General features: G+C 51.7%; 1 protein-coding gene across 1 annotated transcript; it reads left to right on the top strand.

Annotated features, from left to right (window-relative positions):
• Positions 1 to 15,000: 15,000 nt before the first annotated feature.
• On the top strand, positions 15,001 to 69,553 carry LOC144488676 (gamma-aminobutyric acid type B receptor subunit 1-like; the record flags this gene model as incomplete). Its single annotated transcript, XM_078206765.1, has 8 exons — positions 15,001 to 15,120; positions 30,834 to 30,968; positions 47,824 to 47,994; positions 51,151 to 51,252; positions 55,888 to 55,953; positions 62,917 to 63,108; positions 66,973 to 67,221; positions 69,490 to 69,553. Coding segments are annotated over exons 1-8 (1,099 nt in total), but the record flags the coding sequence as incomplete, so codon positions are not given.
• Between the last annotated feature and the right edge of the window lie 2,536 nt (positions 69,554 to 72,089).

Below are 72,089 nucleotides of genomic sequence, written 5' to 3'. Positions count from 1 at the left end.
ACCTGTAATATATATCACATTGGATACCGAGGGCTGTAATACATGTCACCCTGACTATAGAGACCTCTAATACATATCACCCCGGCTACAGAGAGCTGTAATAAATATCACCCCGGCTACAGAGACCTGTAATACATATCACCCCGACTACAGCGAGCTGTAATACATATCACATTGGATACAGAGACCTGTAATATGTATCACCCCGGCTACAGAGACCTGTAATACAAATCACCCCGACCACAGAGACCTGTAATACATATCACCCCGGCTGAAGCAAGCTGTAATACGTATCATACGAGGTACAGAGAGCTGTAATACATATCACACTGGATACAGGAAGCTGTAATACAGATCACACTGGATACAGAGAGCTGTAATAGATATCACACTGGATACAGGGAGCTGTAATACATATCACACTGGATGGAGTGAGCTTTAATACATATCACACTGGATACAGAGACCTGTAATGCATATCACCCCGGCTGCAGAGATCTGTAATACATATCACCCCTCGGCGACAGCGAACTGTAATACATATCATCCTGGCTACAGAGACCTATAATATATATCACACTGGTCACAGAGACCTGCAATAAATACCACACTGGATATGGAGATCTATAATACATATCACATTGGGTACAGGGAGCTGTAATACATATCACCCTGGTTACAGAAACCTATAATACATATCACACTGGATACAGAGACCTGAAATACATATCACACTGGATACAAAGAGCTGTAATACATATCACACTGGATACAGAGAGCTGTAATACAGATCACACTGGATACAGAGAGCTGTAATACATATTAGACTGGATACAGGGAGCTGTAATACATATTAGACTGGATACAGGGAGCTGTAATACATATCACACTGGTTACAGAGAGCTGTAATACATATCACCCTAGTGACAGAGACCTGTAATACAGATCACACTGGTTACAGAGAGCTGTAATACATATTAGACTGGATACAGTGAGCTGTAATACATATCAGACTGGATACAGTGAGCTGTAATACATATCACATTGGGTACAGAAAGCTTTGATTTAGATCTGGGCTGTAAAACACATTGGGTGCAGAATGAAAGCTTTGCCATTAGTAATCTATGGAGCGCCCAGTTTTATTAATTTACTTATTCACACCAACTGCAATGCACCCACTCAGAGAATCAATACAATCAAGACAGAGAGAGGTGAACACCCGTGTCCTGTATTTCCAGCAATCAATTTGATAATCTTCCTCAGGAAGAGGGTGTCGATGTCCAGCCCATTCCAATTCCCCAAGAGCAATTGGCATGGAGCTGCCTTGTTCAAAACGGCCCCGACACCGTCCCCATCAAACACTCCCAGGACAGGTACAGCACGGGGTTAGATACAGAGTAAAGCTCCCTCTACACTGTCCCCATCAAACACTCCCAGGACAGGTACAGCACGGGGTTAGATACAGAGTAAAGCTCCCTCTGCACTGTCCCCATCAAACCCTCCCAGGACAGGTACAGCACGGGGTTAGATACAGAGTAAAGCTCCCTCGTCACTGTCCCCATCAAACCCTCCCAGGACAGGTACAGCATGGGGTTAGATACAGAGTAAAGCTCCCTCTACACTGTCTCCATCAAACACTCCCAGGACAGGTACAGCACGGGGTTAGATACAGAGTAAAGCTCCCTCTACACTGTCCCCATCAAACCCTCCCAAGACAGGTACAGCACGGGGTTAGATACAGAGTAAAGCTCCCTCTACACTGTCCCCATCAAACACTCCCAGGACAGGTACAGCACAGGGTTAGATACAGAGTAAAGCTCCCTCTACACTGTCCCCATCAAACACTCCCAGGACAGGTACAGCACGGGGTTAGATACAGAGTAAAGCTCCCTCTACACTGTCCCCCATCAAACACTCCCAGGACACGTACAGCACAGGGTTAGATACAGAGTAAAGCACCCTCTACACTGTCCCCATCAAACACTCCCAGGACAGGTACAGCACAGGGTTAGATACAGAGTACAGCTCCCTCTACACTGTCCCCATCAAACCCTCCCAGGACAGGTACAGCACGGGGTTAGATACAGAGTAAAGCTCCCTCTAAACTGTCCCCATCAAACACTTCCAGGACAGGTACAGCATGGGGTTAGATACAGAGTAAAGCTCCCTCTACACTCTCCCCATCAAACACTCCCAGAATAGGTACAGCATGGGGTTAGATACAGAGTAAAGCTCCCTCTACACTGTCCCCATCAAACACTCCCAGGACAGGTACAGCACAGGGTTTCATACAGAGTACAGCTCCCTCTACACTGTCCCCATCAAACACTCCCAGCACAGATACAGCACGGGGTTAGATACAGAGTAAAGCTCCCTCTACACTGTCCCCATCAAACACTCCCAGCACAGATACAGCACGGGGTTAGATACAGAGTAAAGCTCCCTCTACAATGTCCCCCATCAAACACTCCCAGGGCAGGTACAGCACGGGGTTAGATAGAGAGTAAAGCTCCCTCTACACGGTCCCCATCAAACACTCCCAGGATAGGTACAGCACAGGGTTAGATACAGAGTAAAGCTCCCTCTACACGGTCCCCATCAAACACTCCCAGGACAGGTACAGCACAGGGTTAGATACAGAGTACAGCTCCCTCTACACTGCCCCCATCAAACACTCCCAGGACAGGTACAGCACGGGGTTAGATACAGAGTAAAGCTCCCTCTAAACTGTCCCCATCAAACACTCACAGGACAGGTACAGCATGGGGTTAGATGCAGAGTAAAGCTCCCTCTACACTGTCCCCATCAAACACACACAGGACAGGTACAGCACGGGGTTAGATACAGAGTAACGCTCCCTCTACACTGTCCCCATCAAACACTCCCAGGACAAGTGCAGCACGGGGTTAGATACAGAGTAAAGCTCCCTCTACACTGTCCCCATCAAACACTCCCAGGACAGGTACAGCACGGGGTTAGATACAGAGTAAAGCTCCCTCTACACTGTATCTTATGGGCAATTAGGAATGGGTAACAGATGGTGGCCTGGCCAATAAGGCCCACGTCCTGTGAATGAGAGTCAGAACTTCCCCAGTCCAGAGACCCTACACTCCATTTCTGAATTTCCCAGACACCAGCCTCCTGCTCCTTCCAACCTTAGTGCAGTTCAGTTGTGCATATTAACTTGCATTACCTGTCTCAAACTCACACGCTGATAAAACATTGACGCCAGCACATCAAAATGAAGATAAATAGGTGTCAAATGTAATGAGGAAATTCCCTCCAGTCAAAGGTTCTGACAATGAAAGACTTTAATCTAACACTTTGCATTTACACAGGCAGCCTGCTCCCCAAGGATAGGAATCACCCCTGGAGCAAGCAATTCCGTTCTGTATTTCAGGCAGCCTGTGAATAGGATTAACCCTTTCACCCACCCCTTCCCCCATTCACAGTCAGACACTGTGCAGCCTGTTCCCAGTGGGAGGGGGATGAACCCTCTCACCCACCTCTCCCCCCCACCCCTCCCAATCCACAATTAGGCATTATAAACTTACCAAAAATAAATAAAGAATATAGCACAGGAACTGGCCCTTCAGCCCACCAAGCCTGCTCCGTTCCGTGGTTTCTATCCCTCTGTTCGCCTCCCTTTCATGTACCTATCAAGATGAGCCTTGAACGTGGCTAATGTGCCACTGGCACCCGTGTGGAAAAACTTTCCCCGCACATCTCCCCTAAACTCACCACCGCTCACCTTAAACCTGGGCCCTCTTGTGGTCGACCCTCCCGCCCTGGGAAAAGCCTCTGACTATCCATCCTCTCTGTGCCTCTCACAGTTTTGTAGACTTCTATCAGGTCGCCCCTCATCCTCAGGAATATGGAACAACCTGTTTGCCCTAAAGGTGTGGCTTGTGGTGCAGGCAAGGTGGGGGGGGTTGCTGTCACATGACCTGATAAGCCCCTTTCAACCCCTCAGGGTTGTCCTAGAAATCATAGAAACTCTACAGTGCAGAAGGAGGCCATTCAGCCCATCGAGTCTGCACCGTCAACGATCCCATCCAGGGCCTATCCCCACAATCCCACCTATTTACCCCGCTGATCTCTTGAATTTAGGCATCCGCTGAGACTAAGGCAATTTAGCACGGCCAATGCACCTAACCCCCACATCTTTGGACTGTGGGAGGAAACCGGAGCACCCGGAGGCAACCCACACAGACACGGAGAGAATGTGCAAACTCCACACAGACAGTGACCCAAGCCGGGAATCGAACCCAGGTCCCTGGAGCTGCGAGACAGCGGTGCTAACCACTGTGCTACCGTGCCGCCTTTGACCTGACCTCCTCATGAGACTCCACCACTGTGCCCCTGCACGCCTCAGCTCCTGTCCTCCACACAGACCCATGGGGGCTGAATTCCAGGACAAAGTACAGAGGCCAACTCCTCGTCATCTGCTCTTTCTGTCTCTCCATTGCAGCTTTGACAATCCAGGTCAGCTCAGCACTCACCTGTCATTAGGCTCCCTTTTTTAATAGGCCCCTCTGGGCAGCTCCTAACTCAATGAGATGGCAATGAGGGGCAGCACGGTGGCACAGTGGGTTAGCACTGCTACCTCAGAGCGCCAGCGACCCGTTTGGGTTACTGTCTGTGTGGAGTCTGCACGTACTCCCAGTGTCTGCGTGGGTTTCTCCGGGTGTTCCGGTTTCCTCCCACATTCCAAAGATGTGCAGGTTAGGTGCCTTGGCCGTGCTAAATTGCCCCTTAGTGTCAAGGGGGGGGCTAGCTAAGGTAAATGCATGGCGTGATGGGGATAGGACCTGGATGGGTTTGTGATCGCTGCAGACATGATGGGCCGAATGGCCTCCTTCAGCACTGTAGGATTCTATGATTCTATAATGTTAATGTGGAACAATGTCCCCAGGAGCTGCCCGCGGAACGAGATATCTGGGTTACGGGGAAAACCATCATGCCAGTGCAACAAATTGGAAAGCTCCTTCACAGGGGGCCGGCACGGGGAATGATGGGCTGAACGATCGCCGTACTCATTCTACGGAGATAGTTCACCTCTACGTTCCTGCTCCGCCGATATGGACTAACGTCAGCAACCTGACAGAGAACTGGCACCAGATCCGGTAAATAATTCCCAGCTCGGAATGCTGCCACTTAACCCACCAAGGAGCATGAACTGACAGGAGGTGGGAGGGGGTGGGGATGTCCCACCTCAGAGAGCTGGCAGCTCTGTGGTAACAGCAGCGCCACCCAGAGTAGTGGCCCCTGCTGGAACTGCAAGCAGCGCTCAGATTCAAAGTCTTGGGAGCGTCCAGGTTGGAGGTTAGCGTCGTGGTGAGGTGGGTGAGGGGGGGGTCAGGCTCTGGCTGCAGAGGTGGAAGGGGAGGCCAAGGACGCTGGGAGGGTGGTGGAAGTGCGGGGTGGGTGTTTGATGCTGGGGAAAGGTTTAGGTTTATTTATTAGTGTCACAAGTAGGCTTACATTCACACTGCAATGAAGTTATTGTGAAAATTCCCTAGTCGCCACACTCCGACGCCTGTTGGGGTGCACTGAGGGGCAGTTTAGCATGGCCAGTGCACCTAACCAGCACATCTTTGGACTGTGGGAGGAAACCGGAGCACCCGGAGGAAACTCATGCAGACACGGGGAGAACATACAGACTCCACACAGACAGTGACCCAAGGCCGGAATTGAACCCGGGTCTCTGATGCTATGAGGCAGCAATGCTAACCACTGTGCCACCGTGCTGCCCATAAAGAGGGAGCCTTTGGGTGAGGGTATCTGATGCCAATCTTGAAAGGGGGGCCAGCAGTGGAGTCACCCCCTCCTTCTCCCACCTGAGGCCCCAAAAGATTGAAGTGTTCCGCTTCCCTCCCAGACTCCCGAACCCCTCCCCAGTTCCCTAATAAGACTGTGTCTGCTTGGGTAAATTGAGGGCCACTAATGGGGCAAGGGCAGGCAAGCCATCCTTGGCCACTGCTCAGCCCCATCTCCCGTTAATGTACAGATGGGTGGTGGGCAGCAGGGAGGCCACGTGGGGAATCTTATGATCCTGTCTGCTCGAGGGTGGTGGGGGCATCAAACTCTGTCCAATATGTTCCCTGAGGAGGGATTCTTGCGATCCTTTGCAACGGCGGGATTTTAATGGAATATTCTCCACTTGCCTGGATGAGAACAGCTCCAACAACACTCAAGAAGCTCGACACGGTGGCACAGTTGTTGGCACTGCTGCCTCACAGCGCCAGGGATCCGGGTTCAATTCCCGGCCTCGGGTCACTGTCTGTGTGGAGTCTGCACGTTCTCCCTGTGTGTTACCTCCGGGTGCTCCGGTTTCCTCCCACACTCCAAAGGTGTGCGGGTTGGGCGGATTGGCCGTGCTGAATTGCCCCTTAGTGTCAAGGGGATTAGCAGGGTAAATAAGTGGGATTGCAGCAATAGGGCCTGGGTAGGATTGTGGTCAGTATAGACTCAATGGGCCGAGTGGCCTCCTTCTGAACTGTAGGGATTCGATGATACCATCCAGGACAAAGCAGCCTCGCTTGATTCACAACCACATTCAACATCCACTCACGGTGCACAGTGACTGTGGACCAGGGTATTGAAAGAAATGTCAGAGGTAATAGTGGATGCGTTAGTGATTATTTATCAAAACTCGTTGCATTCTGGGGTAGTGCTGGTTGATTGGAAAACGGCTAATGTTACGCCGCTGTTTAAAAAAGGAAGGAGACAAAAGGCGGGTAACTATAGGCCGGTCAGCTTAACGTCTGTAGTAGGGAAAATGCTGGAATCCATTATTAAAGAGGAGATAGCAGGGCATCTGGATAGAAATGGTTCGATCAATCAGACGCAGCATGGATTCATGAGGGGAAAGTCGTGCTTGACGAACATGTTGGATTTTTATGAAGATGTGACTAGGGCGGTTGATGGAGGAGAACCGGTGGATGCGGTGTTTTTGGATTTCCAAAAGGCGTTTGATAAGGTGCCCCATAAAAGGCTGCTGAAGAAGATTAGGGCACACGGAGTTGGGGGTAGTGTGTTAAAGTGGATTGGGGACTGGCTATCCGACAGGAAGCAAAGAGTCGGAATAAATGGGTGTTTTTCCGGTTGGAGGAAGGTAACTAGTGGCGTGCCGCAGGGATCGGTACTCGGGCCGCAACTATTTACCATTTATATAGATGATCTGGAGGAGGGGACGGAGTGTAGGGTAACGAAGTTTGCAGACGACACAAAGATAAGTGGAAAAGTGAATCGTGTGGAGGACGGAGAAGATCTGCAGAGAGATTTGGACAGGCTGAGTGAGTGGGCGAGGATATGGCAAATGGAGTATAACGTTGATAAATGCGAGGTTATACACTTTGGAGGAAATAATAACAAATGGGATTACTATCTCAATGGAAACAAATTAAAACATGCTACCGTGCAAAGGGACCTGGGGGTCCTTGTGCATGAGACGCAAAAGCCCAGTCTGCAGGTACAACAGGTGATCAAGAAGGCAAATGGGATGTTGGCCTATATCGCGAGGGGGATAGAATATAAAAGCAGGGATGTCTTGATGCACCTGTACAGGGCATTGGTGAGGCCGCAGCTGGAATACTGTGTGCAGTATTGGTCCCCTTATATGAGGAAGGATATATTGGCATTAGAGGGAGTGCAGAGAAGGTTCACCAGGTTGATACCGGAGATGAGGGGTTTGGATTATGAGGAGAGGCTGAGGAGATTGGGTTTGTACTCGTTGGAGTTTAGAAGGATGAGGGGGGATCTTATGGAGACTTATAAGATAATGCGGGGGCTGGATAGGGTGGAGGCGGAGAGATTCTTTCCACTTAGTAAGGAAGTTAAAACTAGAGGACACAGCCTCAAAATAAAGGAGGGTCGGTTTAAGACAGAGTTGAGGAGGAACTTCTTCTCCCAGAGGGTGGTGAATCTCTGGAATTCTCTGCCCACTGAGGTGGTGGAGGCTACCTCGCTGAATATGTTTAAAGCGCGGATGGATGGATTCCTGATCGGTAAGGGAATTAAGGGTTATGGGGATCAGGCGGGTAAGTGGTACTGATCCACGTCAGATCAGCCATGATCTTACTGAATGGCGGGGCAGGCTCGAGGGGCGAGATGGCCTACTCCTGCTCCTATTTCTTATGTTCTTATATCTACAAGATGCACTGCAACAACTCACCACAGCTTCTTATAGACAGCACCTTCCAAACCCGTGACCTCTAGCACCCAGAGGGCGAGGTCAGCAGATGAATATACGAATGCAAACCACCTCCGAGACACGCACCATCCTGACTTGACCCTAACAGATGCAGGCTTTGCGACTGACGCCCGCATGCTGGGAATACATCCCTGTCGGAGGTTTACCAGCAATCCTGGTTTTTTTGGGCCTGTGTCTGACTTTCTTGCCCCAGTCTCGCCGGGCGGGGTGGGGGGGGGATTCAAACCCGTGACCTTTTGACACCGAGGAGGGAGCCAGACCACCCCACAATCCAGCGAACCCGACACCGAGGATTGAACAGCGTACGTTCCTGTGACGAAAGTAACTGAGGGAGAATGTTTAATGAGCCATGTTGATGGAGCGGGGGAGGCGGGGGGGGGGGGGGGGGGGGGGTAGTTAGGGTGAGGCCTGAGCGCACTGCGCTGGGCACGGCCTTCGCCAGGGGCTAACCCAGAAAGGAGTGAAATCGTGACGCTTTGAGAGAAGCCGTATTCTCCTGAGTCTTGACGTCACTTTGAGCTGAAATATTTACATCGAGTGTGCTTAGTGCGTGAATAATTTAAAAAGCATTAGTTCCCCCCATCTGCCGGGGGAACAATAACGTGAGCGCGCTGCCTCAGGGGAGGCACACAGCTGTCCCGCTTTGCTTTATCTCAAGGGATAAAGTGAGTGACCACTCGGACTGACACGAACTGGCCAACGAGGGTCAGTCACTCCATCCAACTCAGTTGGATCTTTGGAGGCCGTGGCTAAATGGGGAAAGGAGGTCTCGCGGCGCAGTCGGTTCGCATCCCTGCCCCTGAGCCAGAAGCTCCGGGTTCGAGTCCCAGGTGGTTGAGGAAGGTGCATTCGTAACGCAGCCAAGGTTCCGTTGTCCGGAACCTTCCCACCGTTCACGCCAGCGGGATTTTCCCATCCCGCTGCAGTGAACGGAGATTTGTCTGGCCGTCAAATTCTCCGCCCTCGCTGCAGCGGGAGTGGAGTGTGAACGGTCGGTGAGGTCGCACCCGTTGAGTGCCAATGTGTAAATTCTTCCAATAGGCCCATGGCTGGTGGTCCAACGCCGGCATCTCCACATCATGGTGGTAATAGGAGCGGCGGTGTCTCCTGGTCGGCCATGCTTGCTGTAGAGTAGCAGCCCTCAAGCTGTAGCAACCCCCCCACCTCTCCCCCCACCCTGGGGGCCGGTTACCGACTTTTCCCAGGAAAAGCTAGCTGCGGGAAAATACATAAATACATTGCTTTGTCTGCCTCGCTCGTCACCAGATACAGGGGAGCTGCTAAATGTAAAGTTGTGCAGGGGGATGCCAGGGTGGATGAGAGAATTAATATTAAATGTTACTTCCACGGACGTCCACAAGACATTGAATAAGGTTCCGTCCACTTGGGACTTGATAAAAGATATATCAGCGTGTTTTCTAACTGGCGAGATGCCAGGAACTGTGACGCTATTACAGCGAGACTTAGGGACCTGTGTATGGATACAAAAATAAAATTCAAAAGGCTGTGGCAGGGTGAAGGGTGGCACAGTGGTTAGCACTGCTGCCTCACAGCGCCAGGGACCCAGGTTCAATTCCCGGCTTGGGTCACTGTCTGTGTGGAGTTTGCACATTCTCCCCGTGTCTGCATGGGTTTCCTCCGGGTGTTCCGGTTTCCTCCCACAGTCTGAAAGACGTGCGGGTCAGGTGGATTGGCCGTGCTAAATTACCCCCTATTGTCTGGGGGATTAGCAGGGTAAATACATGGAGTGATAGGATTAGGGCCCGGGTGGGATTGTGGTCGGTGCAGACTCGATGGGCCAAATGGCCTCCTTCTGCAATGGAGGGATTCTATGAGAAGGCTGAGGAATGGCGCGAGGCGGATTACTCATTCAGACAGCCATGATGGGAGTAGTGAGGCTTCCCTTCTGCCCGAGAGGTAGAGTCGTCATAGTCCCAGATGACCGTAAGATCCTCTTCTCTTTGAGACTATTGTTGGTTTTAACCTGAGGGTCACCATGCCTCAGGCAAGGGGCAAGGTTGAGAAGGTGGGGCCTTCATGAATAACCTCAGCCGGTATGGGAATTGAACCCACTGGTGTTGCTCCACATCACAAACCAGCTGTCCAACCGACTGAGCTGAACCAGCTTCTGCCCTGTAACATTTCTACGAAAGGCTTCCCGCACCAGTCACAAGACCATCCCGTTTCGAATTCAAATGATATCAAAGCCCCTTTGCAGCGTGCCCCAGGCTACCTTAGTTTGCACTCAGCTGTGACTCGGGAATTGTTACATCTCCAGGATTGTCCCCGGAGTCTCCAGGAATCCGGGACTCGGCAGCGAGTTGACACGGGAGAAATATCACGGGGCTCGTTAGCAAGGGAAAAAGGCTGAAATTGGAGGCCTTGGGACATCGGGTAGATAGAAAGGAACTTCTTCCCTTTGTAGAAGGGTCAATAACCAGGGGGCATGTTTTAAGGTCAGGAGCAGGAGATTTAGAGGGGATTTGAGGAAAGACTTTTCCACCCAGAGAGTGGTGGGAATCTGGAACTCACTGCCTGAAAGGGTGATAGAGGCGGGAACACTCACAACATTTAAGAAGCATTTAGATGAGCATTTGAAATGATGTAGCATACAAGGCTACGGAGAAAGTGCTGGAAAATGGGATTAGCATTAATGGAGGAGTTTATAGCCAATGGCAAACTGGTATGAACCGGACATTTTTGGGGACAGCAGGGTGTAACGCACAGAGCGCCACAAAGATGCCATCTCGGGCCTCAGCTGCTAAGGATCAGATGATGCTCGGAAGTACAGAGGACCAGAGGGACCTGGGGTGCATGTCCACAGGTCCCTGAAGGCAGCAGAACAGCTAGACAAGGTGGTTAGAAAGGCACATGGGATATTTGCCTTTATTAACTGAGGCGTAGACTAGGAGAGCAGGGAGGTTGTGATGGAGCTGTATAAAACGCTGCTTAGGCCACAGCTAGAGCACTGTGGCTGTTCTGGTCACCTCACTATAGGAAGGATGTGATTGCACTGGAGAGGGTGCAGAGGAGATTCACCAGGATGTTGCCCGGGCTGGAGCGTTTCAGCTATGAAGAGAGGCTGGTTAGACTGGGATTGTTCTCCTCCGAGCAGAGAAGGCCGAGGGGGGACCTGATTGAGGTGTACAGAATTATGAGGGACAGAGATAGAGTGGATAGAAATAAACTTTCCCCTTAGTTGAAGGGTCAATAACCGGGGGCACGGATTTAAGGTCTGGGGCAGGAGATTTAAAGGGGATTTTTGAGGAAAAACCTTTTCACCCAGAGGGTGGTGGGAATGTGGAACTCACTGCCTGAAAGGGTGGTAGAGGCGGGAACACTCACCACATTTAAGAAGCATTTAGATGAGCATTTGAAACGCTGTAGCTACAAGACTATTGAGCAAGTGCTGGAAAATGGGATTGGAACAGTTAGGTGTTTGATGGCCGGCACAGATACGATGGGCTGAAGGGTCTCTTGCTCTGCTGTAAAACTCTGTGACTCTATGAGTGAGCGCCCCCATCTCCACATTTGTTGAGCATACAACGCTTGGTGGGGCAGGAAGCTGTGAAGAGAAGACTCAGAGGCTGTAACAGGATAGAGACTGGGTAAAAGAAGGTGGCAGATGGAGTACGAGGCAGGGGGTTGTGAAATCTTCCACTGAGAGAGGGAAATCGGAAAAACAGGAGCTTTTTCAGAAGATGAGAGACCAGTATGGGTTCCAGAGGGATTTGGGCATGCACGAATCAGAGAAAGCTAACACGTGAGTACAGCAAGCCACGAAGAGGGTGAATGGTAGGTTAGTCTTTATTGTAAAGGGGTTGGAGAAAGGTGGACTTTCTTGGGACGTACAACCATGATACTGAATAGGCCCAATGGGCCATATGGACAACTGCTTCCATTTCTTATGCAGTCATGATCATAGCTGTTCTGAATCTTAACTCTATTTATTTTTGGATGCCAAAATAGGATGGAATACGACACTTTCTCAATGGTGAAAAGTTAGAAACAGTCCGGAGACTTAGGGAATCTTAGATACCTAAGGTCATTAAAATGTTATGAGCAGGTACAGAAATTAATGTACAAATACCTTGAGGACTGGAATACAAACGGGGTTACAAGTCACGCCTCAGCTGTACGTGGGTGGCACGTTGGTGCAACGGTTAGCACTGCTGCCTCATTCGATTCCGGCCTTGGGTGACTGTCTGTGTGGAGTCTGCACATTCTCCCCGTGTCTGTGTGAGTTTCCTCCGGGTGATGGGGTTTTCTCCCACAGTCCAAGGATGTGCAGGTTAGGTGCATTGGCTGATCTGGATTGACCTTTAGTGTCCAAAGATGTATAGGTTAGAGGGATTAGTGGGGTAAACGTGTGGGGTTATGGGGATAGGGTGGGGGGGGGGGGGTGTTGTCCTGATCTTCTGTCGGAGGGTCGGTGCAGACTAGATGGGCTGAATGGCCTTCTTCTGCACAGTAGGGATTCTGTGAAATTCCCAGTTAGAGCACGCTTGGAGCATTGGGAGCGATTCTGGGCATCACGCCAGGGGAAGGAGTATTGGCCTTGGAGGGAGCGTGGCGTAGATTTATCAGAATGATGCCCGGACCCACGAGGGTTAAATTACAGGGGAGGAATGCACAAAGTTGGGGTTGAATGGCTGATTTGACCAGAATTTTCGCACTGTTAGGAGAAAGGAGAAGGGGTGGATGGAGAGAAACTATTTCTGCTGCTGGGGAAGTCTGGGGGCCAGCGAGATTTTCCAGTCCCACCGAATGTCAGCGGACATTTCAACGGTTCGCTGCATTTTACCCCCCGCCCCGCACCCCTTACCACGAGAGAGCCGTTAAAACTCCATCCTAGAATCTCGCGGTGGGGAGGGGGGGTGGCGTGACCATCTAAAAATTGGATTCAGTAATTTCAGGAGTGCAATTTCAGGAAAATCCTACACGTAAACAGAATGGTGGTCGGAGACTGGAACTCTCTTCCACAAACTGCAATTGATGCTCTGACAATTACTAATTTCTGAAAATTGAGATTGATAGATTTTTGTTAACTCAAAGATATGAAGGGATAATAAACACACGCGGGTATGTGGAGTTAGTTCACAGGTCAGCCCTGATCTCATTGAATGGTGGGGGCAACAGGCTTGAGGGGCTGAATGGCCTCCTCTTGTTCCCCTGTCCCACGTCCCTAACTGCTGTTGTTCTGTATCATTTAGTACGCCCTTATGGAACAAAAACAATCAAACGTAGCTTTGAAATTCGACAGATTTCTCAGAGAGAGAGAGAGCACATTTCCACAAAGGAGGTGGCACAGTGGTTAGCACTGCTGCCTCACAGCGCCAGGGACCTGGGTTCGATTCCAGCCTCGGGTCACTGTCTGTGTGGAGTCTGCACTTTTTCCTCGTGTCCGCGTGGGTTTCCTCCGGGTGCTCCGGTTTCCTCCCACAGTCCAAAGATGTGCAGGTTAGGTGGATTGGCCGTGCTAAATTGACCCTAGTGTCAGGGGATTAGCAGGGTAAATACGTGGGGTTACGGGAATGGGCCTGTGTGAGATTGTGGTCAATGTGGACTTAGTAGGTTGAATGGCCTCCTTCTGCACTGTAGGAATTCTGTGATTCTATGATTGTGTGAAGAGTTGTTCCCAGCATCGCTCCTGAAGGGTCTAAGTTTATGATGTGGAGATGCTGGTGTTGGACTGGGGTGGGCACAGTAAGAAGTTTCACAACATCAGATTAAAGTCCAACAGGTTTATTTGGAATCACAAGCCTTCGGAGCGCAGCTCCTTCCGCCTCACCTGATGAAGGTGTTGTGAGGCTTCTTTCTAAGTTTAAGGCCATAGCTACTTGCTCTGGACTCCCCCATCCAAGAAAATAGATTATCGCTATCTCGACTGCAGAGTCCGTTAATCGCTTTAAACACCGCTTTTAGATCATCCCACCTCCCCCAAGCTTCCCCCTTCCTTCACCTCCCTGAGAATATTTGACTGCTCCTGAGTTCACTGAAGGAAGGATAGTTATTGTAGAGCCGCCCGGTGTGAGAGGAGGTGGGTCAAGATGGTGGACAGGATGGTGGACGGACGGCAGTGAGGGTCAGAGGTTAAAGGTGAGCCAGACTGAGAGCAGGATAAGATGGGAGGCAGTGAGAGTCAGAGGTTAAAGGTGAGCCAGACTGAGAACAGGATAAGATGGGAGGCAGTGAGGGTCAGAGGTTAAAGGTGAGCCAGACTGAGAACAGGATAAGATGGGAGGCAGTGAGGGTCAGAGGTTAAAGGTGAGCCAGACTGAGAGCAGGATAAGATGGGAGGCAGTGTGGGTCAGAGGTCAAAGGTGAGCCAGACTGAGAGCAGGATAAGATGGGAGGCAGTGAGGGTCAGAGGTTAAAGGTGAGCCAGACTGAGAGCAGGATAAGATGGGAGGCAGTGAGGGTCAGAGGTTAAAGGTGAGCATGAGTTATCGGTGACAGCTGCCAGCAGCTCCTGAGGTGAGCTGACCTCGGTGTAGTAGGAATCGGAGAGTGGCTGACGTACAGCCTCAGAAAGGTGAATGGGGGAAGGAGAAATGAGGCATCCCGAGGCACCGTGCCGTGGCACAATGGTACAGAGGTTGGCACTGCTACCTCACAGCGCCAGGGACCCGGGTTCGATTCCAGCCTCAGGTATAGGGCCTGCGTGGGATTGTGGTCAGTGCAGGGTCAGTGGGTCGAATGGCCTCTTTCTGCACTGTAGAGATTCTATGATTAGTGAGGTTAGATGCTGAGGGGGGAGAGGTGAATCGCTCTGGTTCAGTCACATGACGGGACCAGTCGACGCTGACAGCGCGGTGAGTGAAAGCCTCGCTCCAGAGGGCGAGCTAACTCTCACCATCACCGCCGCCCCCGCCCACCTCAGTGCTCCTGTGTACGTGTCCATGGTAGTGCGGGGTGGGGAAGGGGTGGTAGGGAGGACTTTATACACAAGCAGTGAACTCTGAGGCGATGCGGGATATGAGCAGATGCGAGGTGTGAGCGTTTGTCACGGATGCTGAGGCTCAGCCGGTGAGTGTGCCAATGACGGGAAAGCAACACATTCATCACCGAGACCCGGGGGAGCTGGCCAAGTGACATTAATGGATGCTTCTCTTTTCCTTGCCCGTGTTCTGCTTCTGCGTCGCCTCATTTCCTTTTTTAACCCTCTGCCGAGTGCCCTGGGTCCTTCCTTGCCCGGCAAGCCTCTTTTTGGTCACCTATGTGCCTGCCTGTTTTGTTCTTAATTCTAATTTTCTGGGGATCGTCCTCCTCAGAAGGTCAAAGAAATTCCTTCGCAACCAGTAGAATGGTGGCACAGTGGTTAGCGCTGCTGCCTCACAGCTCCAGGGATCCAGGTTCCATTCCTGGCTTGGGTCACTGTCATAGATTGAATCCCTACAGAAGAAAAGGAGGCCAGTCAGCCCATTGAGCTTGTACCGACCACAATCCCACCCAGGCCCTATCTCCGTAACCCCATACGATCCCCCTGACACTAAGGGACAATTTAGCACGGCATGTGCACCTAACCCGCGCATCTTTTGGTCTGTGAGAGGAAACCGGAGCACCCGGAGGAAACCCACGCAGACACGGGGAGAATGTACAAACTCCACACAGATAGTGACCGAGGCCGGAATTGAGCCTGGGTCCCTGGCGCTGTGAGGCAGCAGTGCTAACCACTGCGCCACCGTGCTTGGATCATTGTCTGTGCAGTTCTCCCCGAGTCTGTGTGAGTTTCCTCCGGGTGCTCCGGTTTCCACCCACAGTCTGAAAGACGTGCTGGTTAGGGTGCATTGACCATGCTAAATTCTCCCTCAGTGTACCCGAACAGGCACCGGAGTGTGGCAACTAGGGGATTTTCACAGTAACTTCATTGCAGTGTTAATGTAAGCCTACTTCTGACACTAATAAATAAACTTAAGCTTAAAAGAACATCAGAAATAGGAGCAGGGGCAGGCCATTCAGCCCTTCGAACCTGCCACACCATTCAGTGACATCACTTCTGATCCACTACTCCAGCCTGCACTCGCTCCTCCTTCCTGCAATGTCCCCGTATCCCCTCTTTTAACATTGTTTTTTTAACACATAGAAATCTCAGTCTTGTGCAGAGTCAATGACTGATCCTCCCTAGCCCTCTGGGGCAGAGAATTCCAGAGATTCACCACCCTCCGAGGGAAGAAATCCCGGAGAACCATAGAAAAGTTACAGCGCAGAAGGAGGCCGTTTGGCCCATCTTGTCCATGCCAGCCCGAGGACACCCAGGTACCCTTTCTAATCCAACCATCCCGCACCCAGCCCATAGCCCTGCAGCTTAAGGTGCAGATTCAGGTACTTTGTAAAGAGTTTAGGGTCTCTGCCTCCACCACCAACGTGGGCAGCGAATTCCAGACACCCACCACCCTCTACGTGGAAAGCTCTTCCTCATATCCTCAAGATTGGTGGCATGGTGGACAGTGAAGAAAGTTATCTCCAATTGCAACGGGATCTTGATCAATTGGGCCAGTGGGCTGACGAGTGGCAGATGGAGTTTAATTTAGACAAATGCGAGGTGATGCATTTTGGTAGATTGAACCAGAGCAGGACTTACTCAGTTAATGGTAGGGCGTTGGGGAGAGTTACAGAACAAAGAGATATAGGAGTACAGGTTTATAGCTCCTTGAAAGTGGAGTCACAGGTGGACAGAGTGGTGAAGAAGGCATTCGGCATGCTTGGTTTCATCGGTCAGAACATTGAATACAGGAGTTGGGACGTCTTGTTAAAATTGTACAAGACATTGGTAAGGCCACACTTGGAATATTGTGTGCAATTCTGGTCACCCTATTATGGAAAGGATATTATTGAACTAGAAAGAGTGCAGAAAAGATTTACTAGGATGCTACCGGGCCTTGATGGATTGAGTTATAAGGAGAGGCTGGATAGACGGGACCTTTTTCTCTGGAGCGTAGGAGGCCGAGGGGTGCCCTTATAGAGGTCTATAAAATAATGAGGGGCATAGACAAGGTAGATAGTCAATATCTTTTCCCAAAGGTAGGGGAGTCTAAAACTAGGGGGCATAGGTTTAAGGTGAGAGGGGAGAGATACAAAAGGGTCCAGAGGGGCAATTTTTTCACACACAGGGTGGTGAGTGTCTGGAACAAGCTGCCAGAGGTAGTAGTAGAGGTGGGTACAATTTTATCTTTTAAAAAGCATTTAGACAGTTACATGGGTACGATGGGTATAGAGGGATATGGGCCAAATGTGGGGAATTGGGATTAGTTTAGGGGTTTTAAAAAAAAGAGGGGCATGGACAAGTTGGGCCGAAGGGCCTGTTTCTATGCTGTAAACCTCTATGACTCTATATCCACTCTACACCTACGGCCACTTATCTTGAATCTATGTTCCCTGGTTCCAGAATTCTTCACCGAGGGTAACAATTTTATCCTGTCCAATCTATCTCTTCCCCTCCTTGGTTTGTACACCTCTATCAAGTCTTTGTTCCAAGGAAAATCACCCCAACCTACCCAATCTCTCTTTGTAGCTACACTTTTCTAGTCCTGGCAACATTCTTGTAAACCTCCTCTGCTCTCTCTCCAGTGCAATTATGTCCTTGCTGTAATGTGGTGACCAGAATGGCACACAATACTCCAGTGGTGGCCTCACCGGTGTTTTATATGGTTCCTCCTCATCTCAGTGCTAAATGGCCTACCCTTACTCTGAGATTGTGCCCTGTGATTCCAAACACCGCCCTCAGGCAGGGGCTGCATCTACCCTGTCCAGCCCTGTAAGAAATTTTTATCCTTCAGCAAGGATACAGAAAAGATATTAAATAGAAAGAGTGCAGAAAAGGTTAACTAGGATGCTACCAGGACTTGATTGATTTGAGTTATAAGGAAAGGCTGGATAAATTGAGATGTTTTTTCCTGGAGCGTAGGAGACTTAGGGGTGATCTTATAGGGGTCTCTAAAATAATGAAGGGCGTAGATCAGTTAGATAGTCAACATCTTTTTCCAAATGTAGGGGTGTCTAAAACTAAGGGGCATAGGTTTAAGGTGAGAGGGGAGAGATGCAAAAGTGTCCAGAGGGGCAGTTTTTTCACACAGAGGGTGGTGAGTGTCTGGAACAAGCTGCCAGAGGTAGTAGTAGAGGCGGGTGCAATTTTGTCTTTTAAAAAGCATTTAGACAGTTACATGGGTACGATGGGTTCAGATGGATATGGGCCAAATGCGGGCAATTGGGACTTGCTTAGTGGTTAAACAAAGGGCGGCATGGACAAATTGGGCCGAAGGGCCTGTTTCCATGCTGTAAACCTCTCTGACTCTTTGACTCTATCACTCTCACCCTTCTAGTGAATAAAGGCCCGGTCTTCACAATCCTTCCTTACAGGCCAATCGCTCCATCCCAGGTATTCATTTAATCTACCTTTAGCCAATAGGAGAGAGAGGGAAGACGGCTAATGGATTCATGTGACTTGGCAGGTGATGCGGCACGGTGGCACAGTGATTAGCACTGCTGCCTCACAGCGGCAGGGACCCAGGTTCAATTCCAGCCTTGGGTGACTGTCTACATGTCCTCCCCATGTCTGCATGGGTTTCCTCCGGGTGCTCCAGTTTCCTCCCACACTCCAAAGATGTGCGGGGGGGGAAGGTGGATTGGCCATGCTAAATTGACCATTAGTGTCAGAAGGGTAAATACGTGGGGTTAGGGCCTGGGTGGGATTGTGGTCAGTGCAGGCTCGATGGGCCGAATGGCCTCCTTCTGCACTGTAGGGATTCTATTAGAGAATTAGACTGGCCGCGGCCCTTCTCCTTGGAACAGAGAAGGTTTAAATGGAGACTTAATTGAGGTGGTCAATAATCATAGCGAGGTTTTGATAGAGTAAACATGAAGAAGCCGTCTCCACTGGCAGAAGGATCAATAAGTGAGGACACAGATTAAAGACAATTGGCTAAAAAGCCAGGGGGGAAAATGAGGATTTTCTTTTACACACCTAGTCATTATAAACTGTGTTTGAAAGAGCAACGACAGCGGATTCAGCAGCAAGTTCTCAAAGGGAATGAGTCGGGAACATGAAAAGAATAGATGTACAGGGCTCTGGGGAGAGGGCATAAGGGGAGGTGAGACGAATTGGACAACTCTTTCCAAGTGGCCAGCACAGGCACAATGGGCCAAATGGCCTCCGACTGTACCTCATTATTCAGCAAAGCAGTGACTCGCGTACTTGTAGTGAAACTGTTCGTGTAGTCTTCCTCTATCTGCTTGGACAAGAGACACGTTGGCTGGAATTCTCCGGCCGTTCACACCGGCGGGATTCTCTGATCCCACCGGGATCGCACCCCCACCCGCGGGATTCCCGCCGGCATGGGGTGATGTCAATGGGAATTCCCATTGACAGCGGCAGAACCAGAGAATCCCACCGCCAGCAAACAACGCTGGCGGGAATCTGGCCCGATGTATTTATACTGATCCTCAGATGGTGGGACAGACAATTATTTTTATATACTGAAGGAATGTGGCTGTCAGTAGCTGACCAGCATTTATCCTCATTCCTAATTGCCCCTCGAGAAGGTGGCGGTGAGCCGCCTTCTTGAGCCGCTGCAGTCCCTGTGGTGTAGGTACACCCAGTGTGCTGTTAGGGAGGGAGCTCCAGGATTCTGACCGAGTGACAGTGAAGGAGCGGCCGATATATTTCCAAGTCAGGATGGAGAGTGGCTTGGAGGGGAACCTCTTGGTGGTGGCGTTCCCAGGTATCTGCTACCCTTGTATTTCTAGATGGTAGTGGTGTGGGTTTGGAAGGTGCTGCCGAAGGAGCCTTGGTGATTTTGTGCAGTGCATCTGGTAGATGGTCCACACGGCTGTCAGCGTGCGTCGGTGCTGGAGGGAGTGAATGTTTGTGGAAGACCCCCAATTAGCAAGGAAATAAATGCGCAAGTAATCGACTTAGCAGGTAAATAGTCTCCAAAATAGCATCAAGCCTTTTATTTAATGTGCACCTGAAAAGGAGCACCTCCGACAGTGCAGCACTCCCTCAGCACTGACCCTCTGACAGTGCAGCACTCCCTCAGCACTGACCCTCTGACAGTGCAGCACTCCCTCAGCACTGACCCTCTGACAGTGCAGCACTCCCTCAGCACTGACCCTCTGACAGTGCAGCACTCCCTCAGCACTGACCCTCCGACAGTGCAGCACTCCCTCAGCACTGACCCTCTGACAGTGCAGCACTCCCTCAGCACTGACCCTCTGACAGTGCGGCACTCCCTCAGCACTGACCCTCTGACAGTGCGGCACTCCCTCAGTACTGACCCTCTGACAGTGCGGCACTCCCTCAGCACTGACCCTCCGACAGTGCAGCACTCCCTCAGCACTGACCCTCTGACAGTGCAGCACTCCCTCAGCACTGACCCTCTGACAGTGCGGCACTCCCTCAGCACTGACCCTCTGACAGTGCGGCACTCCCTCAGTACTGACCCTCTGACAGTGCGGCACTCCCTCAGCACTGACCCTCTGACAGTGCAGCACTCCCTCAGCACTGACCTCCGACAGTGCAGCACTCCCTCAGCACTGACCCTCTGACAGTGCAGCACTCCCTCAGCACTGACCCTCTGACAGTGCGGCACTCCCTCAGCACTGACCCTCTGACAGTGCGGCACTCCCTCAGTACTGACCCTCTGACAGTGCGGCACTCCCTCAGCACTGACCCTCCGACAGTGCAGCACTCCCTCAGCACTGACCCTCTGACAGTGCAGCACTCCCTCAGCACTGACCCTCTGACAGTGCGGCACTCCCTCAGCACTGACCCTCTGACAGTGCGGCACTCCCTCAGTACTGACCCTCTGACAGTGCGGCACTCCCTCAGCACTGACCCTCTGACAGTGCAGCACTCCCTCAGCACTGACCTCCGACAGTGCGGCACTCCCTCAGCACTGACCTCCGACAGTGCAGCACTCCCTCAGTACTGACCCTCTGACAGTGCGGCATTCCCTCAGCACTGACCCTCTGACAGTGCAGCACTCCCTCAGTACTGACCCTCTGACAGTGCAGCACTCCCTCAGTGCTGACCCTCTGACAGTGCAGCACTCCCTCAGCACTGACCCTCTGACAGTGCAGCACTCCCTCAGCACTGACCTCCGACACTGCAGCACTCCCTCAGTACTGACCCTCTGACAGTGCAGCACTCCCTCAGTACTGACCCACTGACAGTGCAGCACTCCCTCAGCACTGACCTCCGACACTGCAGCACTCCCTCAGTACTGACCCTCTGACAGTGCAGCACTCCCTCAGTACTGACCCTCTGACAGTGCAGCACTCCCTCAGCACTGACCCTCTGACAGTGCAGCACTCCCTCAGCACTGACCCTCTGACAGTGCAGCACTCCCTCAGCACTGACCTCCGACACTGCAGCACTCCCTCAGTACTGACCCTCTGACAGTGCAGCACTCCCTCAGTACTGACCCTCTGACAGTGCAGCACTCCCTCAGCACTGACCTCCGACACTGCAGCACTCCCTCAGTACTGACCCTCTGACAGTGCAGCACTCCCTCAGCACTGACCTCCGACACTGCAGCACTCCCTCAGTACTGACCCTCTGACAGTGCAGCACTCCCTCAGTACTGACCCTCCGACACTGCAGCACTCCCTCAGTACTGACCCTCTGACAGTGCAGCACTCCCTCAGTACTGACCCTCTGACAGTGCAGCACTCCCTCAGCACTGACCCTCTGACAGTGCAGCACTCCCTCAGCACTGACCCTCTGACAGTGCAGCACTCCCTCAGCACTGACCCTCTGACAGTGCAGCACTCCCTCAGTACTGACCCTCTGACAGTGCAGCACTCTCTCAGTACTGACCCTCTGACAGTGCAGCACTCCCTCAGTACTGACCCTCTGACAGTGCAGCACTCCCTCAGTACTGACCCTCTGACAGTGCAGCTCTCCCTCAGTACTGACCCTCTGACAGTGCAGCACTCCCTCAGCACTGACCCTCTGACAGTGCAGCACTCCCTCAGCACTGACCCTCTGACAGTGCAGCACTCCCTCAGTACTGACCCTCTGACAGTGCAGCACTCCCTCAGCACTGACCCTCTGACAGTGCAGCACTCCCTCAGCACTGACCCTCTGACAGTGCAGCACTCCCTCAGTACTGACCCTCTGACAGTGCAGCTCTCCCTCAGTACTGACCCTCTGACAGTGCGGCACTCCCTCAGCACTGACCCTCTGACAGTGCAGCTCTCCCTCAGTACTGACCCTCTGACAGTGCAGCTCTCCCTCAGTACTGACCCTCTGACAGTGCGGCACTCCCTCAGTTCTGACCCTCTGACAGTGCAGCACTCCCTCAGTACTGACCCTCTGACAGTGCAGCACTCACTCAGCACTGATCCTCTGACAGTGCAGCACTCCCTCAGTACTGACCCTCTGACAGTGCAGCACTCCCTCAGTACTGACCCTCTGACAGTGCAGCACTCCCTCAGTACTGACCCCCGAACAGTGCAGCACTCCCTCAGTACTGACCCTCTGACAGTGCAGCACTCCCTCAGTACTGACCCCCGAACAGTGCAGCACTCCCTCAGCACTGCCCCTCTGACAGTGCAGCACTCCCTCAGCACTGACCCTCTGACAGTGTGGCACTCCCTCAGCACTGACCCTCTGACAGTGCAGCACTCCCTCAGCACTGACCCTCTGACAGTGCGGCACTCCCTCAGTACTGACCCTCTGACAGTGCGGCACTCCCTCAGTACTGACCCTCTGACAGTGCGGCACTCCCTCAGTACTGACCCCCAAAAAGTGCAGCATTCCCTCAGCACTGACCCTCTGACAGTGCAGCACTCCCTCAGTACTGACCCTCTGACAGTGCGTCACTCCCTCAGTACTGGCCCTCTGACTGTGCGTCACTCCCTCAGTACTGACCCTCTGACAGTGCAGCACTCCCTCAGTACGGACCGTCTGACAGTGCAGCACTCCCTCAGTACTGACCCTCTGACAGTGCAGCACTCCCTCAGTACTGACCCTCTGACAGTGCAGCACTCCCTCAGCACTGACCTCCGACACTGCAGCACTCCCTCAGTACTGACCCTCTGACAGTGCAGCACTCCCTCAGTACTGACCCTCTGACAGTGCAGCACTCCCTCAGCACTGACCCTCTGACAGTGCAGCACTCCCTCAGCACTGACCCTCTGACAGTGCAGCACTCCCTCTGCACTGACCTCCGACACTGCAGCACTCCCTCAGTACTGACCCTCTGACAGTGCAGCACTCCCTCAGTACTGACCCTCTGACAGTGCAGCACTCCCTCAGCACTGACCTCCGACACTGCAGCACTCCCTCAGTACTGACCCTCTGACAGTGCAGCACTCCCTCAGCACTGACCTCCGACACTGCAGCACTCCCTCAGTACTGACCCTCCGACACTGCAGCACTCCCTCAGTACTGACCCTCTGACAGTGCAGCACTCCCTCAGTACTGACCCTCTGACAGTGCAGCACTCCCTCAGCACTGACCTCCGACACTGCAGCACTCCCTCAGTACTGACCCTCCGACACTGCAGCACTCCCTCAGTACTGACCCTCTGACAGTGCAGCACTCCCTCAGTACTGACCCTCTGACAGTGCAGCACTCCCTCAGCACTGACCCTCTGACAGTGCAGCACTCCCTCAGCACTGACCCTCTGACAGTGCAGCACTCCCTCAGCACTGATCCTCTGACAGTGCAGCACTCCCTCAGCACTGACCCTCTGACAGTGCAGCACTCTCTCAGTACTGACCCTCTGACAGTGCAGCACTCCCTCAGTACTGACCCTCTGACAGTGCAGCACTCCCTCAGTACTGACCCTCTGACAGTGCAGCTCTCCCTCAGTACTGACCCTCTGACAGTGCAGCACTCCCTCAGCACTGACCCTCTGACAGTGCAGCACTCCCTCAGCACTGACCCTCTGACAGTGCAGCACTCCCTCAGTACTGACCCTCTGACAGTGCAGCACTCCCTCAGCACTGACCCTCTGACAGTGCAGCACTCCCTCAGCACTGACCCTCTGACAGTGCAGCACTCCCTCAGTACTGACCCTCTGACAGTGCAGCTCTCCCTCAGTACTGACCCTCTGACAGTGCGGCACTCCCTCAGCACTGACCCTCTGACAGTGCAGCTCTCCCTCAGTACTGACCCTCTGACAGTGCGGCACTCCCTCAGCACTGACCCTCTGACAGTGCAGCACTCCCTCAGTACTGACCCTCTGACAGTGCGGCACTCCCTCAGTTCTGACCCTCTGACAGTGCAGCACTCCCTCAGTACTGACCCTCTGACAGTGCAGCACTCACTCAGCACTGATCCTCTGACAGTGCAGCACTCCCTCAGTACTGACCCTCTGACAGTGCAGCACTCCCTCAGTACTGACCCTCTGACAGTGCAGCACTCCCTCAGTACTGACCCCCGAACAGTGCAGCACTCCCTCAGTACTGACCCTCTGACAGTGCAGCACTCCCTCAGTACTGACCCCCGAACAGTGCAGCACTCCCTCAGCACTGCCCCTCTGACAGTGCAGCACTCCCTCAGCACTGACCCTCTGACAGTGTGGCACTCCCTCAGCACTGACCCTCTGACAGTGCAGCACTCCCTCAGCACTGACCCTCTGACAGTGCGGCACTCCCTCAGTACTGACCCTCTGACAGTGCGGCACTCCCTCAGTACTGACCCTCTGACAGTGCGGCACTCCCTCAGTACTGACCCCCAAAAAGTGCAGCATTCCCTCAGCACTGACCCTCTGACAGTGCAGCACTCCCTCAGTACTGACCCTCTGACAGTGCGTCACTCCCTCAGTACTGGCCCTCTGACTGTGCGTCACTCCCTCAGTACTGACCCTCTGACAGTGCAGCACTCCCTCAGTACGGACCGTCTGACAGTGCAGCACTCCCTCAGTACTGACCCTCTGACAGTGCAGCACTCCCTCAGTACTGACCCTCTGACAGTGCAGCACTCTCTCAGTACTGACCTTCTGACAGTGCGGCACTCCCTCAGTACTGATCCTCTGACAGTGCAGCTCTCTCTTAGTACTGACCCTCTGACAGTGCGGCACTCCCTCAGCACTGACCCTCTGACAGTGCAGCACTCCCTCAGTACTGATCCTCTGACAGTGCGGCACTCCCTCAGTACTGACCCTCTGACAGTGCAGCACTCTCTCAGTACTGACCCTCTGACAGTGCAGCACTCCCTCAGTACTGACCCTCTGACAGTGCAGCACTCCCTCAGTACTGACTCTCTGACAGTGCAGCACTCCCTCAGTACTGACCCTCTGACAGTGCGGCACTCCCTCAGTACTGACCCTCTGACAGTGCAGCACTCCCTCAGTACTGACCCTCTGACAGTGCAGCACTCCCTCAGTACTGCCTCTCTGACAGTGCAGCACTCCCTCAGTACTGACCCTCTGACAGTGCGGCACTCCCTCAGTACTGACCCTCTGACAGTGCAGCACCCTCTCAGCACTGACCCTCTGACAGTGCAGCACTCTCACAGTACTGACCCTCTGACAGTGCGGCACTCCCTCAGTACTGACCCTCTGACAGTGCAGTACTCCCTCAGTACTGACCCTCTGACAGTGCAGCACTCCCTCAGTACTGACCCTCTGACAGTGCAGCACTCCCTCAGTACTGACCCTCTGACAGTGCGGCACTCCCTCAGTACTGACCCTCTGACAGTGCAGCACTCTCTCAGCACTGACCCTCTGACAGTGCAGCACTCTCTCAGTACTGACCCTCTGACAGTGCGGCACTCCCTCAGTACTGACCCTCTGACAGTGCAGTACTCCCTCAGTACTGACCGTCTGACAGTGCAGCACTCCCTCAGTACTGACCCTCTGACAGTGCAGCACTCCCTCAGTACTGACCCTCTGACAGTGCAGCACTCCCTCAGTACTGACCCCCGAACAGTGCAGCACTCCCTCAGTACTGACCCTCTGACAGTGCAGCACTCCCTCAGTACTGACCCCCGAACAGTGCAGCACTCCCTCAGCACTGCCCCTCTGACAGTGCAGCACTCCCTCAGCACTGACCCTCCGACAGTGTGGCACTCCCTCAGCACTGACCCTCTGACAGTGCAGCACTCCCTCAGCACTGACCCTCTGACAGTGCGGCACTCCCTCAGTACTGACCCTCTGACAGTGCGGCACTCCCTCAGTACTGACCCTCTGACAGTGCGGCACTCCCTCAGTACTGACCCCCAAAAAGTGCAGCATTCCCTCAGCTCTGACCCTCTGACAGTGCAGCACTCCCTCAGTACTGACCCTCTGACAGTGCGTCACTCCCTCAGTACTGGCCCTCTGACTGTGCGTCACTCCCTCAGTACTGACCCTCTGACAGTGCAGCACTCCCTCAGTACTGACCGTCTGACAGTGCAGCACTCCCTCAGTACTGACCCTCTGACAGTGCAGCACTCCCTCAGTACTGACCCTCTGACAGTGCAGCACTCTCTCCGTACTGACCCTCTGACAGTGCGGCACTCCCTCAGTACTGATCCTCTGACAGTGCAGCTCTCTCTTAGTACTGACCCTCTGACAGTGCGGCACTCCCTCAGCACTGACCCTCTGACAGTGCAGCACTCCCTCAGTACTGATCCTCTGACAGTGCGGCACTCCCTCAGTACTGACCCTCTGACAGTGCAGCACTCTCTCAGTACTGACCCTCTGACAGTGCAGCACTCCCTCAGTACTGACCCTCTGACAGTGCAGCACTCCCTCAGTACTGACTCTCTGACAGTGCAGCACTCCCTCAGTACTGACCCTCTGACAGTGCGGCACTCCCTCAGTACTGACCCTCTGACAGTGCAGCACTCCCTCAGTACTGACCCTCTGACAGTGCAGCACTCCCTCAGTACTGACTCTCTGACAGTGCAGCACTCCCTCAGTACTGACCCTCTGACAGTGCGGCACTCCCTCAGTACTGACCCTCTGACAGTGCAGCACTCTCTCAGCACTGACCCTCTGACAGTGCAGCACTCTCTCAGTACTGACCCTCTGACAGTGCGGCACTCCCTCAGTACTGACCCTCTGACAGTGCAGTACTCCCTCAGTACTGACCCTCTGACAGTGCAGCACTCCCTCAGTACTGACCCTCTGACAGTGCAGCACTCCCTCAGTACTGACCCTCTGACAGTGCAGCACTCCCTCAGCACTGACCCTCTGACAGGGCAGCACTCCCTCAGTACTGACCCTCTGACAGTGCAGCACTCCCTCAGTACTGACCCTCTGACAGTGCGGCACTCCCTCAGTTCTGACCCTCTGACAGTGCAGCACTCCCTCAGTACTGACCCTCTGACAGTGCAGCACTCCCTCAGTACTGACCCCCGAACAGTGCAGCACTCCCTCAGTACTGACCCTCTGACAGTGCAGCACTCCCTCAGTACTGACCCCCGAACAGTGCAGCACTCCCTCAGCACTGACCCTCTGACAGTGTGGCACTCCCTCAGCACTGACCCTCTGACAGTGCAGCACTCCCTCAGCACTGACCCTCTGACAGTGCGGCACTCCCTCAGTACTGATCCTCTGACAGTGCAGCTCTCTCTCAGTACTGACCCTCTGACAGTGCGGCACTCCCTCAGCACTGACCCTCTGACAGTGCAGCACTCTCTCAGTACTGACCCTATGACAGTGTGGCACTCCCTCAGTACTGATCCTCTGACAGTGCGGCACTCCCTCAGTACTGACCCTCTGACAGTGCAGCACTCTCTCAGTACTGACCCTCTGACACTGCAGCACTCCCTCAGTACTGACCCACTGACAGTGCAGCACTCCCTCAGTACTGACCCTCTGACAGTGCAGCACTCCCTCAATACTGACCCTCTGACAGTGCAGCACTCCCTCAGTACTGACCCTCTGACAGTGCGGCACTCCCTCAGTACTGACCCTCTGACAGTGCAGCACTCCCTCAGTACTGACTCTCTGACAGTGCAGCACTCCCTCACTACTGACCCTCTGACAGTGCAGCACTCCCTCAGTACTGACCCTCTGACAGTGCAGCACTCCCTCAGTACTGACTCTCTGACAGTGCAGCACTCCCTCAGTACTGACCCTCTGACAGTGCAGCACTCCCTCACTACTGACCCTCTGACAGTGCAGCACTCCCTCAGTACTGACCCTCTGACAGTGCAGCACTCTCTCAGCACCGACCCTCTGACAGTGCAGCACTCTCTCAGTACTGACCCTCTGACAGTGCTGCACCCTCTCAGTACTGACCCTCTGACAGTGCAGCACTCCCTCAGTACTGACCCTCTGACAGTGCAGCGCTCCCTCAGTACTGACCCTCTGACAGTGCGGCACTCCCTCAGTACTGACCCTCTGACAGTGCAGCACTCCCTCAGTACTGATCCTCTGACAGTGCGGCACTCCCTCAGTACTGACCCTCTGACAGTGCAGCACTCTCTCAGTACTGACCCTCTGACACTGCAGCACTCCCTCAGTACTGACCCTCTGACAGTGCAGCACTCCCTCAGTACTGACCCTCTGACAGTGCAGCACTCCCTCAATACTGACCCTCTGACAGTGCAGCACTCCCTCAGTACTGACCCTCTGACAGTGCGGCACTCCCTCAGTACTGATCCTCTGACAGTGCAGCACTCCCTCAGTACTGACTCTCTGACAGTGCAGCACTCCCTCAGTACTGACCCTCTGACAGTGCAGCACTCCCTCAGTACTGACCCTCTGACAGTGCAGCACTCCCTCAGTACTGACTCTCTGACAGTGCAGCACTCCCTCAGTACTGACCCTCTGACAGTGCAGCACTCCCTCACTACTGACCCTCTGACAGTGCAGCACTCCCTCAGTACTGACCCTCTGACAGTGCAGCACTCTCTCAGCACCGACCCTCTGACAGTGCAGCATTCTCTCAGTACTGACCCTCTGACAGTGCAGCACCCTCTCAGTACTGACCCTCTGCCAGTGCAGCACTCCCTCAGTACTGACCCTCTGACAGTGCAGCGCTCCCTCAGTACTGACCCTCTGACAGTGCGGCACTCCCTCAGTACTGACCCTCTGACAGTGCAGCACTCCCTCAGTACTGATCCTCTGACAGTGCGGCACTCCCTCAGTACTGACCCTCTGACAGTGCAGCACTCTCTCAGTACTGACCCTCTGACACTGCAGCACTCCCTCAGTACTGACCCTCTGACAGTGCAGCACTCCCTCAGTACTGACCCTCTGACAGTGCAGCACTCCCTCAATACTGACCCTCTGACAGTGCAGCACTCCCTCAGTACTGACCCTCTGACAGTGCGGCACTCCCTCAGTACTGATCCTCTGACAGTGCAGCACTCCCTCAGTACTGACTCTCTGACAGTGCAGCACTCCCTCACTACTGACCCTCTGACAGTGCAGCACTCCCTCAGTACTGACCCTCTGACAGTGCAGCACTCCCTCAGTACTGACTATCTGACAGTGCAGCACTCCCTCAGTACTGACCCTCTGACAGTGCAGCACTCCCTCACTACTGACCCTCTGACAGTGCAGCACTCCCTCAGTACTGACCCTCTGACAGTGCAGCACTCCCTCAGTACTGACCCTCTGACAGTGCGGCACTCCCTCAGTACTGACCCTCTGACAGTGCAGCACTCCCTCAGTACTGACCCTCTGACAGTGCGGCACTCCCTCAGTGCTGACCCTCTGACAGTGCGGCACTCCCTCAGTACTGACCCTCTGACAGTGCAGCACTCCCTCAGTACTGACCCTCTGACAGTGCGGCACTCCCTCAGTACTGACCCTCTGACAGTGCAGCACTCCCTCAGTACTGACCCTCTGACAGTGCAGCACTCCCTCAGTACTGACCCTCTGACAGTGCAGCACTCCCTCAGTACTGACCCTCTGACAGTGCAGCACTCCCTCAGTACTGACCCTCTGACAGTGCAGCACTCCCTCAGTACTGACCCTCTGACAGTGCAGCACCCTCTCAGTACTGACCCTCTGACAGTGCAGCACTCCCTCAGTACTGACCCTCTGACAGTGCAGCACTCCCTCAGTACTGACCCTCTGACAGTGCGGCACTCCCTCAGTACTGACCCTCTGACAATGCAGCACTCCCTCAGTACTGACCCTCTGACAGTGCAGCACTCCCTCAGTACTGACTCTCTGACAGTGCGGCACTCCCTCAGTACTGACCCTCTGACAGTGCGGCACTCCCTCAGTACTGACCCTCTGACAATGCAGCACTCCCTCAGTACTGACCCTCTGACAGTGCAGCACTCCCTCAGTACTGACCCTCTGACAGTGCAGCACCCTCTCAGTACTGACCCTCTGACAGTGCAGCACTCCCTCAGTACTGACCCTCTGACAGTGCAGCACCCTCTCAGTACTGAAGTTTGTTATCGAGCCTCTGATGTGGGATTCGAACCCCCAATGCTCTGATTCAGACGTGTGAGTGTTACCCACTGAGCCGAGGCTGACAGGACCAGCATGCTAGCTCCTGTTGGACAGCTGAATGTCACACTAACAACATGTGAGACACTCACCCGTCTGTGTCACGGGCAGGATGTCTGCAAGTTAGAGTAATCGGGAAGGGATGGAGGGGAAGGGGTTTAATTGATATGTGACGGGGATCGGTTCAGCCCAGGATACCCTGGGTGTAATCCTGGGCTGCTGGGCCTGTGCCTCTGTCTGACTGATTGTGTTTGCCTTTGCAGTGTGACCCCGGTAAGTCCACCAAGTACCTGTATGAGCTGCTGTACAGTGAGCCCATGAAGATTGTGCTGATGCCCGGCTGCAGTGGCGTCTCCACACTGGTGGCCGAGGCAGCGCGCATGTGGAACCTGATCGTGGTGAGTCGCACTGCCCGGTCCTGTGGGACCCTCTCTGTCTCCCCCGCCTTCTCTCTCTCTCTCTCGGGCTCTCCACCTTTCTCTGTCTCTCTCTCTCTCTCTCTCTCGCCACTTCTCATCACTCTTCACGTCTGTCCCCATCTGTCTCACTCCAACTAATTCAGTCTGGCTCATTTATCCACCTTTCTTTATTGTCCCTATCTCTCTGTCTCTCTCTCTCTCTGTCTCTCTCTCTCTCTGTCTCTCTCTCTGTCTCTCTCTCTGTCTCTCTCTCTCTCTGTCTCTCTCTCTGTCTGTCTCTCTGTCTCTCTCTCTGTCTCTCTCTCTGTCTCTCTCTGTCTCTCTCTCTGTCTCTCTCTCTCTGTCTCTCTCTCTGTCTCTCTCTCTGTCTCTGTCTCTCTCTCTCTCTGTCTCTCTCTCTGTCTCTCTCTCTGTCTCTCTCTTTGTCTCTCTCTCTCTCTTCTCTCTATCTCTCTCTCTGTCTCTCTCTCTCTGTCTATCTCTCTCTCTCTCTGTCTCTCCTCACTCTCTCTCTCTATCTCTCTCTCTGTCTCTCTCTCTCTCTGTCTATCTCTCAGTCTCCTTCTCTCTCTATCTCTCTCTCTCTATCTCTCTCTCTCTCTATCTCTCTCTCTCTCTGTCTATCTCTCAGTCTCTCTCTTTCTCTGTCTCTCTTCTCTCTCTCTCTCTATCTCTCTCTGTCTCTCTCTCTCTCTGTCTCTCTTCTCTCTCTCTCTCTCTATCTCTCTCTCTGTCTCTCTCTCTCTCTATCTATCTCTCAGTCTCTCTCTCTCTCTGTCTCTCTTCTCTCTCTATCTCTCTCTCTCTATCTCTATCTCTCTGTCTTCATCTGTCGTCTTCTGTTCCCATCTCTCCTTCTGTCTCTTGACTCTTTCTCTGTCCCTCTGACTTTGTCTCTCTCCCTCTGTCCCTTTGTCTCTCCCTCTCTCTCCACTTTTCTCTCTCTTCCTCTCTCTCTCTCCCTCCCTCTCTCTCCCTATCTATCCCTCTCTCTATCTCTGTCTCTCTCTCCCTATCTCTCTCTCTCGCCACCTCTCTCTCTCTCTCTCCCTCTCTATCTCTCTCTCTGTCTCTCTGATTCAGTTTATCATTCCCTGTCCCCGTCTCTCTCTCTCCCTCTCCCTCTTTGTGTCGCGGTGTCTGTCTCTCTCTCTCTCTGACTCTCTCCCTTTGTTTCTCCATCTCTCGCTCTGTTTATTTCTGAATGTGTTTTCTTTCCTGAGTCACTCTCTCTCCCTCTTCCTTTCTCTCTCTCTCTCTCCCAATCGTTTTCATTTCTGACCCGCCGGGATGGGATGGGTGGGAGGTGCGTGATTTGGGTGGGGGTTGCTGCGGAGTGGGAGGTGGGTGTGGGGGTGTGGGTGGGGGGGATGGGTTTGGGGGGGGTGATGGGTGGGGGGGTAATGGGTAATAGGTCGGGGGGGGGGGGGTGCTGGGGTGTGTGTAGGCTGAATGTTAAACTTGCCCTCTCACAGCGGCTGAACAGATTTGCGTGGGAGGCCGGTTTGACACATTGCCTGTCTGGAATGGGTGGCTGTCCGTCTGTGGCACTGTTGCCCGCAGCACCCGCGGGTGGGTGAGCAGGCTGTGACACAGGTATCAGAGCAGCTCACTCTGCAATAGCTGGGCTGGGCAGCTGAGGAGACAGTGAGGTGGATGGCTTTCAGTCGTTGAGGGGTACAGAAATCTCCATACTGTCAATGAGGGGGTACAGGAAGCTGCCGCCTGTCACTGAGGGGATACAGGAAGCTCCATGCAGTCGCTGAGGGGATACAGGAAGCTGCCGCTTGTCACTGAGGGGATACAGGAAGCGACCGGCTGTCACTGAGGGGGTACAGGAAGCGACCGGCTGTCACTGAGGGGGTACAGGAAACGGCTGGCTGTCACTGAGGGGGTACAGGAAGCTCTCTGCTGTCACTGAGGGGGTACAGGAATCTCCATGCTGTCACTGAGGGGGTACAGGAAGCTCTCTGCTGTCACTGAGGGGGTACAGGAAGCGGCCGGCTGTCACTGAGGGGGGTACAGGAAGCTCTCTGCTGTCACTGAGGGTGTACAGGAAGCTGCCGCCTGTCACTGAGGGGGTACAGGAAGCGGCTGGCTGTCACTGAGGGGGGTACAGGAAGCTCTCTGCTGTCACTGAGGGGGTACAGGAAGCTGCCGCCTGTCACTGAGGGGGTACAGGAAGCGGCTGGCTGTCACTGAGGGGGTACAGGAAGTTCTCTGCTGTCACTGAGGGGGTACAGGAAGCGGCCGGCTGTCACTGAGGGGATACAGGAAGCTCCCTGCTGTCAGTGAGGGGGTACAGGAAGCTGCCGCCTGTCACTGAGGGGATACAGGAAGCGGCTGGCTGTCACTGAGGGGATACAGGAAGCTCCATGCAGTCGCTGAGGGGGTACAGGAAGCTCCCTCTGTCACTGAGGGGGTACAGGAAGCTCTCTGCTGTCACTGAGGGGGTACAGGAAGCGGCCGCCTGTCACTGAGGGGATACAGGAAGCTCCCTGCTGTCGCTGAGGGGATACAGGAAGCGGCCGCCTGTCACTGAGGGGGTACAGGAAGCGGCCGGCTGTCGCTGAGGGGATACAGGAAGCGGCCGCCTGTCACTGAGGGGGTACAGGAAGCTGCCGCTTGTCACTGAGGGGGTACAGGAAGCTTCCTGCTGTCACTGAGGGGGTACAGGAAGCTCTCTGCTGTTACTGAGGAGGTACAGGAAACTCTCTGCTGTCACTGAGGGGGTACAGGAAGCTGCCGCTTGTCACTGAGGGGGTACAGGAAGCTTCCTGCTGTCACTGAGGGGGTACAGGAAGCTCTCTGCTGTTACTGAGGAGGTACAGGAAACTCTCTGCTGTCACTGAGGGGGTACAGGAAGCTCTCTGCTGTCACTGAGGGGGTACAGGAAGCTCTCTGCTGTCACTGAGGGGGTACAGGAAGCTCTCTGCTGTCACTGAGGGGGTACAGGAAGTGGCTGGCTGTCACTGAGGGGTACAGGAATCTCCATGCTGTCACTGAGGGGGTACAGGAAGCTCCCTGCTGTCACTGAGGGGGTACAGGAAGCTCTCTGCTGTCACTGAGGGGGTACAGGAAGCGGCCGGCTGTCACTGAGGGGGTACAGGAAGCTCTCTGCTGTCACTGAGGGGGTACAGGAAGCTGCCGCCTGTCACTGAGGGGGTACAGGAAGCGGCTGGCTGTCACTGAGGGGGTACAGGAAGCGGCCGCCTGTCACTGAGGGGGTACAGGAAGCTCTCTGCTGTCACTGAGGGGGTACAGGAAGCGGCCGGCTGTCGCTGAGGGGATACAGGAAGCGGCCGGCTGTCACTGAGGGGATACAGGAAGCGGCCGGCTGTCACTGATGGGGTACAGGAAGCGGCTTGCTGTCACTGAGGGGGTACAGGAAGCGTCCGGCTGTCACTGAGGGGATACAGGAAGCTGCCGCCTGTCACTGAGGGGATACAGGAAGCGGCCGGCTGTCACTGTGCGTCGCACACACGGATATTGATGGGAATGGAGATGACAGCTCTGCCGGGAAGCTGTGTCTGAGTTAATGAAGCGCTTTCCGTAAAACAAGGCAGCTTCATGTGGCAGGAGCTGAGATATTCCAGCGTCTGCTGTAAGCACAGGTTCCCCGCTGTGATCTGTGCGCTCTGGCGATAGTGGTCTCGAGATGTAAACTGTCTCAATCTAGATCCGAGTGGATCTGAGGACCCCCTGCAACGGGATTATCCGTCGCCCCCCCCCGTCCTCTCTCCATCCCCCCACTGAATATCCAGTGTGTAATGTCACACTTGGTGCTCTGCGAGTCTCCCCCTCATAGAATCCTTACAGTGCAGAAGAAGGCCATTCGGCCCATCAAGCCTGTCCCGACAACAATCCAACCCAGGCCCTATCCCTGTAACCCCCGCGTATTTACCCCACTAATCCCCCTGATACCAAGGGTCAATTTAGCATGGCCAATCCACACATCTTTGGAGTGTGGGAGGAAAGTGAAGCACCCGGAGGAAACCCACACAGACACGGGGAGAATGTACAAACTCCGCACAGACAGTGACCCGAGGCCGGAATTGAACCCGGGTCCCTGACGCCATGAGACATTTCTCGAAACCTTTGCCCCCCATGGATACGTCCAGAACTGTGCCGCCTGTATCATAACCTGCAGCAAGTCCCGTTCACCTTTAACCCCGGACGCACGGGCTGCTGGTGACACAGCACCCCCATCTTAACATTCTCATTGTGTGTTCAAATCCCATCAGAGACTCACTGCCCCTCCCCACCCCCCACAACTCTCCCCCCCCCACTCCCCCGCCCATCCCCCATCATCTCCTCCATCCCTACAACAGTGCATCATCATTGGGATTGTAATCCAGAGGCCCAGGCGAATGCTCGCTGTGTGTGTGGGGGCGGGGGATCCCACCACGGCGATTCATCGACATGGAAACAAGGAGCAGGAGTAGGCCATTCGGCCCTTTGAGCCCGCTCCACCATTCAGTATGATCACGTCTGATCCTTCAACGCCACACTCCTGCGATCTCCCCATGCCGCTTCATACCTTCAGTGTTGAGAAATCTATTTTCTTCTTCAATAAATTCAGTGTCTTGACCTCCATGGCTTTCTCTGGAAGAGAATTCCACAGGCTCACCACCCCCCGAGTGAAGCAATTTCTCCTCATCTTAGTCCTAAATGGCATCCCCGTATCCTGAGACTGTGACCCCTGGTTCTAGATTCCCGATCCAGAGGAAAACATCCTCCCTCCATCCAGTCTGTCCAGCCCTGTCAGAATTGTATGCTTCGATCAGATTCCCTCTATTCCTCTAAATCCCAGTGAATAAATCTGGAATATAAAATAATGATGGCCAAGAAACCATTGTCGATTGTTGTAAAAACCCATCTGGTTCACTAATGTCCTTTAGGGAAGGAAATCTGCCATCTTTACCCGGTCTGGCCTACATAAACTAGTCACAGTAAGTAGTCTCACAACACCAGGTTAAAGTCCAACAGGTTTATTTGGTAGCATGAGCTTTCGGAACATTGCTCCTTCATCAGGTGAGTTAATCAGGGGCAACGCTCCGAAAGCTCGTGCTACCAAATAAACCTGTTGGACTTTAACCTGGCGTTGTGAGACTATTTACTGTGCCCACCCCAGTCCAACGTCGGCAACTCCACATCATGGCTGCATAAACTAGAAAGAGTGCAGAAAAGATTTACTAGGATGGTACCGGGACTTGATGGTTTGAGTTATAAGAAGAGGTTTGATAGACTGGGATTTTTTTCCCTGGAGCGTCTGAGGCTTAGGGGTGATCTTATAGAGGTCTATAAAATAATGAGGGACATAAATCATCTTTTTTCAAAGGTAGAGGAGTCTAAAACTAGAGGGCATAGGTTTAAGGTGAGAGGGGAGAGATACAAAAGGGTCTAGAGGAGCAATTCTTTCACACACAGGGTGGTGAGTGTCTGGAACAAGCTGCCAGAGGCAGTAGTAGAGGCGGGTACAATTTTGTCTTTTAAAAAGCATTTAGACAGTTACATGGGTAAGATGGGTATAGAGGGATATGGGCCAAATGTGGGCAATACGGACTAGCTTAGTGGTTAAAAACTGTGCAGCATGGACAAATTGGGCCGAAGGGCCTGTTTCCATGCTGTAAACCTCTGACTTTATGTGACTACAGAGCCACAGCAATGTGGTTGACTCTCAAATACCCTCCAAGGGCAACTAGGGATGGGCAATAAATGCTGGCCAGCCAGCGACGCCCATGTCCCATGAATGAATTTTAGAAATAATCATTCCAGCATTGGTGGCCGAGCCTTCAGTCGCCGGAGCCCTGAGTTCTGGAATTTCCTCCCGCCAACCTCTACGCCTCTCTCGCTCACTTTCCCCCCTGTAAGACGCTCCCTAAAATGTACCCTTTGACCTTAGCTCTTGGTGGTACCTGATCCAAATATCTCCTTACGCAGCTTTGCTTGAGAGCGCTGCTGCTGGGATGTGTTACCGTGTTCAGAGTGCTGTGAACATGCAAGGATTGCAGCGGTTAACACTACAAGGTCAAAGTGGGAAAAAAAAGATGGTCTCCTGTCCTCTCAGTCTGATCAATAAACACACGCACCCTTTAGACAAATGACTGGAAGTGTTGCTGCCATTAATTGACAGAATTCCCTTCATAAATCTCTCTGGTTGTGTACACTGGGGAGCTCAGAGACACAAGCTATTAAACCAGTTGTGAGTGAATGCAGATTGCCCTTTGACCCCGTTGTCGAAACCATGATGGAAGGCCCCGATGGGATTTGTGACAGGATAAACTCTACATCTTGTGTTTGTTCTTCCTCGCTGTCAGTAGTCATTACATCCCTGCCTCGTGTGTTCGCTGACAACCGTAGCTGGATCTGTGATTTCTTTTAAAAGACATCTTCTGTCCTTGGCCTCCATACACGTCAAAAAAAAAATTGGCCGCAATTATTTTTTTTTTTAAACAGTGTCAGCGGAGGGGGGGGAATAATGAATTAAAATGGAAGGTAGAGAGTCCTGAGGGGGGGAAGGGGGGAGCGGAGGGGTATATATTTGGGTTGATTAATGTTTATATAACCTTTAACGTAATTAAACACCGTCCTACAGTAACTAGCAGGGGCTTTGCAGACTCAATGGGCCGAAGGGCTCCTTCTGCACTGTATGATTCTATGATCCCATTCTATGATTCTATGATTATGGAAAGCAGTCATGGTCTCATTGAACGGTACAGCAGACCTGATGGGCCGAATGGCCTCCTGCTCCTCCATCTTATGGGGCAGAATTTTACGCTCCCCCTAACCCACACAAGGCAGATTCTGAGGCAGGGGGAGTGTAACATTGAACGGATGGGAATTCCCTCGTCAGGAACCGTGGGATCCCGACAGTGCAGAAACAGACCATTCAGCCCATCGCATCTGCACCACCTCTCCAAACTCATCCCACCCAGGTCCTCCCCTCCACCCCATCCGGCACGGTAGCACAGTGGGCAGCACGGTAGCACAGTGGTTTGCACTGCTGCTTCACAGCTCCAGGGACCTGGGTTCGATTCCCGGCTCGGGTCACTGTCTGTGTGGAGTTTGCACATTCTCTTCGTGTCTGCGTGGGTTTCCTCCGGGTGCTCCGGTTTCCTCCCACAGTCCAAAGATGTGCGGGTTAGGTTGATTGGCCATGCTAAAATTGCCCTTAGTGTCCTGGGATGTGTAGGTTAGAGGGATTAGTGGGTAAGTGTGTAGGGATATGGGGGTAGGGTCTGGGTGGGATTGTGGTCGGTGCAGACTCGATGGGCCGAATGGCCTTTCTCTGTGCTGTAGGGTTTCTAAGTCTTCTAAGATCCCCGTAGCCCCCTGCACATTTTAGCATGGCCAATGCACCTAACCCGCACATCTTTGGAGTGTGGGAGGAAACCGGAGCACCTGGAGGAAACCCACGCAGACACGGGGAGAACATGCAAACTCCACACAGACAGTGACCCAAGCCGGGAATCGAACCCGGGTCCCTGGCATTGTGAGGCAGCGGTGCTAAATGCAGATCCAATTTGGGCAGGGCAGGGCAGGGCCTCAGGCATGAAGCTGCCCATCACTCATTAAGGCCCTTAGGTGGCCACTGCAGGGCCTTATTCTGCCCAGCCTCAGTCTTTAGGCTGACGGGCGCTGCTATAATGTGGGGTGGCCCAGTGACACTTACACTTCTCCCCATCTCAGGTGGGTGGGGAGGGGAGAGCGCCTCACCCTGGTTGACCAACAGCTCTTACTGGGCGGGGCCCGGTAGGCAGTCCCGGCCATGCCAATCACTGGGCAGTCCCAGCCATGGCCAATCACTGGGCTGTCCCGGCCATGCCAATCACTGGGCTGTCCCGGCCATGCAAATCACTGGGCAGTCCCGGCCATGGCCAATCACTGGGCAGTCCCAGCCATGGCCAATCACTGGGCAGTCCCGGCCATGGCCAATCACTGGGCAGTCCCAGCCATGGCCAATCACTGGGCAGTCCCAGCCATGGCCAATCACTGGGCAGTCCCGGCCATGGCCAATCACTGGGCAGTCCCAGCCATGGCCAATCACTGGGCAGTCCCGGCCATGGCCAATCAAGGCTCGAGTGAGTGTTAAATGGCAGTGAGAGTGCGAGAGTTATTGGCTGCCCATTAGGCACCAACCTTCAGGATGGTGATCGGTAATTACTTGCCAACTGCTGCCCACGGTCTTAGGACACCAAGCCACTGGGGGAGATATATTCCAGTCAGGTGACCAAGAGCTCAGTCAAAGGGCAAAGGGTGGGGGGTTTTCCAACCACGACGCTGGCGGGTGTCGATAGCGGCAGGACTGGAAAATCTGGAGAACCATTCATTGTCAAACGGCCATCCAAATTTTCATGTCCCGCCTGCAATGGTGTGGGAGGGGAAGGGGAGAGACTGAGGGGAAATCCCACCCCTAGATCCTGAAGAAGGTCCTAATGAAGGAAGGGAGGGTTCCAGAATTATGGGCCTCCCGGGCAACTGAAGGCAAGGCCACCTATGGCGCAACGATTATAATGTGGAGATGCCGATTGGATAGGTAACTGGCTATCTAACAGAAGACAGAGGGTGGTGGTGGATGGAAAATTTTCGGATTGGAGGCAGGTTGCTAGCGGAGTGCCACAGGGATCAGTGTTTGGTCCTCTGCTCTTTGTGATTTTTATTAATGACTTAGAGGAGGGGGCTGAAGGGTGGATCAGTAAATTTGCTGATGACACCAAGATTGGTGGAATAGTGGATGAGGTGGAGGGCTGTTGTAGGCTGCAAAGAGACATAGATAGGATGCAAAGCTGGGCTGAAAAATGGCAAATGGAGTTTAACCCTGACAAATGCAAGATGATTCATTTTGGTAGGACAAATTTAAATGTGGATTACAGGGTCAAAGGTAGGGTTCTGAAGAATGTGGAAGAACAGAGAGATCTTGGGGTTCATATCCATAGATCTCTGAAGGTTGCCACTCAAGTGGATAGAGCCGTGAAGAAGGCCTATAGTGTGTTAGCTTTTATTAACAGGGGGTTTGAGTTTAAGAGCCGTGGGGTTATGCTGCAACTGTACAGGACCTTGGTGAGACCACATTTGGAATATTGTGTGCAGTTCTGGTCACCTCACTACAAGAAGGATGTGGAGACACTGGAAAGAGTGCAAAGAAGATTTACCAGGATGCTGCCTGGTTTGGAGGGTAGGTCTTATGAGGAAAGGTTGAGGGAACTTGGGCTTTTCTCTTTGGAGCGGAGGAGGTTGAGAGGAGACTTGATAGAGGTTTATAAGATGATGAGGGGGATAGATAGAGTGAATGTTCAAAGACTATTTCCTCGGGTGAATGGAGTGGTAACTAGGGGGCATAACTATAGGGTTCATGGTGGGCGATAGAGGAAGGATGTCCGAGGTAGGCTTTTTACTCAGAGAGTGGTTGGGGTGTGGAATGGACTGCCTGCAGGGATAGTGGAGTCAGAAACTTTAGGAACATTTAAGAAGCTATTGGATAGGCACATGGAGTACTTTGGGATGATAGGGAGGAAATAGCTTGATCTGGGTTTCAGACAAAGCTCGGCACAACATCGTGGGCCGAAGGGCCTGTTCTGTGCTGTACTGTTCTATGTTCTATGTCTATGTTCTATGCCAGCGTTGGATTGGGGTAAACACAGTAAGAAGTCTAACAACACCAGGTTAAAGTCCAACAGGTTTATTTGGTAGCAAATGCCACAACGATTATAATCAGGGCTGCCCAAGGGGCAGGGGTTCGAGGAGCTCCAATATCTCAGAGGGTCGTGGGGCTGGAGGAGGTTACAGAGAGGGTGGGATGTAGGGAGGAGGGCATGTGAGCGAGTGGGGGGGGCGGGGGGGGCATGGTGATGGCATGAAGGGATTTAAAAATGAGAACGAGAGTGGCATGGTGGCACAGTGGTTAGCACTGCTGCCTCACAATGCCAGGGACCTGGGTTCGATTCCCAGCTTGGGTCACTGGCTGTGTGGAATCTGCGCGTTCTCCCCGAGTCTGTGTGGGTTTCCTCCGGGTGCTCCGGTTTAATCCCACAGACCGAAAGATGTGCTGGTCAGGTGAATTGGCCATGCTAAATTCTCCCTCAGTGTACCCGAACAGGCGCCAGAGTGTGGCGAAGAGGGGATTTTCACAGTAACTTCATTGCAGTGTTAACGTAAGCCTACTTGTGACACTAATAAATAAACTTTAAACTTTGTAAATCAAGACATTGCTTGACTGGGAGCCAGTGTCGGTCAGCAGGAACAGGGCAACAGTGGAACGGGATTTGGTGCCAGTTAAGAGACGGGCAGTAGAGTTTTGGAGGAACCTCCGCCCCCTCCCCCTCCACCCTCCACAGAGTTTTGGAGGAGCCACCGCACCACCTCCCTCTCCCCCCCAAGCTTATGGCAGGTGGATAGATTGTGGGAGACCAGCCCGGAGCAAGCTGGAATGGACTCGTTCAGAGGTAGCAGAGGCGTCGGGGTGAGGAATCTCTGCCGTCCTGTAAATCTGGCTTCTTGAGCATCCCCGATTATTTTCGCTCTGCCATTGGCAGCCATGCCTCCATCCCTTGAGCTCCTCTGCTCCCGCCTTTAAGACGCTCCGTAAATCCCGGTTTCAGGTGCTGTAGTAAATTACCAGTTGTTTGTGAGGTGGTCGGAACTGGGGAAACCCGTTAACCGCCACTGGGCGGAAGTGGCCAGAGGCCGCACCAACCGCGAGAGGGGAAAATAAAAGCGAATCCAGCAGGTCTCCCGGCGAGGTGGAGCCATGATCCGGTGCTTGATCAGACCGCGCAAGGTCGCATGTGAGGAATGACCCCGCGCTAACTGGAGATCAGCCCACTCAGCGGCACGGTGGTTAGCACTGCTGCCTCACAGCGCCAGGGACCCAGGTTCGATTCCCGGCTTGGGTCACTGTCTATGTGGAATTTGCATGTTATCCCTGTGTCTGCGTGGGTTTCCTCCGGGTGCTCCAGTTTCCTCCCACAGTCCAAAGATGTGTGGGTTAGGTTGATTGGTCGTGGCAAATTGACCCTAGTGTCAGGGGGATTAGCAGAGTAAATATGTGGGGTTACGGGAATAGGGCCTGGGTGGGATTGTGGTCGGTGCAGACTCGATGGGCCAAATGGCCTCCTTCTGCACTGTAGGGATTCTATGGATTCACTCTGGTGGGATTGAGAGCCTGGCCGGTGAGGACCAGAGGGCCGGGAAAGGATAGATTTTTTTCCTTAGCTTGGTTCTCCTTCTCACCAGTGCTGCTGCAAGCTCACAATGGGAAGTAATTTTAACTCTGGGCCTCAGTGTCAAAGGGCTGATGTGGTGGCGGAGATCCTCCTTAACGTGCCCTGAACCATCCCGGCCTGCCTTTTGCTTTTTGTTAAAAGTTCACGGCAAAGGAAAAAGAATTGGTTGCAAACTGGCGGCCAGTTCCGACGGGCAGCCATTTTAAATCATTGGCCAACAGTTAAAATGGCCGCCCCGATGTCCGGCTGGCTGTTGCTGGCTCAGATGCTCTACAACAGAGAGAGAGAGATAGAGGGAGAGCGAGCCAGGCTCGTGCTTACTGAAGGTGACAGCTGTGACGTATCAGACCAGGATCAGCATTGAGGGAGGGTGCGGGACGGGGTGTTAAAGGTCAGTGGGGGAGAGATGAGCGGGGCAAGCTCGTTGGCATGCCTTATTTTCCACTCGCCCAGCTCATCCCCACGTCCCCTCCACAGACTCACACCCGATCCCTCGCGTTGGCTCAATTTTGATTGTATTTCCAGATGGTTAATAAGAGAGAGAGAGAGAGCAACGTGAGGAGTGCTCACCGTTGCCAAGGAAACCAGCCTGTGGAGCACGACCCAGAAATGCAATGAGAGCGCGAGAGAGAGAGACAGAGACGAGGAACAAACTCTGCGTGTGGTTGGCTGGTACACAAGGCCCTCTCAAGGGTATGAGGGCCAAAGAGACGTTCGCCTGCAGGAGTCAGAGCTCCGTCCCTCCTGCCGGCTTCATCCCCAAACTCCTAACACCAGGAAGGACACACACCCCCTCTCTCTCTCTCTGAACCCTCTCTCTCTCTGCCCCCTCTCTCTCTCTCTCTGAACCCTCTCTCTGCCCCCCCCCTCTCTCTCTCTCTGCCCCCTCTCTCTCTCTCTCTGCCCCCTCTCTCTCTCTCTGCCCCCTCTCTCTCTCTCTCTCTTCCCCCTCTCTCTCTCTCTCTGCCCCCCCTCTCTCTCTCTGCCCCCTCTCTCTCCCTCTGCCCCCCCTCTCTCTCTCTCTCTCTCTGCCCCCTCTCTCTCTCTCTGCCCCCTCTCTCTCTCTCTCTGCCCCCCCTCTCTTTCTCTCTCTGCCCCCTCTCTCTCTCTCTCTCTGCCCCCCCTCTCTCTCTCTCTGCTCCCTCTCTCTCTCTGCCCCTTCTCTCTTTTTTTCTGTCCATCTCTCTTTCCTTTCCATCTCTCTCTCTCTCTCTCTGCCCCCTCTCTCTTTTTTTCTGTCCATCTCTCTCTCTTTTTCTGCCCCCTCTTTCTCTCTGTCCCTCTCTCTTTCTGTCCTCTCTCTCTGTCACCCACTCTCTCTAACCCTTCTCTCTCCCTGCCCCTCACTCTTGCTGTCCCTCTCTCCCTCTGCCACTCTCTCTCAGCCCCCATCTCCCTCAGCAACACCCCCTCCCTTTGGCTCACACACACACACACACACACACACCAGAGAGAATGGGACAGGAGAGAGGCAGGAGCTGAGAGAGGGGAATGGCGAGAGAGAGTGGCGAGCAGTGGGAGTGAGGGGTAGAGGAAGAGGGCAGTAAAGGAGAGAGAGAGAGAGAGGAATAAAGAGAGTGGCAGAGAGAGGTGAGGGGCAAGGAGAGAGAGAGAGAGGTGAGCCAAGGGAGGGGGTGTTGCTGAGGGAGATGGGGGCTGAGAGAGAGTGGCAGAGAGAGAGGGACAACAAGAGTGAGGGGCAGGGAGAGAGAAGGGTTAGAGAGAGTGGGTGACAGAGAGAGAGGGACAGAGAGAAAGAGGCGGCAGAGCAAAAGAGGGACAGAAAGAAAGAGAAAGAGAGAGAGGAGGCCGAGAGAGAGAGAAGGGGGGACAGAGAAAAAGAGAGAGGGGGCATAATAGAGAGAGGGGGAAAGAGAGAGGAGAGCAGAGAAAGAGAGAGGGGGCAGAGCGAATGAGAGGGACAGAGAGAGAGAGAGAATGAGAGAGAAGGAATGAGAGAGAGGGAGAGAGATTTGGACAGAGAGGGAGAGAGAGAGGCAGCGATTGGTGGGTATGTTATTAGCTGTCTATGGTTGAAACCGGCCCTTAGTTTGAATAAAGTGGATGATTCTTTGAGCCCATGGGGGAGGGGGGAGACAGGGAGGGGGGGAGACAGGGAGGGGGGGAGACAGGGATGGGGGGAGACAGGGAGGGGGTCACGGTGCTGAATTGCTGACATCCAATTTGCACAGACTGGCAGCGCACAGTCCCTCCTGGTGACGCGGCGTTGCTTAGTAACACTGGGTGCTTGGCAGCCGCGGACTGGCTGGGCAGACAGAGCCTGTCTGCGAGTGGAAGCTGTGAATTCCTCCACCTTCTGAAGGAGACCCCGTTGGTCACGGAGGCGACAGGAAGGGGGGGTCACAGTGTGAAACTAAACCCCCGACCCCGTGGCCCCCTCAATTCCCCCCCCCCCGACCTCATCAACACAGGGCCTGACACTGTACACCGCAGAGTATGGTAGCAACCTCCTCCCCGGGTCCGCGTCAACAACAGGGACGAGCTTGTGTTTAAATTACAGCTTTTAAAACAACAGAACGTGTGGACATACAAAATAGGAGCAGAGTAGGTTATGGGGAGAAAGCAGGATTAGTCGACTGAGTTGGACGATCAGCCATGATCGTAATGAAAGGCGGAGCAGGCTCGAAGGGCCAATGGCCTCCTCCTGTTCCCATCTTCTATGTTTCTATGTTAAGTAGGCCATTCAGCCCCTCGGGCCTGCTCCACCATTTGGCTGCTCTCCTTGCCTGACAAGAATCTGTCTAACTCCGCCTTTAAAATTATTCAGTGACCCCGTCTCCACCACCTTCTGTGGCAGAGTTCCAAAGTCGCACAACTCTAAGAGAAAAAATTCTCCTCATCTCTGTCCTAAAAGGGTGACCCAAATTTTAAAACAGTGCCCCCTGGTTCCGGACTCACCCACAAGAGGAAACATCCTCCCCACCTCCACCTTGTCAAACCGTTCAGGATCTTACACTTCAATCAAGTCACCCCCTCACTCTTCCTAAACTCCAGTGGAAACAAGCCCAGTCTGTCCAACCTTTCCTCATAAGACAACCCGCTCATTCCAGGTATTAATCCAGTAAACCTCCTCTGAACCCCCCTCCAACACATTTACATCCTTCCTTAAATAAGGAGACCAAAACTGTACACGGTATGTGAGACATGTTCCCACCAATGCCCTGTATAACTGAAGCATAACATCCTTACTTTTATAAAGGCAAAATACTGCGGATGCTGGAATCTGAAACAAAAACAAAAAATGCTGGAAGATCTCAGCAGGTCTGACAGCACCTGTGGGGAGAAAATAGAGCCAATGTTTCCAGTCAGGATGACACTTAGTCAGAGCTGAAGATAAGATTCATACTGTGAGGGTGCACTGGTGGGGGGGCGGTGGAGGGGGGATGCTAATTGGACAAAGGGAATATGAATGGTGATGATAAAGGCCGAGAAAGATGCTAAAAGCGTCCATTTACCTTTGACAAGGTACCGCATGGCAGGTTGTTGCATAAGGTTAAATCTCACGGGATCCAGGGTGAGGTAGCTAATTGGATACAAAATTGGCTTGATGACAGAAGTCGGAGGGTGGTTGCAGAGGGTTTTTCAAACTGGAGGCCTGTGACCAGCGGTGTGCCTCAGGGATCGGTGCTGGGTCCACTGTTATTTGTCATTTATATTAATGATTTGGATGAGAATATAGGAGGCATGGTTAGTAAGTTTGCAGATGACACCAAGATTGGTGGCATAATGGACAGTGAAGAAAGTTATCTCCAATTGCAACGGGATTTTGATCAATTGGGCCAGTGGGCTGACGAATGGCAGATGGAGTTTAATTTAGATAAATGCGAGGTGAAGCATTTTGGTAGATTGAACCAGGGCAGGACTTACTCAGTTAATGGTAGGGCGTTGGGGAGAGTAACAGAACAAAGAGATCTGGGGGTACATGTTCATAGTTCCTTGAAAATGGAGTCACAGGTGGACAGAGTGGTGAAGAAGGCATTCAGCATGCTTGGTTTCAGTGGTCAGAACATTGAATACAGGAGTTGGGACGTCTTGTTGAAGTTGTACAAGACATTGGTAAGGCCACACTTGGAATATTGTGTACAGTTCAGCTCACCCTGTTATAGAAAGGATATTATTAAACTAGAAAGAGTGCAGAAGGGATTTACTAGGATGCTACCGGGACTTAATGGTTTGAGTTATAGGGAGAGGTTGGATAGACTGGGACTTTTTTCTCTGGAGCGTAGGAGGCTGAGGGGGTGATCTTATAGAGGTCTATAAAATAATGAGGGGCATAGATCAGCTAGATAGTCAATATTTTTTCCCAAAGGTAGGGGAATCTAAAACTAGAGGGCATAGGTTTAAGGTGAGAGGGGAGAGATACAAAAGGGTCCAGAGGGGCAATTTTTTCACACAGAGGGTGGTGAGTGTCTGGAACAAGCTGCCAGAGGTCGTAGTAGAGGCGGGTACTATTGCATCTTTTAGAAAGCATTTAGACAGTTACATGGATAAGATGGGTATCAAGGGATATGGGCCAAATGTGGGCAATTGGGACTTGCTTAGGGGTTTAAAAAAAGGGCGGCATGGGCAAGTTGAGCCGAAGGGCCTGTTTCCATGCTATGACTCTACGACTGTATAACAGGTACACCTTCTCAGCCTTTACCATTACAATTTATATTTCCTTTGTCCAATTACAGCCCCTCCCCCCACCCTCATCGTATAAATCTCTCCTGATTTTCTTAGCTCTGACGAAGGGTCATCCAGACTCGAGACGTTGGCTCTATTTTCTCTCCGCAGATGCTGTCCGACCTACTGAGATTTTCCAGCATTTTCTGTTTTTGATCCTTACTTTAATGTTCGATTCATAGAAACCCTACAGTGCAGAAAAAGGCCATTCGGCCCATCGAGTCTGCACCAACAACCATCCCAACCAGGCCCTATCCCCATAACCCCACATATTTACCCGGCCAATCCCTCTCACCTTCGCATCCGGGAACAATAAGGGTCAATTTAGCACAGCCAATCAACCTAACCCGCACATCTTTTGGACTGTGGGAGGAAACCGGAGCACCCGGAGGAAACCCACGCAGACACGGGGAGAATGTGCAGATTCTGCATAGACAGTCACCCAAGCTAGGAATCGAACCGGGGTCCTTGGCGCTGTGAGGCAGCAGTGCTAACCATTGTGCCACCTTGCTGCCCTTAGCAGTGGGTGGTGGGTCATTGAATTTATTCAAGACAGAGTTAGGTTTTTGATCGACAAGAGATTTAAGGGTTATTGGGGGGTCGGGGGGAGGGGACAGAAAAGTGGAGTTGAGACGAGATCCAGTTCAGCCGCGATCTTATTGAATGGCGGAGCAGGTTGGAAGGGCTGAATGGACTCCTCCTGTTCCTAGAACCTGTGTTCCCCCTCTCCGAGCTGTTGCTGGGCCGGGAATATAACATAGGTCAGTGAGGTCAGTGGGGCTGATGAGCAAATGTATTTTGACGCCAGTTCGGATATGGGCCCTTGTCGTAGAGTTTTCCAGCACACAAAGAGGCCCTTTGGCCCATCGTGTCGGCTGTGCGTCACTGAGCACGCCGGTGACCCTCTGCTCTCCTCTCTGCAGCTCTCCTACGGCTCCAGCTCCCCGGCTCTCTCCAACCGCCAGCGTTTCCCCACCTTCTTCCGGACTCATCCGTCTGCCACCCTCCACAACCCCACCCGGGTCAAGCTCTTCAAGCGGTGGGGCTGGACCAAGATCGCCACCATCCAGCAGACCACGGAAGTCTTCACCTCGGTAAGCGCGCAGCGGAGCGCGTCGGCGGGGGGGGGAGCCCCCCCACCACCGGGGTTCAGGGCAGGGCGGGCAACGCAAATGGGCCGGTCTCTCCAACACACTGTATCATGTGGACGGAGGGCCGGGGAGGGTGGAGGGGGCTGGCGAAGGAATTGGGAGGAAAATGGGATTTCTTTTAATTCAGGCTCTGGGTGTGGGTACGGCTATTATTCACCGTTCCTTATCTCCCCCTAAGACCCAGTGATACCACTGCGGAGATTAACTCACATCCTGACTCCCCATTGACCAGAAACTGAACTGGACCTGCCATATAAATGTCACGGCTACCAGAGCAGGTCAGAGACCAGGAATCCTGCGGCGAGTAACTCACCTCCTGAACTCCACAAAGCCTGTCCACTGTCTACAAGTCAGGAGTGTGATGGAATACTCTCCACTTCCCTGGATGGGAGCAGCTCCAACAACACTCAAGAAACTCGACACCATCCAGGACAAAGCAGCCCCGCTTGATTGGCACCCCATCCACAAACATTCAGTCCCTCCACCATCGATACACAGTGGCAGCCGTGTGTACCATCTACAACAGGGGTCTCCAAACTACGGCCCGCGGGCCACATCCAGCCCGCAGCGGGCTAACATCTGGTCCGCAGCCAGTGGAGCGGGACGGGATTCCCGCTGCCGAAAACACTCTCGCATCCGGAATCCCACCGCTGACTCAGGATCCGGACGCGGGAACGGAAGCCACAGGCCGGACATTCGCTCCACGCGGTTTCTGATGGACCCATGGGAATCCCCACCCTCTTTACCAGCCTATTGTCCAATCGGAGCTGAAGTCCTGTGACTGACAGTTCATTAAACGAATCAACAATTGAGACATCTGTTATCAAATTGCCGCTCTGCATTGACCGAGTGACAGCTGCTTTATCCAATCTGTAAGCTCCATCTGTCTGAAATGAGCGCGAACAATGACAATGATGGCGGCAATTCAGACCAATTCAGTTACGGAAGGAAAAAAGAAAAGTGGACAGTCAGTGCCGCCTGTTTAATGAAGAATGAGGTGTAAAGTACTTCTTTGTACAAGCAGGTGATAAAGCCTTGTTGTGTCATATGCAACAAAACTGTTGCAGTTTTGAAGGAGTACAATGTACGTCGGCACTATGAGACCAAACATGAACCAAGTTATTCCCAATTCACAGGAACACAGTGTTCGGAAAAATTTGAATCAATGCAATGCAGGTTACTTTCCCAACAAGCTTTTTGAACACAGAAGAGAACTGAAAATGAAGCTTTAACCAGGAACAGTTACAAACTAGCTCATGCATTGGCTAAAGGAGGAAAGCCATTCACTGACGGAGATCTCATCAAAGAGTGTATAATGGAAGCAGTGGAAGAGTTATGCCCAGAAAAAGCAAATCTGTTCAAAATCGTCAGTCTTGCGCCAAATACTGTTGCTCGTAGAATTGAGGATATAGGAAGCAATACATTTCATCAAATTGCAGACAAAGCAAGAAATTTTCAGTTGTATTTTCTCGCACTTGATGAATCGACTGATGTGTGTGACACATCACAACTCCTAGTATTCATCCGTGGCATCGACAGTGAATTTAATGTGACACAAGAATTAGCATCAGTGCATAGCATGCACAGCACAGTAACTGGAGAAGACATCTTCAAAGAATTGCAACAAACTGTGTTAGAATATAACCTGGAGTGGAATAAACTGCAACGCGTGACAATTGATGGAGGAAAGAACATGTCTGGGGTGAAGAAAGGTTTGGTTGGACAAATCACAAAAGCTTGTGAGGTTGGTGGATTCTCAAAGCCCATGTTTCTGCATTGCATTATCCATCAACAAGCATTGTGCGGAAAATATGTGGATATGTCTTGCGTTCTGAAACCTGTTGTTTCAACAGTGAACTTCATTCGATCTCACGGGCTTAATCATTGCCAGTTCATTTATAGAACTAACTTTTTTTCTTTGGCCCCCGAAAATGTGTAAAATATACGATGTGGCCCTCGTACTGAAAAGTTTGGAGACCCCTGATCTACAAGATGCACTACAGCAACTCACCAAGGTTCCTTAGGCAACACCTTCCAAACCCATGACCACTACCATCTAGAAGGACAAGGGCAGCAGATACCGGGGAAGACCACCACCTGAAGGTTCCCCTCCAAGCCACTCTCCATCCTGACTTGGAAATCTATTACCATTCCTTCACTGTCATTGGGTCAAAATCCTGGGACTCCCTCACTAACAGCACTGTGGGTGTACCTACACCACAAGGGTTGCAGTGGTTCAAGAAGGCGGCTCATCACCACTTTCTCAAGGGGCAATTGGGGATGGGCAATAAATGTTGGCCTAGCCGGCCATGCCCACGTCCCAGGAATGGATAAAAAGCTGAGTGGCTCACTAGCTGACTTCAGAGGGCAGTCAAGAGTTGACCACTTGAGAATGGGACTGGAGTCACGTGTAGACCAGACCGGGTCAAATCTGGAATTAAAAGTCTAATGATGACCATTGTCGGAAAAACCCATCTGGTTCACGAATGCGTCTTTAGGGAAGGAAATCTGCCGTCCTTACCCGGTCTGGTCTACATGTGACTCCAGAGCCACAGCAATGTGGTTGACTCTTAAATGTTCTCTGAAATGGCCGAGCGAGACACTCAGTTCAAGGGGCAATTAGGGATGGGCAAGAAATGGTGGCCCAGCCAGTGATGCCCACGTCCCCGTGACTGAATAAAGAGCGAACTCAGGACATAGTCCTTCCTCCGAGAGCTAGGAGCCACTCTGATTAGTGCCCTTGCGGCACCAATAGGGGCAAGGGCGGGCGGCCTGGGTATGAAATTGCGGAGATATCGGAGTGGGCGGGAAGCTAACGGAAGCCCATCCAAAGCCGGCGGCCTACAAACTGACTGGGAGGGAATATTGTACGATTCTGCCCAATCCGTTTACGCTCCTGATCCCGTGTCTCCTTCCCTCCTCCGCCGTCCCTCCCACAGCTGGGATTTGGATGCTGAAGGCCCCAGCAGGCCACACGGGATGATCCCGGCAGACAGGGGCTGAGTTGAGCCTGGGGTTCAGGTCTCAGCACGTCTGCCGTTTCCCAACACGTCGGGAAGGCTCCGAACCCTCATCCTTATCTCCTGATTCCTCCCCCAGACTCTGGACGATTTGGAGGAGCGCGTGAAAGAGGCCGGGATTGAGATCAGCGTGCGGCAGAGCTTCCTGACGGATCCCGGAGTCGCTGTCAAAAACCTCAAGGTAACCTCGGAGCCGTGGGAATAACCGGCTGCAGCGAGGGCTTAATATCGGCTTTCGTGTCAGAGTCATAGAGGTTTGCAGCATGGAAACAGGCCCTTCGGCCCAACTTGTCCATGCCGCCCTTATTATTTAACCACTAAGCTAGTCCCAATTGCCCGCATTTGGCCCATATCCCTCTGTACCCATCTTACCCATGTAACTGTCTAAATGCTTTTTAAAAGACAAAATTGTACCCACCTCTACTACTACCTCTGGCAGCTTGTTCCAGACACTCACCACCCTCTGTGTGAAAAAATTGCCCCTCTGGACACTTTTGTATCTCTCCCCTCTCACCTTAAATCTATGCCCTCTAGTTTTAGACTCCCCTACCTTTGGGAAAAGATGTTGACTATCTAGCTGATCTGTGCCCTTCATTATTTTACAGACCTCTATAAGATCACCCCTCAGTCTCTAGAGGAAAAAGTCCCAGTCTATCCAGCCTCTCCTTATAATTCAAACCATCAAGTCCCGGTAGCATCCCAGTATCAGCTGAGACACACACTAGCCGGGAGTGAATCAACTCCCTTTGACTCACTGTGTACTGTACGTACAGACATCCAAAATAGGAGCAGAAGTCGGCCATTCAGCCCCTCGAACCTGTTCCACCATTCAATAAAAACATAGTTGATCTGTTTGTGTTCTGAATTCCACATTCCCCATCGACCCCCTCAATAATCTTTGACCCCCCCCTTGCCTAACAAGAATCGATCCACTTCCGCCTTAAAAGTAGTCAGTGACCCCCACCACCACCAAGGTCGCACAAGCCTCTGAGAGAAAAAACATTCTCCTCATCTCTGTCCTAAAACAATGTCATGATGTGGAGATGCCGGCGTTGGACTGGAATATACACAGTAAGAGTTTTAACAACACCAGGTTAAAGTCCAACAGGTTTATTTGGTAGCAAATGCCATTAGCTTTCGGAGCCCTGCTCCTTCGTCAGATGGAGTGGATATCTGAGAGCAGATTTCCACTCCATCTGATGAAGGAGCAGTGCTCCGAAAGCTAATGGCATTTGCTACCAAATAAACCTGTTGGACTTTAACCTGGTGTTGTTAAAACTCTTACTATAACAATGTCCCCTGTTTCTGGACTCACCCACAAGGTGAGGCATTGGTGTAGCAGTATTGTCACTGGACTAGTAACCCAGAGACCCAAGGTAATGCTCTGGGGACCTGGGTTCAAATCCCACCACTGCAGATGGCAAAATTTGAATTCAATTAAGGAAAAAAAGAAAATCTGGAATTAAAAGTCTAACAATGATCATGAAACCATTCTCGGTTGTCTTAAAGACCCATCTGGTTCCTTCAGGGAAGGAAATCTTACCCGGTCTGGCCTACATGTGACTCCAGAGCCACAGCAATGTGTTTAACTCTTAAATGCCCCTCTGAACCGCGCAGTTCAAGGAGCAATTATGGATGGGCAATAAATACTGGCCCAGCCAATGACGCCACATCCCATGAATGAATAAAAACAAAAGAGAAAATATCTTCCCACATCTGCCTTGTCAATACCGTTCAGGATATTATAAACTTCAATCAAGTCACCCCTTCATTCTTCCAAATTCCAGTGGAAACAAGCCCAGTCTCACACAGGATTCGTATACATAGAATCCTACAGTGCAGAAGGAGGCCATTCAGCCCATCGAGGCTGCACCAACCACAATTGCACCCATAACACCCAATATCCCCATAACTCCATGCATTTACCTTAGCTAGTCCCCCTGACACTAGGGTCAATTTACAAAGAACAAAGAAAATTACAGCACAGGAACAGGCCCTTCGGCCCTCCAAGCCTGCACCAACCATGCTGCCTGACTTAATTAAAACCTCCTACCCTTCCAGGGACCATATCCGTCCATTCCCCATCCTATTCATGTATTTGTCCAGACACCCCTTATAAGTCACTACCTTATCCGCTTCCACTACCTCCCCCGGCAACGAGTTCCAGGCACCCACCACTCTCTGTGTAAAAAATCTGCCTCATACATCTCCTTTAAACCTTGCCCCTCGCACCTTAAACCTATGCCCCCTAGTAATTGACTCTTCCACCCTGGGAAAAAGCTTCTGACTATCCACTCTGTCCATGCCTCTCATAATCTTGTAGACTTCTATCAGGTCACCCCTCAACCTCCAGAGCAAGCAAACCAAGTTTCTCCAACCTCTCCTCATAGCTACTGCCCTCCATACCAGGCAACATCCAGGTAAATCTTTTCTGCACCCTCTCCAAAACCTCCACATCCTTCTGGTAGTGTGGCGACCAGAATTGAACACTATATTCCAAGTGCGACCTAACTAAGGTTCTACAAAGTTGCAACATGACTTGCCAATTTTTAAACCCAATGCCCCGGCCACTGAAGGCAAGCATGCCGTATGCCTTCTTGACTACCTTCTCCACCTGTGTTGCCACTTTCAGTGACCTGTGTAACTGTACACCCAGATCCCTTTGCCTACCAATACTCTGAAGGGTTCTGCTATTTACTGTATATTTCCTATCTGTATTAGACCTTCCAAAATGCATTACCTCACATTTGTCCGGATTAAACTTCATCTGCCTTCTCTCCGCCCAAGTCTCCAATCGATCTATATCCTGCTGTATCCTCTGATGGTCCTCATCGCTATCCGCAAATCCACCAACCTTTGTGTCATCCGCAAACTTACTAATCAAACCAGTTACATTTTCCTCCAAATCATTGATATATATTACAAACAGCAAAGGTCCCAGCACTGATCCCTGAGGAACGCCACTTGTCACACCCCTCCATTCAGAAACGCACCCTTCCACTGCTACCCTCTGTCTTCTTTTACCGAGCCAGTTTTGTATCCACCTTGCCAGCTCACCTCTGATCCCATGCGACTTCACCTTCTGCACCAGTCTGCCATGAAGGACTTTGTCAAAGGCTTACTGAGGTCCATGTAGACAACATCCACTGCCCTACCCTCATCAATCATTTTTATCACTTCCTCGGAAAACTCGATCAAGTTCGTGAGACACGACTTCCCCTTCACAAAACCATGTTGCCTCTCACTAATACATCCACTTATTTCCAAGTGGGAATAAATCCTGTCTCGAAGAATCCTCTCCAATAATTTCCCTACCACTGATGTAAGGCTCACCGGCCTGTAATTACCTGGATTATTCTTGTTACCATTCTTAAACAAAGGAACAACATTGGCTATTCTCCAATCCTCTGGAACCTCCCATGTTAACACAGTAAGAAGTCTCACAACACCAGGTTAAAGTCCAACAGGTTTATTTGGTAGCAAAAGCCACTAGCTTTCGGAGCGCTCGCTGCTCCTTCGTCAGGTGAGTGGGATTTCAGTTCACAAACAGGGCATATAAAGACACAAACTCATCCCACTCACCTGACGAAGGAGCAGCGCTCTGAAAGCTAGTGGCTTTTGCTACCAAATAAACCTGTTGGACTTTAACCTGGTGTTGTGAGACTTCTTACTGTGTTCACCCCAGTCCAACGCCGGCATCTCCACATCATGACCTCCCATGTAGCCAGTGAGGTTACAAAGATTTCTCTCAAGGCTCCAGCAATTTCTTCCCTTGCCTCTCTCAGTCGACTTAGCATGGTCAATCCACCTAACCCGCACATCTTTGGACTGTGGGAGGAAACCGGAGCACCCGGAGGAAACCCACGCAGACATGGGGAGAACGTGCAAACTCCGCACAGACAGTGACCCAAGCCAGGAATCAAACCCAAGTCCCTGAACTGTGAGGCAGCAGTGCTAACCACTGTGCCACCGTGCTACCCTGTCGAAACCTTCCAAACAAGACAACCCTACTCATTCTAGGTATCAATTTTGTCAACGTCCTGTACTGTGTACAGTTTTGGTCTCCTTACTTGAAAAGGAAATACTGGCACTGGAGGGAGTGCAGAGGAGATTCACTAGGTTGAATCTGGAATTGAGAGGGTTGGCTTATGAGGAGAGACTGAGTAGACTGGGCTATACTCATTGGAATTCAGAAGAATGAGGGGAGATCAGCCACGATCTTATTGAATGTTGGAGCAGGCTCGAGGGGCCAGATGGCCTACTCCTGCTCCTAGTTCTTATGTTGTTTTAAATACGAAGACCAGAGCTGCACACAGAATGTACAGGAGCTGACACTGAGACACATGTAGGCCATTCAATACCTGACAAGAGTGGATCGGCCCCTTTTACTCACTGTGTCCATGAACAGGAGCTGACACTGAGACGCACCCGGATAGGACAAAGAACAACAAAGAACAATACAGCACAGGAACAGGCCCTTCGGCCCTCCAAGCCCGCACCGCTCCCTGGTCCAAACTAGACCATTCTTTTGTATCCCTCCATTCCCACTCCGTTCATGTGGCTATCTAGATAAGTCTTAAACGTTCCCAGTGTGTCCGCCTCCACCACCTTGCCTGGCAGCGCATTCCAGGCCCCCACCACCCTCTGTGTAAAATACGTCCTTCTGATATCCGTGTTAAACCTCCCCCCGCTTCACACCCCAAGTATGTTGGTGCTGTGTCGGTGGGTGTGGTGGGAGGTAGTGGAAGGGTGGGGGAGGGGGGGCTGCCATGATTGGTTTCAGAATCTAACACAATGTTTTACTCCATTTCTGCAGAGGCAAGATGCCCGCATCATTGTCGGGTTGTTCTACGAAACTGAGGCGAGGAAAGTCTTTTGTGAGGTACGGGCACATTGGAGAAAAAAAGCACCCCTGCATTTATATAGCACCTTTCCCATCCACAGAGTATCTCAAAGCAGAGAAAAGTACTTTTATTGGGTTTAGTCGCTGTTGTAATGCAGGAAACCTGATGGGGAACGTGTATAGAAAGATCCCGTGAATGGCAGCATGTTAGTGATCAGATACTCTGTCTTAGTGATGTCGGCTGATGGATAAATATTGACCCAGGCTGTGGCCTCCCTGCTCTCCTCCAAAGAACGTGGCAGGATCTTTTACATCCACCCGGGCCTCATCTGAAAGGCAGCACTCCTTCAGAACTGGGACTGGAGGGTCAGCCGAGATTTGACTTGAAGCCGTGACTTCCTGACCTACCAGTGAGAGAGAGAGATAGCGAGCAAAAGAGTGTGAGAGAGAGAAAAAAGAGATAAAGAGCGAGAGCGTTGGTGTGTGAGAGAGAGAGAGAGTGAGTGAGAGAGAGAGACAGCAAGAGAGTGTGAGTGAGAGAGTGTGAGAGAAAGTGTGTGTGAGCAAAAGCGAGAGAGAGAATGAATGAAAGTGTGTGTGTGAGAGAGAGCAAGAGAGCAAATAAGTGAGAGAAAGTGTGTGAGAGAAAGCGAGAGAGAGTGAATGAAAGTGTGAGAGAGAGAGAGTGAAAGTGTGAGAGAGAGAGCAAGTGACTGTGAGACAAAATATGTGAGAGAGAGCGAGAGAGTGTGTGTGAGTGAGAGAAAGTGTGTGTGTATGTGAGAGTGTGTGAAAGAGTCTATGCGTGCGTGTGTGAGAGATAGAGCGAGAGAGAGTGAGAGAAAGTGTGTGAGAGAGAGGGCGAGTGAGTGTGTGAGTGAGAGAAAGTGTGTGAGAGAGAGAGAGAGAAAGTGTGTGTGTGAGTGAGAGAAAGTGTGTGAGAGAGAGAGAGAAAGTGTGTGTGTGAGTGAGAGAAAGTGTGTGTGTCTGTGTGTGTGAGAAAGACAGAGAATCCTGACATCACATGACACCATGCAAGGACCCCAGGAAGAGCTGCCCCTTTTTAGGGCCCGGATTTTGGTCTCTTCGTGAACTTGCGACTCGGAGATTCTGGCCTATTCGAGTCTCAGAGACTTGGACACAGAATCTAGGCCTACGCTCCCAGCGCCAGCTCTGAGGAAGTGCTGCACTGTTAGGCGAGAGAGAGCTGGGACGGGAGTGAGAGTGTGTGGCATTGTCAGAGGCACCATTCTTTGGCAGAGATGCACATCCTATAGACCAGTAGGAGGCTGTGATAACTGTGATAATTGTAGAATACCAGCTCCCTGGTGATTGGTAATTACCTTACCAGGTGGAACTCGTATACCAAGCCCTTTATAAAGCAGGCCCCTGAGTGGGTCCATTGTTGTATTGTCCTGGTTGGGACCTGTTTGTGTTCACCACAGACTTATGGTTTTTGCTTTACTTTATTTTGTGCAAGAAAGCATCGTTCCTTTATAGCCAACTCCTGGATTAATTACGGAGACCTTTCAAGTCTCTTGCGTCATTCAGTTAGAACCTGGCTGATCTATCATGTTGCTCTACCTACGCACCTTAGTTCCATATCCCTTAAGGTTATGAGTCCTTATCAAGTTCTTCTTATCGGCACTGCAAGGCTTGCAGAATGCAATGTTCAGGCTGTTTCTACACATCTCTTTGATGGTGTCTCCCAACTACCATCAATCAGGTTACACTGCCCATCAGTCTCCATTTACTGATTCCACACCATAGTAAAGTGATGAAGGGGTCATCAACAGTGCGGTCAAGCGACACTTACTCAGCAATAACCTGCTCACGGACGCTCAGTTTGGGTTCCGCCTGGATCACTCAGCTCCCGACCTCATTACAGCCTTGGTTCCAACGTGGACAAAAGAGCTGAATTCCAGAGGTGAGGTGAGAGTGACTTCTCCCGACATCAAGGCAGCTTGTGACCGAGTGGCATTGAGGAGTTCCCCCAGAACTCGAGGAATCAGGGGGAAAACTCTCCGCTGGTTGGAGTTGTACGTGGCACAAAGGAAGATGGTTGTTGGAGATCAATCATCTCGGCTCCAGGACATCACTGCAGGAGTTCCTCAGTGTCTTGGGCTCAACCATCTTCAGCTGCTTCACCAATGGCCTTTCCTCTGTCATAAGGTCGGAAGTGGGGATGTTCGCCGATGATCGCACAATGTTCAGCACCATTCGCGACTCCTCAGATACTGAAGCAGTCCCACGTTCAAATGCAACAAGATCTGGACAATATCCAGGCTTTGGGCTGACAAGTGGCAAGTGACATTCACGCCACACAAATGCCAGGCAATGACCATCTCCAACAAGAGAGCATCTAACCCATCGATGTTCAATGGCATTACCATCACTGATTCCCCACTACCAACATCCTGAGTGTTAGCATTGACCAAAAATTGAACTGGACCTGCCATATAAATGTCATGGTTACCAGAGCAGATTGGAGGCTGGGATTCCTGTGGAGAGTAACTCACCTCCTGACTTCCCCAAAGCCCGATCACCATCTACAAGGCACAAGTCAGGAGTGTGATGGAATGCTCCCCACTTGCCTGGATGGGTGCAGCTCCAACAACACTCAAGAAGCTCGACACCATCCAGGACAAAGCAGCCCCGCTTGATTGGCACCACATCCACAAATATTCACTTCCTCCACCACCGATGCACAGTGACAGCCGTGTGTACCATCTACAAGATGCACTGCAGCAATTCACCAAGGTTCCTTCGGCAGCATCTTCCAAACCCATGACCGCTACCATCTAGAAGGACAAGAGCAGCAGATACCTGGGAACGCCACCACCTGGAGGTTCCCCTCCAAGTCACTCACCATCCTGACTTGGAAATATATCGGCCGCTCCTTCACTGTCGCTGGGTCAAAATCCTGGAACTCCCTCCCTAACAGCACTGTGGGTGTACCTACACCACAGGGACTGCAGCGGCTCAAAAAGGCAGCTCACCACCACCTTGAGGGGCAATTAGGATTCTCTTCAAATCATAAGCAAAGCAGAAATAAAATGCAAAAATATAAAATTGAAAAAATTGAGGATTTCAGACTGACAGACTTGTGGGAGGAACTGCTTCCTGACATCACTCCAAAATAACCTAGCTGTTATTTCAAGGTCGTGCCTTCTTATTCTGGATCCTTCCGTGAGAGGAAGTGGTTTCTCTCTATCCTGTCTACTACTCCAATCAGTTTAAAGATGTAAAGTTTAAGTTTATTTATTAGTGTCACAAGTAGACTTGCATTAACACTGCAATGAAGTTACTGTAAAAATCCCCCAGTCGCTACACTCCGGCACCTGTTCCGGTACACTGAGGGAGAATTTAGCATGGCCAATGCACTAACCAGCACGTCTTTCGTACTGTGGGAGGAAACTGGAGCACCCGGAGGAAACCCATGCAGACACGGGGAGAATGTGCAGACTCCACATAGACACTCACTCAAGCCGGGAATCGAACTGGGGTCCCTGGTGCTGTGGGGCAGTAGCACTAGCTACCGTGCCCCCCTTTTCAACAAGTGCAGGGAGTTCTCCCGACATAACAGTCAGCAGTCCTTCCTGACCCAAAGTGGGGAGGGGTGCTCTGGTGGTAATGTCCACCGGGCTAGCAATCCAGAAGCTCTGGGGACAAGGGTGGAGTTTAAGCAATTCACCAAAGATCCTTAGGCAGCACCTTCCAACCCATGACCACTTCCATCTAGAAGGACGAGGGCAGCAGATAAATGGGAACACCACCACCTGCGAGTTCCCCTCCAAGTCACTCACCGTCCTGACTTGGAAATATATCGGCCGTTCCTTCACAGTCGCTGCGTCAAAATCCTGGAATTCTTTCCATAACGGCATTGTGGGTCAACCCACCACCACTTTCTCAAGGGCAACTAGAGAAGGGCAATAAATGTTGACCAGCCAGCAAAGCAAATGTCCCATGAATGAATTAAAAAGAAATTAAATTAAATCAACAAAACCTGAAATTGAAAGCTCATCTCAGGAATGGTGGCCATGAAACTATCATCGATTGCTGTGGAAACCTACCTGCTTCACTAAAATGTCCTCCAGGGATGGAAATCTGCCATCCTTACCCAGTCTGGCCCACATGTGACTCCAGACCCACAGCAAAGTGGTTGACTCTTAACTGCTCCTCTGAACTGGGGAGGCGATGGTCTAGTGGTATTATCGCTGGATTATTAATCCAAAAAACTCAGCTAATGTTCTGGAGGATCCAGGTTCGAATCCCGCCAGGGCAGAATTTGAATTCAATACAAACATCTGGAATTAAGTATCTACTGATGACCATGTAACCATTGTTGATTGTTGGAAAAACCCATCTGGTTCACTCATGTCCTTTAGCGAAGGAAATCTGCTGTCCTTACCCGGTCTGGCCTACATGTGACTCCAGAGCCACAGCAATGTGGTTGACTCTCAACTGTCCTCCAGGGGCGACTAGGGATGGGCAATAAATGCTGGCCAGCCAGCGACACCCATGTCCCACAAATGATTAAAGAAAAATGGCCGAGCGAGCCACGCAGTTAAAGGACGATTAAGAATGGGCACCAAATACTGGCCTTGCCAGCGATGCCAACACCCCGTGGAATAATTTTAACACCTAATCCCACAAAGTATCTCACTGCTGTTTGTTTGTACACTAACATAGTCACATTATAAATGCAATCACACTTCAGAATAATTCACTGTAGGTGTGAGACAGTTCAGAAAGATATGGTAAGGTGCTATACAAACAATCACAAATTCTTAACTCATTACCACAACAAACACACCCAGATCAGACACAAGGGCAGGATGTTACTTTGACCTTATACACGCAAACACTCTGATACAACACTCCCTCACTAACCGTCACTGATTTAACACTCCCCTCACTGTAATACTCTGATATTACACTGCTCTGACTGTAATATCATATATAACACTCCCCTCACTGTAACACTCTGATATTACACAGCTCTGATTGTAATATCATATATAACACTCCCCTCACTGTAACACTCTGATATTACACAGCTCTGATTGTAATATCATATATAACACTCCCCTCACTGGAACACTCTGATATTACACTGCTCTGATTGTAATATCATATATAACACTCCCCTCACTGTAACACTCTGATATTACACTGCTCTGACTGTAATATCATATATAACACTCCCCTCACTGGAACACTCTGATATTACACAGCTCTGATTGTAATATCATATATAACACTCCCCTCACTGTAACACTCTGATATTACACTGCTCTGACTGTAATATCATATATAACACTCCCCTCACTGGAACACTCTGATATTACACAGCTCTGATTGTAATATCATATATAACACTCCCCTCACTGGAACACTCTGATATTACACAGCTCTGATTGTAATATCATATATAACACTCCCCTCACTGTAACACTCTGATATTACACAGCTCTGATTGTAATATCATATATAACACTCCCCTCACTGGAACACTCTGATATTACACAGCTCTGATTGTAATATCATATATAACACTCCCCTCACTGTAACACTCTGATATTACACAGCTCTGACTGTAATATCATATATAACACTCCCCTCACTGGAACACTCTGATATTACACTGCTCTGACTGTAATATCATATATAACACTCCCCTCACTGGAACACTCTGATATTACACTGCTCTGATTGTAATATCATATATAACACTCCCCTCACTGTAACACTCTGATATTACACTGCTCTGACTGTAATATCATATATAACACTCCCCTCACTGGAACACTCTGATATTACACTGCTCTGACTGTAATATCATATATAACACTCCCCTCACTGGAACACTCTGATATTACACTGCTCTGACTGTAATATCATATATAACACTCCCCTCACTGGAACACTCTGATATTACACTGCTCTGATTGTAATATCATATATAACACTCCCCTCACTGGAACACTCTGATATTACACAGCTCTGATTGTAATATCATATATAACACTCCCCTCACTGGAACACTCTGATATTACACAGCTCTGATTGTAATATCATATATAACACTCCCCTCACTGGAACACTCTGATATTACACTGCTCTGACTGTAATATCATATATAACACTCCCCCCTGCTGTAACACTCTGATGTTACACTGCTCTGACTGTAATATCATATATAACACTCCCCCCTGCTGTAACACTCTGATATTACACTGCTCTGATTGTAATATCATATATAACACTCCCCCCTGCTGTAACACTCTGATGTTACACTGCTCTGACTGTAATATCATATATAACACTCCCCCCTGCTGTAACACTCTGATATTACACTGCTCTGATTGTAATATCATATATAACACTCCCCTCACTGGAACACTCTGATATTACACTGCTCTGATTGTAATATCATATATAACACTCCCCTCACTGTAATACTCTGATATTACACAGCTCTGATTGTAATATCATATATAACACTCCCCTCACTGGAACACTCTGATATTACACTGCTCTGACTGTAATATCATATATAACACTCCCCTCACTGGAACACTCTGATATTACACTGCTCTGATTGTAATATCATATATAACACTCCCCTCACTGTAATACTCTGATATTACACAGCTCTGATTGTAATATCATATATAACACTCCCCTCACTGGAACACTCTGATATTACACTGCTCTGACTGTAATATCATATATAACACTCCCTCCTGCTGTAACACTCTGATGTTACACTGCTCTGACTGTAATATCATATATAACACTCCCATCATTGTAACGCTCTGATTTAACACTCTGACATTACACTGCTCTGACTGTAAAGTATATTACACTCCCCTCATTGTAACACTCTGATATTACACACCACACCTCACTGTAAGTCTGTGATAACACCCCCTCCCCCCCCTCACTATAATCCTCTGCCCTGATGCGCTGTGCTAATGACCCTCCCTCTGCCGGCAGGTATACAAGGAGAAGCTGTACGGTAAGAAGTACGTCTGGTTCCTGATTGGATGGTACGCTGACAACTGGTTCAAGACCCAAGACAACAACATCAACTGTACGGTGCAGCAAATGACGGAAGCGGTGGAGGGTCACATGACTACTGAGATCCTGATGGTGAATCCCACCAACAGCAGGGGAATCTCCAAAATGGTGAGGACGCAGCTCAAACCGATCGGGGCCTGGTCTAGGGTTTCTTTTTAAAATGCTTGCTCAGAGTTTTGGCATCACTGAGTTTTGTTACCCCTTCCTCAAGCTGCCCTTGACAGTCATTGAATCCCTACAATGTAGAAGGAGGCCATTCAGCCCATCAGGTCTACCCCAACTCTCAGAGCATCTTACCCAGGCCCGATCCCTGTAACTCCACATATTTATCATGGCCAATCCACCTAACCCGCACATCTTTGAACTGTGGGAGGAAACCGGCGCACCCGGAGGAAACCCACGCAGACATGGGGAGAACGTGCAAACTCCACACAGACAGTGAACTGAGGCCGGAATCGAACCGGGGTCGCTGGCGCTGTGAGGTGGTGAGCCACAATCTTAAACTACCCCAGTGTGCCGGGAGGGGAGGGGGAGGTTGCGGGGGGGGAGGGGGGGGGGGAGGGGGAGGTTGCGGGGGGGGAGGGGGGGGGAGGGGGAGTTGCGGGGGGGAGGGGAGGGGGAGTTGCGGGGGGAGGGGAGGGGGAGTGTTGAGGGGGAGGGGAGGGGAGGGGGAGGTTGCGGCAGGGAGGGACGGGGGAGGTTGCGGGGGGGAGGGGAGGGGGAGGGGGAGGTTGCCGGGGGGGGGGGGTAGTTACTCCTGCAGTGTTGTCACGGAGAGCGTAAGCACCATTACCTGTACAAATTAAAAGTCCCTGTGGTTGGAAGGAAGATTTGAAGAGCAGCATGGTTCCCAAGCGCGGACTAGCCTCGATTGTCCAGGTGTTGGAAGTCACGGATTGTGGCTGGGGGATTGTGGCTGGGGGATGGGGATGGGGGATGGGGATGGGGGATTGTGGCTGGGGGATGGGGGATGGGGATGGGGGATTGTGGCTGGGGGATGGGGATGGGGGATTGTGGCTGGGGGATTGTGGCTGGGGGATGGGGATGGGGGATGGGGATGGGGGATTGTGGCTGGGGGATGGGGATGGGGGATTGTGGCTGGGGGATGGGGATGGGGGATTGTGGCTGGGGGATGGGGATGGGGGATTGTGGCTGGGGGATGGGGATGGGGGATTGTGGCTGGGGGATGGGGATGGGGATGGGGGATTGTGGCTGGGGGATGGGGATGGGGGATTGTGGCTGGGGGATGGGGGATGGGGATGGGGGATGGGGATGGGGGATTGTGGCTGGGGGATGGGGATGGGGATGGGGGATTGTGGCTGGGGGATGGGGATGGGGATGGGGGATTGTGGCTGGGGGATGGGGATGGGGATGGGGGATGGGGATGGGGGATTGTGGCTGGGGGATGGGGATGGGGATGGGGGATGGGGATGGGGAATTGTGGCTGGGGGATGGGGATGGGGGATGGGGATGGGGGATTGTGGCTGGGGGATGGGGATGGGGGATTGTGGCTGGGGGATGGGGATGGGGGATTGTGGCTGGGGGATGGGGATGGGGGATTGTGGCTGGGGGATGGGGGATTGTGGCTGGGGGATGGGGATGGGGGATTGTGGCTGGGGGATGGGGATGGGGGATTGTGGCTGGGGGATGGGGATGGGGGATTGTGGCTGGGGGATGGGGATGGGGATGGGGATGGGGGATTGTGGCTGGGGGATGGGGATGGGGATGGGGGATTGTGGCTGGGGGATGGGGATGGGGGATTGTGGCTGGGGGATGGGGATGGGGGATTGTGGCTGGGGGATGGGGATGGGGGATTGTTGCTGGGGGATGGGGGATGGGGATGGGGATGGGGATGGGGGATTGTGGCTGGGGGATGGGGATGGGGGATGGGGATGGGGGATTGTGGCTGGGGGATGGGGATGGGGGATTGTGGCTGGGGGATGGGGATGGGGGATTGTGGCTGGGGGATTGTGGCTGGGGGATGGGGATGGGGGATGGGGATGGGGGATTGTGGCTGGGGGATGGGGATGGGGGATTGTGGCTGGGGGATGGGGGATTGTGGCTGGGGGATGGGGATGGGGGATTGTGGCTGGGGGATTGTGGCTGGGGGATGGGGATGGGGGATTGTGGCTGGGGGATGGGGATGGGGGATGGGGATGGGGGATGGGGATGGGGGATGGGGATGGGGGATGGGGATGGGGGATGGGGATGGGGGATGGGGATGGGGGATGGGGGATTGTGGCTGGGGGATGGGGATGGGGGATTGTGGCTGGGGGATGGGGATGGGGGATTGTTGCTGGGGGATGGGGATGGGGGATTGTGGCTGGGGGATTGTGGCTGGGGGATGGGGATGGGGGATGGGGATGGGGGATGGGGATGGGGGATTGTGGCTGGGGGATGGGGATGGGGGATGGGGAGGGGACGGAGGGGCGTTACTGGTGAAGAACTCTTGTCGAGTTGCTGCAGTGCAAGTCCGAGCTCGGTCCCGGGCTTGTACAATGATGCCACACAGAGGAGGATACCCTAATAGTGGCATTATAAAATCAATATAACACTGAGGTGACTTGGGGATGCAGTGGCATTGTCACTGGACTAGTCATCCAGAGCCCCAGGGTAATTAATGCTCTGGCGACCCGGGTTCGAACCCCACCATGACAGATGGTGAAATTTGAATTGAATAAAAATCTGGGATTAAAAGTCTAGCAATGATCATGAATCAATTGTCGTAAAGATCCACCTGGTTCACTAATGTCCTTTCAGGAAGGAAATCTGCCGTCCTTACCCAGTCTGGCCTATATGTGACTCCAGAGCCACAGCAATGTGGTTGATTCTTAACTGCCCTCTGAAACGGCCCGAGCGACTCACTCAGTTAAGGGGTAATTCAAGATGGGCCATAAATGCTGGCTGGTGACGCCCACATCCCCTGAACAAAGAAGGAAAAAAACATAAAATAGATGTTAGGTCAGGTGACTGAAAGGTTGGCTCGAAATACTTTTTTATCCATGGAATGTAGGCGTCACTGGCTGGGCCAGCATTTATTACACACGGTCCAAGGGGCTTGCTAGGCCATATCAGTTTTGGTTAAAGTTTATTTATTAGTGTCACAAGTAGGCTGACATTAACACTGCAATGAAGTTACTGTGAAAATCCCCCTAGTCGCCACACTCCGGCGCCTGTTCGGGTAACACTGAGGGAGAATTTAGCACCTAACCAGCATGTCTTTTGGACTGTGGGAGGAAACCGGAGCACCCGGAGGAAACCCACGCAGACACGGGGAGAACGTGCAGACTTCACACAGACAGTGACCCAAGGCCGGAATCGAACCCGGGTCCCTGGCTCCGTGAGGCAGCAGTGCTAAGAGTCAGCCACATTGCAGTGGGTCTGGGAGTGCGTGTAGACCAGACTGACAGCAGATTCCCTTACAGATTCCAGCTTCATCATTTGCCGCGGTGAGATTCGAACCCGGGTCCCCAGTGCTTTACTCTGGCTCTCTGGATCACCAGACCAGTGACTATACCACTGCGCCACTGCCTCTCCCCCATTGGTACTTGGAGCGTTTGAGGAAATTCCACAGTCATGGGCCCAGGCAGCTGAAGGCACAGAATGGGGGAGCGTTTAACATCTGGATTGTTCAACTGGCCAGAATTTGAGGACCACAGAGATCCTGGTGGCCATGGGGCTAGAGGGGGTTAAAGAAATTGGGGAGGGGGTGGGCGTGGGGGGAGGGGGTGGGCGGGGGGGAAGGGGTGGGCAGGGGGAAGGGGTGGGCGGGGGGGGAGGGGGTGGGCGGGGGGAGGGGGTGGGCGGGGGGAGGGGGTGGGCGGGGGGAAGGGGTGGGCGGCGCGAAGCCATGGTAGGATTTTTATAAAAGGAGGGAGAATTTTCTGTTGCCTGATAGCTATGAGGCTGATGGGTAGGGATGCTGTGCGCTGTCACCCAGATGAACCTTGCTGCCCTGTCCCCTTTCCTCAGACCTCTCAAGAGTTCTTGGAGAAACTGCAGATGGTGATCAAGAAGTCGCCAGAGGAGACGGGGGGCTACCAAGAGGCCCCCCTGGCCTACGATGCCATCTGGGCCCTGGCGCTGGCCCTGAATAAAACGGCCCAGGAGCTGGAGAAGAAGCAGATGCGTTTGGAGCAGTTCAACTATCGCAGCCAGAACAGGGACATCACTGACGAACTTTACAAAGCCATGAATTCCTCCTCTTTCGATGGGGTCTCGGTACGTGTGTATCTGTGTGTATCCGTGTGTATCAGTGTCTATCTGTGTGTATCTGTGTGTATCTGTGTCTATCTGTGTGTATCTGTGTGTATCCGTGTGTAACTGTGTGTAACTGTGTGTATCCGTGTGTATCTGTGTCTATCTGTGTGTATCTGTGTGTATCTGTGTGTATCTGTGTCTATCTGTGTGTATCTGTGTGTATCCGTGTGTAACTGTGTGTAACTGTGTGTATCCGTGTGTATCTGTGTCTATCTGTGTGTATCTGTGTGTATCTGTGTCTATCTGTGTGTATCCGTGTGTAACTGTGTGTAACTGTGTGTAACTGTGTGTATCAGTGTCTATCTGTGTGTATCTGTGTGTATCTGTGTGTATCTGTGTGTATCTGTGTCTATCTGTGTGTATCTGTGTGTATCTGTGTGTAACTGTGTGTATCCGTGTGTAACTGTGTGTAACTGTGTGTATCCGTGTGTATCTGTGTGTATCCGTGTGTAACTGTGTGTAACTGTGTGTATCAGTGTCTATCTGTGTGTATCTGTGTGTATCTGTGTCTATCTGTGTGTATCCGTGTGTATCCGTGTGTAACTGTGTGTAACTGTGTGTAACTGTGTGTACCTGTGTGTATCAGTGTCTATCTGTGTGTATCTGTGTGTATTTGTGTGTACCTGTGTCTATCTGTGTCTATCTGTGTCTATCTGTGTGTATCTGTGTCTATCTGTGTCTATCTGTGTGTATCTGTGTCTATCTGTGTGTATCAGTGTCTATCTGTGTGTATCTGTGTCTATCTGTGTCTATCTATATGTATCTGTGTGTATTTGTGTGTATCTGTGTCTATCTGTGTGTATCTGTGTGTATTTGTGTGTATCTGTGCCTATCTGTGTGTATCTGTGTGTATCTGTGTCTATCTGTGTGTATCTGTGTCTATCTATATGTATCTGTGTGTATCTGTGTGTAACTGTGTGTACCTGTGTGTATCAGTGTCTATCTATATGTATCTGTGTGTATCTGTGTGTATCAGTGTCTATCTGTGTGTATCTGTGTGTAACTGTGTGTAACTGTGTGTATCAGTGTCTATCTATATGTATCTGTGTGTATTTGTGTGTATCTGTGTCTATCTGTGTGTATCTGTGTCTATCTGTGTGTATCTGTGTGTATCTGTGTGTATCAGTGTCTATCTATATGTATCTGTGTGTATTTGTGTGTATCTGTGTCTATCTGTGTGTATCTGTGTGTATTTGTGTGTATCAGTGTCTATCTGTGTGTATCTGTGTGTATCCGTGTGTAACTGTGTGTAACTGTGTGTACCTGTGTGTATCAGTGTCTATCTGTGTGTATCTGTGTGTATCTGTGTCTATCTGTGTGTATCTGTGTCTATCTGTGTGTATCTGTGTGTATCTGTGTCTATCTGTGTCTATCTGTGTGTATCTGTGTGTATCTGTGTGTATCTGTGTCTATCTGTGTGTATCTGTGTCTATCTATATGTATCTGTGTGTATTTGTGTGTATCTGTGTCTATCTGTGTGTATTTGTGTGTATCTGTGTCTATCTGTGTCTATCTGTGTGTATCCGTGTGTATATGTCTGTATATGTATATGTGTCTGTCTGTATTTATAAATCTCTCTGTGCCTCCGAGTGTGTGTGCGTGTATCTGACTGTGTGTTAGTGTATCTGTGTATCTGGCCGCACATGTGTGTCTGTGTGCATGTGGCTGTCTTCATATGTCACTGTCTGTGTGTGTCTATGTCTGTCAACGAGTATTTGTCTGTGTACATCTGTGTGTCTATGTATGTGTTTGTGTGTGTGCACCTGTGCATGTGCGTGTGTGTGAGTGTGTGTGCCTGTGTGTGTGTGTGAGTGTGTGTGCCTGTGTGTGTGAGAGTGTGTGAGGGAGAGAGTGTGTGTGTGAGAGTGTGTGAGGGAGAGAGTGTGTGTGTGTGTGAGAGAGTGTGAGGGAGATAGTGAGTGTGTGTGTGTGTGTGAGAGAGAGTGTGTGTGAGTTTTAGTGTGTTCGTGTGTGTCTATGTGATTTTGTTTGTGTGTGTTATGTGTGTATATAGCGTGTGTGTGTACACGTGTATCTGGGTCATTTATACAGTGCATCTGTGCAAGAACCCTTGAGGATGTTTATGGCGCTCCTCCCAGCTTTAACATTGATTTGATCTCCTCTTTCCCACTCGTGTATTCCACATCCCACCCTCAGTGCGGATAACCTTCCGGAACATTGATGGGCCTCCCACATTGACGTGTTCTTTCTCTCCCCGCCCACCCCCAGGGTCACGTGGTGTTCGATGCCAGTGGATCTCGAATGGCCTGGACAATGGTTGAACAATTGCAAGGTACATTTTTGTCACTTTTTGAAAATTCTTCTGTGGAATGTGGGAAGGGATTCCATTTCTTGTCCTTCTCTAATTGCCCCTTGAACTGAGTGTCTCATTCGGCCATTTCAGAGTGCAGTTGAGAGTCAACCACATCGCTGTGACTCTGGAGTCACATGTAGGCCAGACTGGGTAAGGACGACAGATTTCCTTCCCTAAAGGGACATTCGTGAACCAGGGGGATAATTGGTTTCATAGTCACCATTCCAGGTGGGATTTGAATCCATGTTCCTGGAGAATGGGATGGCTACCGGATGTCTAGTCCAGCAACCTGGCCACCAGCCCATGTTTCCACCCCCGCTCCCGTGTGCTAACTGAAGTAGAAGTTGGATGGTAGCACGCACATCGTACACTGCCAGCAACAGCTGAGCGAATCTAGCAGGACTGGATATGGAAGGGAGGACAACACAAGCTGTCCACTCTTTAACACTCCCCATTTCCACCACCACGGATATCCAGATCCCTTATTGTTGCGATTCCGTCCAGTTTCCCGTCACCAGAAACCCTTTAGTGAACCAAAAGGCCACACTCGCGGCTTTCACAACAAACAAGTCTGTCCTCCCCAGGGACATATGAGGAGAGACTAAATCGGTTAGGATTCTATTCATTGGCGTTTACAAGAGTGAGCGGCGATCTCATAGAAACTCATAAAATTCTAACAGGGTTAGACAGGGGAGATTCAGAAAGCAAAAGAGAAAATGCTGGAAAATCTCAGCAGGTCTGGCAGCATCTCTCAGGAGAGAAAAGAGTTGACGTTTCGAGTCCAGATGACCCTTTGTCAAAACCTTTGGGCTTTGACAAAGGATCGTCTGGACTTGAAACACCAGCTCTTTTCTCTCCTTACAGATGCTGCCAGACCTGCTGAGATTTTCCAGTGTTTCCTTTATTGGTTTCAGATTCCAGCATCTGCAGTAATTTGCTTTTAACTAGATTCAGAAAGAATGTTCCCAATGGTGGGGGAGTCCAGAACTTGGGGTCATAGTTTGAGGATAAGGGCTTTTAGAACTGAGGTGAGGAGAAATTTCTTCACCCAGAGAGTGGTGAATGTGTGGATTTTTTTTTCGTTCATGGGACATGGGTGTCGCTGGCTGGCTAGCATTTATTGCCCATCCCTTGTTGTCCGAGGACATGTAGGCCAGACCGGGTAAGGATGGCAGATTTCCTTCCCAAAAGAACATTAGTGAACCAGATGGGTTTTTCCGACAATCGACAATGGTTTCAAGGTCATCAGTAGATTCTTAATTCCAGATTTTTTTTATTGAATTGAAATTCCACCATCTGCCGTGGCGGGATTCGAATCTGGGTCCCCAGAACATTAGCTGAAGTTTCTGGATTAATAGTCTAGCCATAATACCACTCAACCATCACCTCCCATATTCACTACCACAGAAAGTAGTTGAGGCCATAATATTGTGTGATTTCAAGAAAAAATTAGATATAGCTCAAGGGGCTAAGGAATCAAGGGATATGGGGGGAAGGGGAGAATCAGAATATTGAATTTGATGATCAGCCATGATCAAAATGCATGGCGGAGCAGGCTCGAAGGGCCGAATGGCCTCCTCCTTCTAGTTTCTATGTCCCCATCACCTACAATGGCCCCTCTCAAAGCAACAAGTTTTTATATCCCCTCCCCCACCACCGCTTCTCATTCCCCATTGGGCAAGAATCCACCCACTCAATAAGGGAGCTGGTATTCCACAAGCAGGGGGCGACGGGGGAGCTGGGGGGAGGGAGGGGGAGCGCCTCTATCGATGATCCCCCGTACCCGTCACAATACTTACTTAGTCCCAAACATTCGGGAACAATTTCTGTCTATTTTCTAGGTGGATTCTTGCTGTGTGTGTGGAGATATTCAGCACATCATTTCATGGCTGATTCCGCTCTAGTTCTCTCCGGGTGCAATTTTATCCGTGTTTTCTAAGATTTTCTTTCCTGTCCCTTTGTCTGTAATTCCTGTCTGCAACTTGCCCCACTCCCCTCATCCCCCACATCCCATGAAAGTCTGATTAAAGAATTATTCCTCTCCCACTTGGAGCGGGCTGCACAATGTCGGTGACTGTGAATTTTCTTTTATTCGTTCGTGGGACATGGGCGTCGCTGGCTGGCCAGCATTTATTGCCCATCCCTAGTTGCCCTTGTTCAGAGGGCAGTTGAGAGTCAACCACATTGCTGTGGCTCTGGAGTCACATGTAGACCAGACCAGGTAGGGACGACAGATTTCCTTCCCTAAAGGACATCAGTGACCCATGGGTTTTTCCGACAATCGACAACAGTTTCATGGTCATCAGTAGATTCTTAATTCCAGATAGTTTTTATTGAATTGAAATTCCACCATCTGCCGTGGCGGGATTCGAACCCGGGTCCCCAGAATATTAGCTGAGTTTCTGGATTAACAGTCTAGATAATACCACTAGGCCATCATCTCCCCTTAAATAGTGGGTGAGGGGGTTAATCCCCCTCCCACTGGGAATGGGCTGCCCAGTGTCTGACTGAATGG

Source organism: Mustelus asterias, unplaced genomic scaffold, assembly GCF_964213995.1.
Source record: "Mustelus asterias unplaced genomic scaffold, sMusAst1.hap1.1 HAP1_SCAFFOLD_1762, whole genome shotgun sequence".
NCBI classification, from domain to species: domain Eukaryota; kingdom Metazoa; phylum Chordata; class Chondrichthyes; order Carcharhiniformes; family Triakidae; genus Mustelus; species Mustelus asterias.
Note: the sequence above shows the minus strand (reverse complement) of the source record. Positions and strands in the feature narration are given on the sequence as shown.